Below are 72,089 nucleotides of genomic sequence, written 5' to 3'. Positions count from 1 at the left end.
TTACACATCTCAAAAGGATAACGGGGGGAAACATATTATTTTTTTCCTACATGAGGAAGTTGAAACATTTCCTCTACATTTGATCAAATCTTTCTTTTAGTGCATCACTGTTGTTTGCTTCCTACTGACCAGAACTTCAAGAAGAGAGGCTTTTAGTGAAAATATAGAGGATGACTTAAGGGGGAATTGTGGTGCTTTCAGAGGCCAGATGTCCATCGATCAAGAATGACCCCAGGAAATTGGTGAAGGTTTTTATCTTGTGGCAAAGGCAAAAACCATGATTTTAAGGTTTCAAAAATGCATCTGTTCTTCTTTTTTGTGAGTGCTTCAATCTGTGGGGAAAAAGTAATTTGAAAAGAGTTGGTTGAGACTTGAGTTGAATAAAATGTGATGATCTCCTGTGTTTACACTAAGTTTTAAAAATCCATTAACTAAGAACTCATAATACAAAAAGTGAACTTTTAAGAGATAATATGCTAGAAAGTTTAGGATCTGCCTACGTAAAGGTAAAGAAACCCCCCGCCCTTTTTTTTTTAAGAGTCTTGCTCTGTTGCCCAGGCTGGAGTGTAGTGGCACAATCTTGGACTCACTGCAACTACTCCACCTCGCGGGTTCAAGCAACTCTCCTGCCTCAGCCTCCTGAGTAGCTGGGACTACAGGAATGTGCCACCACACTCGGCTAATTTTTGTATTTTTAGTAGAGATGGGGTTTCACCATGTTGGTCAGGCTGATCTTGAACTCCTGACCTTGTGATCCACCTGCCTCAGCCTCCCAAAGTGTTGGGATTACAGGCGTGAGCCACTGCACCCAACCGGAAAACCTATTTTAAGACAAGTCTCTTTTCCAATTCTCTATTGCTAGATGACACTGATTTTTTTTTAAGTTTGAAAGGAGTGCTATAAATTTATTGTATCTCAATATTTCAATTATTTAGATCTGTCCAGTGTTTCATAGTTTTCAAAACACATTCATATGGAATAAAATACTCTTTAGTCTTCCTAACAACCCCATAAATTAAGTTAGCCAGGCATCATGAGTGTGATTCTGTTTTCTATCACAGAGAAGTAAGATTGGGTAGTTGTTTAAACTTTGACATTGGATAAACAGTAAACTGGGTTTGAATATTGGCTCTGAAATTTACTCATAACTAATACTTGATCAAATAAATTGCCTGCTGAATCATCCAAAAATATTTCATGAGCATCTACCACCTGCTGGCATTCTGCTGAGCACTGGGCTGGATTGGACGCTGAGATGTGGTCCTCAATGTCATGGTCCTGCATACACATGTATTTGGAGATAGGCTCACATTTTAAACAGAAACGTACCAGCCTAAAAGTGTGTATGTGTACTTTTCTCATATCATGCTACCGGAAACGTCTAGAATAGTGCTAATATAGAAGGGAAGAAAAAGTCTTTTTTCATAATCATATTTTCATAAACATATTTCAATGATTTATATTTTATCTCATTTTAATTGTATTCTTATTTTGATTTAATATTTAGCTTTTTAAAAATTAAAATGGTATTCCTGTAAATTACTTATTTTCTATGCCTAGTATTATATGACATCTATTGCCTGTCAAGCCAGTGGCATTAAAAATTTCTTTAAACTAAGTTTGAAAGAACTCTCTGTACCAGAGCAGCTGTCCGCAAAATAAAAACCAACACTCAGAGACCCTTTGGTTTCGGCTCCCTTCTCTTGCTATTGTATTTGCTCTTCTGCACTCCTGACTTCCCTCTTTGCTGTTGGTAAGCACGGCTCCCTCCCCTGCTTCCTTATGGCTTCTGAATGGAACTCTGATTTTGCTCTACTCTCTATCCCTCCCTTTTCCCAGATTGTCATTGACATGTGAAGATCATTCTCTCCTTCCAGAGTTTATTTTACTTGAGGACAAAAAAATGCTTTTAACTTGATAGTGACTTTATGGGTCTACAACGTATAATTTGTTACATGTTGACAGGATTTCTGCATGATTCATGGGGCATCTGTTATTCTCCCTCTGTCTGGCTTGGAGAATGTGGTAGGATTTATATGCTACAGAGTTTATTTGTGAGTATGTCACAGTGTACATTATTTTAAAGACTGCATTAGAACAAAATCAGTTGGTACTCCTTAGCTAAATCTCCTGGTGGAAGTTTACAATTTTACTTGATAATCTGCTTTGAAACCAGAAATGTGTAAAAGCAGGAGTCACTAACTGTCTAGTTATTCTTAAGTATATATAGAGGGACATTGGACAAAGTTTTCTTTTGGACATTGGACAAAGTTTTCTTTTCTGCGAAGCACTTAAATACACGTGTATTAGAAAGGAATTATTATAGTTTAATATAAGGGTTGGAAAACTTTTTATGAAAAGGGCCTAATAGTAAATAATTCAGAATTAATTGGTTGTACATTTCTGTTGCAACTATCCCACACTGTCATTCTAGCACAAAAGAAGCCACAGATCCTACATAAACGGGCGTGTCTATGCTCCAGTCACATTGTATTTAGAAATAGGCAGTGGGCAGAGCTTGGCCCATAGGTTCTATTCACAGTTCGTGAACACCTGGTTTAGTATATTATAAATACATCCCAAGAGCATCTCTTATGTTCTTTGGAACCCTCTGGATGGGGAAAGCATAAACAAATTTCCTCAATGGGGAAAGTATTCACACCCTCCCGGCTGCTATGAGTTTTCTATTTAAAACCTAGCCGTGAGCCTTGTATGACCTGTGATTTTATAGTGATTCTGAACCATTTTTCCTCCTCCAGAAGGAGGTATGTACAGGCGCTCCCCAGTCACATTAGTATCATCTCTCAGCGGTGAGGAAGAGGCACACAGGCACCAAAGAGTGGCATGCAATCATACTAAAGCAATCTCAGCAAAATGGTCATTTGTCTATTTTTCTTTTCCTTTGTCTTGTCTTCCTTTTTTTTTTTTTTTTTGAGAAAGGGCCTTGCTCTGTCACCCAGGCTGTAGTGCCTTGGTGTGATCACATCTCACTGCAGCCTCAACCACGTGGACTCAAGAGATCCATGCCAACCTCCTGAGTAGCTAGGACTACAGGTGCATGCCACCACACCCAGCTAATTTTTAAATTTTTTTTTAGAGACAAAGTCTCACTATATGGCCTAGTCTGGTCTCAAACTCCTGGGCTCAAGTGATCCTCTGTTGTGATCTCTCAAATTGTTGAGATTACAGGCAGTCAGCCAGTCCATTTTTAATTATATAAGGAACTACTTGCTTTTATTTATCTTGTAGCTTTTCATTGTATTTATATGAATCTAACAGCTACAAAACTACTTCAACTTTTATTTTCTTTTCAATACCTTTCATTTAACTAAGATTTAATAAGAAAGAAATTGCTATTTGCTTGGGACCAACACACGACACTCTTAAACAAGGGGCAGGGCCCTAAGATAAGTAACAGGCATTTAGCTTAGATGTGTATTGGTTCAGGGTCCTAAGTCACCTAAGTTTTGTAGATAGTTTCTTTACTCCCCCAAAGGCTAGGACAACTTGGAGGCTCTGATTCCCTTGTCTCTATCCATCCCCTTACATCAGTGGCCTGGCTATCCTCTTCTCATGGTAATGGACAGACACACAGAAAGGCATGTATACACACTCGATATGGTTGAAACTACCCAATTTCTCTGTAAACTGAAAAAGTACAGTGAGAAAAGGAGAAGCCCAAAAGAAAAACCAGAACAGCACCTATAATACAAAAGCTCTCAGAAGACATAGTTGTAAGAAGAACAGACATGAGAATTAAGAATGTGGAATGAACCTGTTAACCTTGCCGTACCTGGGTGCCACTGAAAATACGTTGTATACTCCCCAGAGCTTCTCAAAACTGATCTAAACACTTAAATAGTATGGATTTTATTTTAGCAATTGACAATAATAATCTTAGAAATTTTACACTGGTGATTAATGCGTATACAGCATGGCCATAGAGTCTTGAAATATGTATTGTTATTTCTTTCTGTTTATTTACAGCTTGATTTTGTGAACTAGAATGTCTTTGCTTACATCTACTAAAATGTGCCAAAAGCACAAATTTATGCACTGAATATCAGAGAGAAAAATTATCTGAAGCAACACACCAGATACATTTTCAGGTATTAATAGAAATGTTCTATTAGTGTACCATGTTCATTAGAGTTTTGCACAGAACATCAAACTGTGCATTTTCTAATGAGATAACATACTGAATGAATTGTATATTACAATATAAATGACCATTTACTAAGTTAATTTATTTTTTCTAGACTTTATGACCTCCTTGCAAAACTTTAAAGAAGGATTTGTCAATATTCACCATACTGATATTTTAAATAGTTAAAAATGGCTCATGAATGAACATGTCAGACAGAAATATTAAATGATATTATAGCTTGAATGTCAAACTATAGCTCATGATATTTTCAGTTATTCACTCTGTGAAGGATAATTTGTATTCTGACCTAATCAGTTTATTATTTAATATATAGTTTAATCATATAAATTATGTAATAATAATATGTATAGCCTACATATGTCTTTTTTGTCTTGATTTTTAAAATAATATAAAATTATATTATCTTTAACAAAGAATAAACATTATAATTCAAAAATCTGGTTCTTGTTTTTTAAAATATGTATTTTCATAAAGTTATTAAGTGAAAAAGGCTGGTGCAAAAATCAAGATTGCAAAATATTTTAGCTTTTTGACATTAAAAATGTTATTTTGTTAGTAAATAATTTTCCTTTGCAGTCATTACTATTATTTTGTATATCCTTGATAGCTTCCATTGGTTTCTTCTCTAATTTGCCTGGTGTTTCTTCTTAAATTGTACGCGGACATAGTTGTATTCAAATATAGATATACTGTTGTTTTAAGTGGCATATTTAAAGTACAAGTTTATAGATTTCTTTTATTTAAAAATATACTTGAAATGTTCTAACGTTAATGCTTTTTATTTGCTTCAAAGGGCTTACTGACTCTTAGAGAAATTGTTCTTGTAAAAATTAATTGCCATATACTGTATTTTTGATGCAAAAAATACAATCAGAATGCCAAAATATGCATTTTTGTTTTGTATGAAAAGTAATTGATATATCTTTCTAGTATAATCGTTTTGTTTTAGAATCGTTCTTGAATAAATATCTCTAGCACAGAACTTTGTTCTTCACCTAGATTTATGTTTCCAACTGACTAGATATCTGTGCGGTATGGCTCAGCAAAATCTCCATTCTTAATACAATGAACTAAAACCCTTGACCTTCGTACTCCCTCGCGAGCTTGTCCTTCTAGGACTCTCTGACTTTGTCGTTGGCACGTCTATTTGCTTTTAATTTTATTTTTTTTTTATTTTGTTATGTTTTTAACTTGTTTTTGCCAGAAAACCGGGAGGAGTTCTTGACCTTCTCTTTCTCACACCTCCAATTATAGTAATAGCCCAGCTGTTCTCTTCTGCCTGCTTCTTCTCTTCGTCCTTTTCAATCTAGGCTCTGTGTAACAGTCCAAATAGAGAAAATGTACATTTGTCATGTCACTTGTTTGTGTAAAACTCTTCAGTGACATCTGTTATACTTAGGATAAGATCCAAGGACCTTACTGTTCGGGAAGACACTCTGAACTCATTCCTCTGCTACATGGACAGCCTCGTCTCTCCCGCCAGCACATCCCCACTCACACATGATGCTAAATACATATTGAATTTGCTTTACCTCTCCGGGGGACTGAACCCTTTTCATAACTGTGGCTTCCTAAATGCCTGGAATGGTTTTCCCACCTCCTTGACTGGCTAACTTTACTCTTAAAACTAAAGGTTAAATTTACCTTCAGGAAAAGGCTTCCATTAGAGCTTAATTCAAATCAGGTCAGACTCTTGTTTCCGTGGCTGCACTTCTCATCTGCAACTGCGTGTTAATTGCTGCACCACGTGCTGAGTATCTATCCACTCCATGAGTTCCAGGGTCAGTGAGGACAAGAGACCTGGGCTCTTGATTGGCTGTTACAGCCCCAGTATGTCAGATCATCATACATGTAGGTAAAACAAAAATTTAGTGAGTGAACATGTAAGTTGGCTTTTTAAACAGCTACATCGATTAGTGTCCTTTGAATATTTGTTTTTCTGGACAGTCATTTCTGTCCATTGACTGCAAGAGATTGGATCTGACCACAACCACACGGTACACATATTCACATGCAGCTGGAATTAACTATTTTCTTTGGGTACTAGATGCCTTGGATTTTTTTTCTTCCAGATTCAAAACAAGTAAAAAAATAATTCCTTGACATCATATCGGATTTCCAGTCTAGCTAGGTAAGGTCACTGCCATAGTGAAAAGCAGTGAGGTTCCAGAGGCAAGGTGGTGGGAGCAATACAACCTGGAGACTTTAGAGAATTTAGAAGCAGTAATGTCTGTAGAAAATTCCAAGCTAGTGATAAAACCAACTAAAAGTTGATCCGCTTTTTATTATTACCATTGCCTGGCAATTTTAAACAGTGTCAATGATTAAATACTCCTCTGGGGTAAGGGAGAGAACTTTTGGTTTCAATTCTAAACTTACTATAATCAGAGTTGAGTTTTTATACTACAAGTGTATCCTTTAAATTAGAAGAATTACTCATTATGCTTTAATAAAACCTGTTTCCTACTTGAAAATTAATTTAGAGAATTCACTATTGCATAGTTCCTGTCTCGACGGGACTCAGCTATGTGCTTGTGTTTTAGGAGATTAGTTCATAATAGTTTGAAATTGGGCACAGTTGAAGTCTCCAAATAGCACTACGTATTTCTACATTTAAATGATATATTTGAAATAAACAATGCTAGCACAATGACTGTAATGACTAAAAAAACAGGACTTGAGTTGCTTCAGTTCTTCTATTTTATGTGACCACTCAGTTTTTATATGTGTTTTTAAAGCTTATGGTGAAACAGAATGCTTAATGCAAGGTACTTTCTAAAATATTTTTGTTTGGAAAGTACAAAATTTTATTATTTTTATTTATTTTTATTTTACTTTAAGTTCTGGGATACATGTGCAGGATTGTTACAGAGGTATACATGTGCCATGGTGGTTTGCTGCACCTATCAACCCATCATCTAGGTTTTAATGTATAATTAATAACATCTATATGGAATATTATAAAAAAGCACTTACTGCATTTCTTTTTTGACCATTATTTTATAATACAAATTATGTCTTGATGACTACTGAAATTATGAGATATTGAGCAAGAGATGTTAAGGAGTGATCTACGTTGGTGTCAGATATGCTGGGTATGTCACTAGTTCCCTGTTAATTAAGTATTTACTGGATATGACAGACAAAATATTGTATGTTCATAAAATGTTTCCAGATTCTTCCTGTGTCCATAGGTATACTCCCTTTCCCGGGCCCTGGACATCTCCAGGGGCTGCCTGGCTAGTGGCAGTCATAAAGTGTGGGGAGAAGCGAGGTCATCACTTCCAAACTTCTTCCCTTCATCCTCTTTTTGTTTGCAGCTGGATAAATACAGAAGGACCCACGAGAGGACACCACAATGCCCTTGAGAGTCAGTGAAGACGATGTGCAGCTGATCTCCTACCAGCCGAAGATACCCTTGGATCCTAAGTGAGAAACAAATCTTCATTGGGTGAAGCCACTGAAATTTAAGGGTTGATGTGTTACTGAAGCTTAGCTTGCCTGACCTGACCAATATAGCTAACTCTAAATAAACAAGGCACTTGGGGAATGAGGGAGCAAGAGTGGTAAGTGTGGACTTTAAGAACAGTTCTGTGACGAAGTGGGATTTGCTATGAGCTTGGAGGAAGGAGTGGCAGTCAACCGACTCTTGAACATTCTCAATACATGCCTCACACTTTCATGCCATAAAGCATGACTCACACTTTCATACCATAAAGCATGACTCAGATTTTTCCTGAATCCTGGCATGCCTTTTCCTATACTTAAATATGAATGCCCAGAAGTTAAATAACACCTTCTTAGAAAGCCTTTCCTGAACTCATATGCATACTTTTTAGTCTAGACTCCTGTATCACCTTCATCTTTATGAAACTTATTTTATGTGTTTTTAATGGTTGGCTGTTTACACTATTGTCTCCCTATCTAGCCTTTGATTTCCTTAAGGTTAAAGATCATATCTTTGTATCTTTCTGTGTCCCACAGCACTTAAGAAAACATTTGTACATGATCATTTCATCATTTATTTACAAACACAAATGTGTATTACCTGTGAGTCACAGCCTGTAATGGATCTGGGGATCAATACATGTGTGTCTAATTGAATTAAGATTTGCTAGGGAGAGACAGAAAGGCATCCTGGGCTGATGAAAGCTTTTTGAGTAAAGGAGGACATTGCACAAGGACATGATTTTCCAGGAAGTTCAAGTCCACTTGCAGTTGTAGTGGAAAGTCAATATAGAGAGACCAGGTTGGTGGAAAGTCTTGGGTGCCAAGCTAAGTGGTAAAGACTTGAGTTCTTGAAGAGAAATCAACCAAGTTCAATAGTCTAAATTTTGGCCACAGAAAACTTATAGCAATTAAACACATAAAGCAAGTAATTTGATTCTACTTTATTGTAGAGTACGTGAAAAATATATGGTGTCTTATCTCAAATCATTACTCAGTGTCAGGGCAGAAGTACAATTGATCAAGCCTATAGTCAGCTGCTAATTCACGAGTTTTTTTGTTTTTGTTTTTCTTATGACTTCCTAGGTTTTCAGATTGGGCAAAATGATATCTGCAGACATTAAAGAATACTGGAATTAAGAACACATTAATTTTCCATCCATTAGGGTGACATGTGACACATAGGTGGACTATAAGGAATTCCCTGGCTTGGTGCCTGATTACTTTGCATAGCTGGGGATTCCACTTAACACCCTGCCATGACCCTCTGCTGGTATGCTTGGCTGCCTTAATCTTGGTATATTTCATGTTGAATGGCTGTGACAGTCCAAGTCGCTCCATGGGAAATATAAAATGTGCACTTGTAGAAAGCTATGTCAGTTTTGCTGGTACTGAGTGGCTTCAAATTCAAACCTAGCTGTTGTAAAAACAACAACTAACAGACAACTGTGATTTTAATTGAACATGCTAATATCATGGCCATTTTGAAACAATGGTCAAGTGTAAGTATTTTGAACAAAAGGGTTTCTTAAGGTAATGTGAGTAGTTTCAAAGCATAAATAATATGGCAGGTAATTTGTATGCAAATATATAACTGATAGCATGTATCTATACAAAATTAAAATATTTAAGAAGAACCTTTATTTATGTCCATTGGAATTTCTTGGAGAAAATATATCATGATGCTTTAAAATAATTATTTATCTATCTATTGCACAAAGAAAATATAAAATTTCATGTGGTGATGCTAATAAAATCTGGTTCTTCAATCCTCACCAAACTTGTTTCCTTGAGGCAAAATGAAGCTTCTGCTTGCAATGTTCTGCCTAACTTACAGGTAAATTCTGGGATTGAATAATTTTATAGAAATATAAAATACATACATTAAGAGTTTCTGTTTTTCACTAGAAAGTACTATATAAATGGGTAGGAAACTGACTATGTCATGCCACACTAGTGTTTAAGTCTGAGATCAGGAACTATATTCTCAATTCAGGGCATTCTGTTTTGTAACAAGTGTTATGATTAACTTGAATTTAGTTAAGTATGTCCTTTTTTCTAAAGAAATCAAAGCATTTACTACTGTATTTATTAACATAATACTCTTTCGAAATAAACCAAGAGATTTACTGTATATCATAGCTGGTAAAATTTAACCCAACCAAGTTAATATGACTTGCCCACATCAAGAGTTATAGGACAAATAACATCATACTCCTTTTCTTCACTACAGTAGACCACTAGGAAGGCTGTGAGTTTTATAGCATAATTTGCATGTGGAATTTGCATTTTGCAACATGCCATATGTGTTTCTTATCTTCACATGTGTTAAGACCTTCTATGTTAAAACACATCTTTCAGCTACTCTCTTTTGAAACCCAGTGGATTATTACCTGTAGAAATTCCAGAATCATCAGCTCTCTGTCTACATTTCTGTATTATTCTTTAAGCAACAGCAACATTCAGCCTAGTTGCCCCTACAAGCTTGAAAGCCAAATAAGTCTTTCTGCTGAGAAACTTAGGACACCCTTTAGAGACATGTTGTACTTTATAGACATAAGCCTGTGGCTTCTTGGAGGCTCTTCCACAAAAGTCAGTTGTTTGGTTTTGAGGGGACACGTGATACAGGGACTGAAAGGACATCACTCCATTTCTTACATCATTAACCCAAATTCCTCCCACAGGAGCACACCAGACCTTGACATCCTGGTTTTTCAGGCAGTGGGGGGACCAAAACATTTGATTTTGATTTCATTCAGCTTTATCTATCTATCTATCTATCTATCTATCTATCTATCTATCTATCTATCTATCATCTATCTATCATCTATCTATCTGTCTAATCTATCTATCATCTGTCTATCTTCTATAAAATTATAGGATGAAAGTGAAATGATTGGATGTGTTTTTCTGTGGATTCAACATCCTCTCGAGAAAATGTCGTCAGTTGATCCTCTTTGCTAAATGTCAGTAGTAAAGCTTACATTTATTGCAGTCAAAGCATGCAGTCATACATAAGCAGGATGTGGGTAATAACACAAGCTGGCTGTGAGTACCTACATTTTAAAACCAGGAATGTTGTACTTATCAAGGCAGTCCTGCTTCTTTGGTGAAGATGAGACACCCAAATGTCAGTTAAGGTCTTGACACTAGAATGCCTTAACTTCAAATCTCAGTCCCACAGTGATCCCAACTGTATTGTTCTCTTTTATTAATCTTGACCTGAGTTCTGCCTTTCACATTAGCTCACTTATACTTTTATTTCTCTTCTTTGAGTAGCTGGCCCCTTGCCATACCTCTCCAAATTAGTTCGCGACTTGGTTTTGGTATTCTACGCTTGGCTACCCAGCTTCATTCCTGACCAGTCACATTTGATCTGTTTCTCTTGGCATCAGTTCCAGTGAGAAAAAAATAAAATAAAATAGAGAGGCATTTCTCCATTAAGAAAATAAGATTTACAAAGAAGAGTTTAGCAATTTATGTAAAGGAAGTTTACGTTATTACCTAAGATTAGTTGTGGTGAGGGTTGGGATAAAACATTTCTAAAATTTTGCTCAAGGTGTCAAATATTTCTATCTTGGGAGGCACTAAAAACTGAGTTTAAGGTTTTCTGATTCCAGAGCCTTATCTACTTATTGGTAATATGCATGACTATATCTATATTCAATTGTTTATTTTAAAAATCCTTATTGAGCACCTTAGATATGCAAGGCACTGTGGACAAAACTTAAATGCAATGACCTTACCCTTGGATTGGATTTCTTTTTGTCGGAGGATATCAAGCCATATGAAAGGCCTTAAAATGTAAAGAAGAAATAACTTTTTATTACAGAGCATATATAAACTCTTCAAGAATACAGAATTAATGACTAAGTTATGAGGGGCACTCTGTCAATGATCAGAGTCATGGGTATCCAGGATGAGTAAGAAAGGATAGAACCTCTAACTTGCAGAAGCTCACATCTGATGGCAGGCACGCCATCCGCAGCACACTGTCATGAAAAACCAACTCACATCTGAGGGCAGGCACGCCATCCGTAGCACACTGTCATGAGAACACCAGCTCACATCTGATGGCAGGCACGCCATCCGCAGCACACTGTCATGAGAACACCAGCTCACATCTGAGGGCAGGCACGCCATCTGCAGCACACTGTCATGAGAACACCAGCTGAACGGAGTGACAGACTGACAGTGCATGGAGCATTCTCCCAAAATTCCTTCTGTGAAAATTAAATAGATCTAAAACATCCTCACATGTAGGGTTGTGAGCGCCAGGCCAATGGGTTGCTCATGGGGCAACGTTCTCAATTTAAAGCATGACAGCACAGCGAATTCATCTAAGTCCTTTATGCTAAAAACCTCATAGATGTGAATGGTCCACAAAGAAATCCTAAGAACGAGCTTCCGTGGAGAGCTGAAAATGAACTATATGAAAACGAAGGAGCAGGACGGTCGTTACATAACTTTTATTTCTCAATGTGAACCAGCCTGTGGGGTAAACATGGCATCAAAGAGTGGTTTGGGGGCTCTTCTCTCTGTTCTGCTGGAATTCTAGGTTTCTGCAAAACCTTTTCAAATGATTTGGTAACATCTTCAGGGCATGTGACTGCAGAAGGTCTCTTTAATACTCTTAAAGTTACCCCTTTCATTTTCTACTTTGAATTTATCATTTTTCATCGTTATCTCTGAATCATCATTGTAATGTCTGCTTTTGATTCTGAAGTCAGAATCAGAAGCTAGGCCACTAATATCTGCCAATTATGCCTTCACCACTGTCCGACAAAAGAGGCACAATTGCCAATGCCCAGTCTAATGATGGCTGCTGCTGTCCAAATGGAGCTGCTGATGCCAGCTGAGAGTTGTTCCGAGTCTTCTCTTGTTTGATATCCAGATCTCTCCTGCCAATGCCAGAATGGTTGCTGCTCAAATCACAGGCATTGTCTCCTATTATTACAAACACATCTATCACGAATGCAGCCAATGTTGCAATGTCCCAAGGATATTGTTGCAAGTCACCTCTTTCAGTTTTTACTCCTTTTTTGTCCCTCTGTGGTAGGTCGAGTGATGTTCCACAAGGTTTTCGGTTCCTGATCCCTTGAGCCTGTAAATGTTACTGTCTTTGGAAAAGTGGTCTTTGCAAATATAATGAAGTTAAGATCTTAAAATAGGAAGATGATCTTGGATTATGCAGGTGGGAATGAATGCTATTCTCTAGCCTCCTTAGAAGAGAGAGGCAGAGGGGCACTTGACACACAGAAGAGGCAATGTGAAGAGGAGGCAGAGCCTGCCAGCAGCTGCCAAGAGCTGGAAGAAGCAAGGAACGGATTCTCCCTAAGAGCTTCCGGAAGGCGTGCCATCCTATGGATACTTTTATGTCAGCCCAGATGTACTGATTGTGGACTTCTAGTCTCCAAACTGAGAAAAGATAGTTTTCTGGTCCATGTTTTAAGCCACCAAGTGTGTACTGATTTGTTACAGCAGTTACAGAAAGCTAATATTATAAACTCCACACGCAGTCACCTAGGCATGGATTCCTAGGGGCAGAAATGGGGAGAAGGCATATTTGATTACAGATGGAACCTTTGGTGAACCCAGATGTCAGTCTATAAAAGAGGAGACATTTTCTGCTTCTGTTGTGAACAGAAAGTTATTCTGGGATTAAACTTGAGCCTAATTACAACACGATGCAAACTTGGAAACTTTTCAAAGAGTATCACCAAATACGAACGATAGGCATCAAGTTTGGGTACGTACAGTCTTATGTTTTACTGTCTCAAAAATAACGTCTAGTAATTCGGATGTAAATTATGAGAAAACTAAACAAGCAATGCATATACATAAATGTTGCTTGACAGTGATACGGAAACTGTGATTATCACTGTTGGCCTGGAAATGTTTATTTTAAACATAGGAATGCTATATTGTTTGTAAAAAAAATTCTTCTAAGAAACAAACCCTGAAATCAGTCTCAATTCTACCTGAGGAGAATGTCATCACCATCAATCCATAATGCAATTTGCCGCGGTGCTGGGCACTGCAGGCAGGACACAAAGGATGAGGCCTTTGTCTTCGAGGACTTTGTCTAAATGAATACAATTTAGAGATACATGAAGTATTTTAAAAGGGCAAAAATTTAATAAAAGAATAATAAAAGAAATAAAAAAATGAGATGAGTTATTCTCCTGCAAGAATAATGGTCCTCTGCAAAATGAAGGCCTGCCAATGCTTGGACTGAGAGCTGGCTTAGAAATGAGCACTGCCTGGCTGGAGTGTAGAGTAGGATCAGTGGTCTTATCTTCACCGTGTGTCTGCTCTGAAGGAATTCTTCTGTAAGAGTAGTCTGGACAGATTTCACCCTTAATTGACATTGACCATGAGACATAGTTATTTTGAGAATCCCCTCCAGAATGTCTGGATAGTAAATGGAAGGCTTTCTGGGTGTGGTGCCAAACTGTGGATAAAGAGATGTGTTATCTAGACCTGGAGTACTGTCCCCTGTTACCCAGTGTAGAGGCTGAGCTCTGAAGAGACAGGTTTTCACCCTGGGGGCCTCAGGGAGAGACATAAATGGGCTCAAACCTGGTTCTATGGACTGAATTATGTCATATGAGGTTAGTTAGGATCTCCAAGTGTGTTAGGGATAATTTTGTTCTAATACTAATGCCTGTCTGTTTAGGAGTCAGATACATTGATCCATTCAGGAGAAACTCTTTGAGGTTCCTATGCTAAACTAAAAATAATGTGGAGCTATGGATTTTCACAAATAATCAGGAAAGGGAGTGGCTGGAGGAAAATTATGGCAACAAAACACTGACTGCATATTTTATGCCGAGTAGATGACAAAAATGAGAAGGTGCTGTAGATCTATGACACCCAGAAGGGAAGGATTAATCTTCAGGAAATATCATTAATTATCTACTAGAATTAGCAGCAGAAAAGTATCAGGGAGAGACTGTGAGGAATTACGAGACTGGAAATGACTAGGATTTGATTGTTGTCCATATATTCTGAATGCTATGTCATAGACACAGTAGTGTACAGTGGAGTTGATTACCCTTTAATAGGACTTTATTCTAATTCATGCTTGCAAATGAGAAACGACTGCCTAGGAGATCCTAAGGAAAAACTAACTGGAGTTTCTGCATTGGTCCTTGACTTAAGAGAAAGTTAGCAGCCTCTTAGCAGCATCTGGATTCTTTGGTCCCTGGCTAACCTTGCCAGAGAGGAGACTTATCCAGATTGGTAAGACTCCCAGGGAAATGAGCGAAAATACCCATATACAAGATGAAATAGCTTATTTTCTAGGATCAGTTTATTCCAGGCTGACCATAGCAAAGGAAATCATCCCTGGGGAGCTCATGAAGAAACTTGCAAGTTCCCCTCTTGTCCTCAGGGAACTCCTCACTTTTCAGCGGTTGGGAATGTAACTCATTTAAAAATGTGAGCAACGTAGGCACCAAACTGTGGTTCCGAGAAGCTCAAAAGTGGTGAATGTCTTGTTTAATTTCCTACCAGGCACATAAAAGCCAATCTTCATACAGGCACACAGCATCAAAAAAACCTAACATCTTGTGATGAAAAGCTAGCAAAGCTTCTCCCAAAAAAATTTCATTAAGTCCATGAAATCTGTGTAAATGCTTAGAGTGGGGAGCAGGGAATTTTAGAGACTTCACAGCATGAGGAGGCTCCAAGTCATTTATTGCAACAGTTGTATCTAAGTAAGTGAAAGAGAAATGTTCGTCATTTTCTCCACTTAAAAGACGTTAGCTTACCCCCACTGTATATCAAAGCCACTGCATATGAAATATGTACAGAACTCTCATTGAATGTGAAAAATATGGACAGAGTTTATACAAGTCTCCACACTTGAGAGACACTATTCAAGTTCCCCTTTGGTCAGCTTTGGAGAAGATTTTAGTAAAAATATAAGAATTCATGACTATTTTCAGTTACTTCCTGCTTAATGAGTAAGAGAAAAAGACAAAACCAAAAGCTGTTTTTATGTTTGATCCTCCTAGAGCACCGACTAAATTGTTCATGTTTGAAATCTCAGTTTCCTCTTCTAATTTAGTCTTGCTTGAATCATTTAAAAATTATCTTAGCTCATGCCTTGATCATTCACTATTATACTAAATATTTCCTGAGTATCTACCATGTTCCAGATGCTAATCAGATGCTGTCTTTGGCACAAGGGACATTAAGGTGAATATAATGAAGAAACTGCCTTCAAGGGAGGCACTCTCACTCCTAGGAGAGACGAAGTGATTATGATTCCACGTGGCAGATACTGGCGAAGGAGGTGGAAACAGTTGAGGAAGCACACATCTGTGCTGGATGTGCAAGGGAGAAAGTGGCTTCATAAAGGAGAAACGTTTTTAGATAAATCCTGAGCATTGTTTATGATGCAGTGAAGTCCATTAAGAGCAGCAGGAATCACACACATAAGGAAGACGAGCATATTTGTGACTACATATTTGTGAGATCTGTTTGGAATGACAGTATGCATGCAAGAATGACAGTGGGGATTACAGATCACCAGACAGAATCAGATGAAGGACTTTGTATGAAGTGCTAAGAAATGGTTACTCTATTGGACTGACAGATTGTTATAAGGCTATTGAGATAAATAAGGTTCGAGATGATGAGAATCTGGAATTTAGGATTTGCAATGAAGGACTTGACAGTGATTTAATCATTCTGGTCCTCATGTCTTCAGTTGGAAAACCGATACAGCAATGTTTTCCTTTTATGACAGATTAAATGAGCTAACGTTTGTAGTATGCTAAAAGTCATGCACAGCACCTCACAATCACCACCCTTTCCTTTTGTCTTTTCACTTCCAGTCTTATGCAGCTCAAGCCACATTTTTCTCTAAAAGCTTGACTGGATTGTGTTTTCCTAATTTCTAGTTCTGTGGCACAAAAGTGGTGGACATTTGGCAAACAAATAAATAGGCGATGATTGGTTGACTATTGCTTGCTCTATAGCTAAGTTGAAAATAATATTCACTAATGTGGTTTAAGAATGTATGCAAAAGTCATTGCAGAAAATTGTAAAAAGGGCAAGTAACACATGTTGATATCTAGAGATATATAAATAGAGGCAAGCGAAGCTTAAGTCATATTAGAATCCAACATTAGGTATTGGTAGGAATTTTTAAAAAAGAAATCTCAGAAAATATAATTGCTGTTCATGGGGAGAATTGTTATGTAAGCTCATGTGGGCTGCTTGATATCTGATACCTGAAATTTCCTGTCTTCTGTACATTTCCTACTATTTTCCTTTCCTCAGAAGAAAAGCCAGAATCAAGGTTGACCTCAGAGGCCAGGCAGTCCTCACCTGAGTTGTGCACCAGCCACATGGCCACCGACAAGTGGTGTTGCAACATTCTATGCAATGGGCAAATTATGAAATTTATTTTTTACAGTAAACATTTATTTCAGTCAATTGACTTTAATTAAATTTAATGTCAATTGACTTTAATTAAATTTAATGTCAATTAAATTTAATGCAATTTCCACTCAATTTTTCTAAAGTACAATATGGATATTTTAAAATGATATAAATCCTAAATTTAATTAATGTATGTATATCTTTACTTAATTAAAATATCATTTTTTAAATAGAAATAGATGAGTTCTCTAAAAGTCCGTGTTGCTTTTGGAACAAGTTTTTGGAGTGTTTTTTTTTTTTTTTTTTTCTTTTTTGAAGTAAAAGTAGCACTTTGGCAAAAATAAAAATAACCCCTAAACTCTGAATGTTTGCCTCCACATTTTAAAGAGAAGTCCAGACATGGCAAAGAACATTCTCCCAAAAGAGGTTGGGAATGTGCTGGCCAGTTTCCCATTATCGTTATTGCGCTGTAAAACCTAGAACTTTGCCTAATACTTCATTTATGTTTCCTTATTTATGACTCTTAAATGGTTTACTTCTTATAGTTCTTCCCATTTTGTGAACGTTTTTAAAAGTTCATAGCATCATCTGATCACACTGACGTTTATGGCAAATAACAAAATTCCTTTTAAAACTCATTAGGTGAGAAACACAGAGTTTCAAGCCCTCAGTTTAACAGAAGCTAGTCTCATAGTGATCTGTCATGCCCCTGCCTCATTCAAGGGTTTACAATGATCGTCTTCCAGAGTTTGAGATGTAAGTTGTCTGTGTAGCCCCGTCCCAGGAGCCACACCAATCCTATTTCTACTGCATAGTGTATTTTCCCGGAAATCTAAGCTCTGGGATTCAAGCAAAGCAAGAGACTTGGGGAAAGGCTTCTCACAAATTAAACAAGGAACGCATTTTCACTTGGGGAGGTGGTAAGGGGAAGACCATCAGGCTCCAACTGCATATAGTTTCATGGACAATTATTTGAAGAAAGAAGAATGGAAGGGAAAGAAGACAGAAAGTGACCCTTCCAGACCTTGGTGAGGCAGGCAGAACCCTCTGAGTCCAGGGCTGTGTCTGTCTTTCTCTCCTTTTCCAACTGTGAAGGAGAATGTAGAACATAATTTCCAATTCATACGTGTTCCCATTCACAGGGGAGAGAAAGGAAGACATTCAACTAATAAACGAATTATGGCTTCACAACTAGATGAATTAGAAAGCTATTTTTCTTTAACTTCCTCTTCCATAGTAACTTCCAAAATGGCATCATTTTTTTTCCTCCAGCAAGAGCTCAACATTGTATTGGGTAGAAATAATGTAAATATCAGAAAGTCATCTCTAAAATAAGAAGAAGAATCTGGAAAATAAGCTGGTAGAGTATTTTTCTTTGTGTTCTCTATAGCCTCTTTGGAATTGCATTTTTAAAAAAGTGCAAATCTCAAAATAAAAGAAAAATAAAACAACATTTTCATTGGATGATTATGCATTCAATCTTAAAAATCCCAGCTCTCAAGAGCCTCTAGGAAAGGGCAAGGAGGTCTAAATCTTCAGTAGAATGGAAGAAACCATTGCTAGAAGCCAAACAGAGACTCTGGTGACCCAAGTGATCTTAGCAGATTCTCCAAGTATTTCCTGAACAATTTTTAGGGGCCACACCTAGTGCTAGATCCTGGGGATGCAAGTATTAAAAGACAAGGTGTCAAGGAGAGGTCTTGAAAAAATACCTGGTCTATTATGACTGATAAATATACAATGTAATATACGAGAAACAGAGCCGTAGGTGAGACACACATGTAGAGAAGTCTTGACTTATGTGCAATTCTAACTATAGAACAAAGGAGCCGTGGTCACTTTTAAGGATTTTCATGCTGCTCAGTCTACACAGACAAGTTGAGGTTTTCATTTAGTGACACTTCCTTTATTTACAGAAGGCTCGGTAACACTGACCCATCTTTTTTTTTTTCTGCAGATGATTCTTAATGCTGGTTAGACTATTAACAGCTGACTTTTACATGGAATTTACTGTTCTATGCACATTACCTGTATGAGCTCCTTTACTCTTACAAGCTATATGGTAAGTTTATTTTATTAACCATTTTAAAAATGAGAAAACTGATACACAAAGAAACTAAATAGCATCACATAAAGTGACCTGGCCAGGTTTGGAGCACAGATGGACTTATCAACTACTACTCTATGGTATTTTGATTCCCCAATAACTTCTTAAAAAAGCTGGAAGTTACTTGAGCCCTTCATTTATGTCCTACACAAAAAATAAATGTGCCGTTCTTCTAAGAATAAACTATTGGGCTATTGCCCATTGTTTTGTTGAATATATTTTTAGCAATTTTCCAGACAATGATGGTTATTTTTTTTTAACCCACTGATCTATTTATATCTTCTCAGATACCCTTGTGAACAAATTTAGAATACATCCATCCATCTAGATTTTTGACAAACTCCAGTCTTGTAGGAATTTGGTACACAATTTTGATTAAATAAGATGAGACTTCAAACAATTACATTAGATTTAGTCATAAACAATATATTTTTATTTGCAGGGCAAAATTAAATTTTCTAAAAAACTTAAACATCGTTTCTGTAATGTTTAGCTGTGTTTAAGATAGTTGAAGTCATGTGCTAAACTGAAAGAATAAAGCTGGAAGAGATAAAAATTGTTCAACAGTTATTTAGAAATTACTAATTTTTATATTAGTGAAAATGCAAAGCAGCAGGCATATTTTTGTGATACATTTATTGAATTTCATCTCCAATCTATCTGACTATTTAATATACTTGATGTATTAGAATCTAAAAAATAAAAATAAGTAATTGGAGCACACATTTGTTTTACTGTTCCCCCCTTTGTTTCTGGAACACATCCCCTCTTGCCGTTATGGTAACTGGAGTGCACTGGTGTGGGGCAAACAGGAAATGAATAGCACCAGCCAGCCCAACAGAAGCAGAGATTTAGACCAGAAAGCTGATCTCTGTCTAACTTCCATTTCAGCAGTGGATGAATACTGCCTTAAAACATTCATTGTTTTCATTTAGCACTGTTTCCATTTTCTTTTTCCAAAGAGGCCAAAGTTATTTGAAAGTGTTTCTCACATGTTTTCAAAACTCTAAGCCTGTATAAGTGAATGTACAATATTTAAAGAGGTGCAATGGAAAAAAGCAGTTCACTGGGAAAAAGCAGGTGCACTTGGTGTAAGAAGATCGGAGAGAGAGGAATGATTTAGGTAAAGGAGGAAGAGAAGAGAGGGCCAAGAAATGCAGACCCAGGTATGGCTTTTGACTGGTGGACAAGGAAGGCAGTGAGTAGGTAATCAAAGTAGATAGGACCTCACAGAAATGTAAGGTCACCAATATGGCGCAGAAATAGATAGAAGCTGGGAGTTTCATAGGACCTGTAAGACAAGGGATAAGTGGATGTTATTGTGATATTGTAGTGAACAGACAACAAATGACCTCTGTTATAGACTGAATGCCTGTATCTTCACAAAATTCCCATGTTAAACTCTTAACCCCACAATGTGATGGTATTAGGAGGTCATTAGATCATGACAGTGTAGTCCTCATGAATGGCATTAGTGCCCTCTTCAGAAGAAATGTCAGAGCTTGCTCTCTGTTGCCCCTCTCCACTCTGAGAACACAGTGAGAAGAGGCTGTCTACAAACCAGGAAGAGGGCCTCACATGACAGTGAATCTGCCCACATCATAATATTGTACTTCTTAGTCATTAAAACTGTGAGAAATAAATTTCAGTTGTCCAAGTCACAAAGCCTAGATAATGTGTTCTAGCAGTCCTAAGTGACTGAGACAGCCCTCCCTTGTCCATAGACCAAAACACACACACAGACACATGCTTTGGCATTTCATAAGACTCTGAAATCAAAACATTATTGTATTAAGCTCAAACTTAAATTGATGCCATAGAAAACTCAGAATGAAACATGCTTGCACATCTGTGATTTTTGGACTGAGATTCACAGCCTTCTCGGGATATTTTAATATTCCAGGTCTTTAAAGGTGATGAGTGAGAACAATTTAGCTATCATTTATCAGATTTAGGTTATCTGGAGCAAGTCTTTAATTTTACAGTAGTTACATAACCTACCATTGGATTCTGATCTATCTAAAATGTCTTAGATATTTTAGTATTAAAAGAATATGTAATTTAGCAGTTAAGAGTATGACAATCTAATTCTACAATATATTTAAATACAAATGTCAATGAATCTGAATTAATTTCGTCCATTCCTATTAATATGGGTGAGTTGTAGATTATTGCTTTGATGTGTTAAGTCCTATTGAGAACACACTTTTTCCTTCTCTCAGAAGGACATCTCTAAAATAATAATAAGAATCTGGAAAACAAGCCGGTAGAGAAATTCTTTTTCTTTGTGTTTGCTAGAGTCTCTTTGAAATTCCATTTTTGTAAACTGCAAAACTCAAAAGAAAAATAAAACAACAGTTTCATTGGATGATTATGTGTTCAATCTTAAAAATCCCAACTGTCAAAGGCCTCAAGAAAAAGGCAAGGAGGTCTAAATCTTCAGTAGAGTGGAAGAAACCATTGCTAGAAGCCAAACAGAGACTCTGGTGACCCAAGTGATCTTAACAGATTCTGCAAGTATTTCCTGAACAATTTCCTGGCCCCTAAAAATTGGGGCCACACTCAGTGCTAGATCTTGAGGATGCAAATATTAAAAGACACAATGTCAAGGAGAGGTCCTGAAAAAATACCTGGTGTATTATGACTGATAAATATACGGTGTAAGTTTATTTAGCAATACTGTATATTTGAGTACTGTTAAGTAAATAAAACATATTTAAGAAGAGTAACACTATTGAGTGATGGTATCCATAGCAATGCACACGTTCAATGTGAAATGAGAAAAGTAACTGGAAAACTTAAGGTAGATTACCCATTTCCCAGAAGAGATCTTAAAAGGAATAAGTATTTTGCAGGTGAATACTCAAGGAAAAAGAAAACTGAGACATAAAGCATGGTGAGTATTGGGAACCACTGGGTACTTAATCTCGTAGAATGAAAGAGAAGCAGGCTTGGCAGGGCCCCCGGACATCCCTTATTATTGTCACCCGGCTGTGTTTGCTGAGCCTCAGCAGATGTACAGGCTTTTCTCATGGGAGTTGGTGAGTCCTAACGAAGTAGCATCATCATCACCAAGTAACAATGCCCAACCTCTGTCAGATCTGCCGAGAAAAGAGAAAGGCATGGTAGTAATAAAGATCTTGGAAAATATACAGAGAAGGCAGATAAAAAGTGTGAACATTTGGGGATACGCTGTGCTTTATCTCTATTGAACAAGCCGGATGACTCTAGGGCTCAAACGCCATTGACGGAAACCCAGGCCACCTCTGCTCTGCTTCAAGAGGGGAAAGAAGGTGCTTCTAAATTCTTCTCCCTTTCTTTGCTTTTCTGTTGTTTTTAGTCTGACTGGTGTAATATAAGCCATCGGAATGCAAAAGAAGCAAACCTTTAGACCTCACACCATCATGTGGCTGCACTTACAGGACATGGCACTATCCCAATCACTAAAAGGTAGACTCTGTGCCTACCTTGGCATTCAGGGAAGAAGCACTTAACAACAAGCTGAAAATAGCAAAAATATTTCCACCTGAAAATGCCCCGTGCAATAAACTACAACACAAACACACAAGATTCTCTTTTGTCTTCAAAAGTGTCCTAATGTCCTTAAAAGTAAAGAAGAATTAGTGCAGTATCTATACTCTGATAGTTTTTGCCTCAAACAGCTATGGAACTAATTAGACTGAGTTGTCTAATCTGCCTTAGAAAGGTAAGGCCCTGTCAATTATCAGTCATGGAAAAAGTGAATATTCTCTATATGCACATTATAAAAATAATAACTTTAAGGTGAAGTCTATTTGTTCACGAGTTATACTGTGCTTGTATATCTATCTTAGTTTCCACTTCAACTTGATTTTATCAGTTAAACTTGTGATCGGAATAGCACTTAGCACAAATTTTGGGAAAATAAACTGCAACTACTCTTGCTAACACTCTTCAGTTGTTCACACACACACAAAGATACTTAACTTATTACTATTTAAAGGAAATTCCTCTATGCAAGAATTTCCAACTAGATTGTAGGCCACTCTTTAGCTGCTGGAGGAGATCCATGATTACATCTTCTTCCAAAACATTGTGGAAATTCTCACAATTCTTTCTTTTTAAAATCTTGGCAATTAGATAGGAAACAGCCATGAATTAGAAAAACAAATTAATTCTCTTTAAAATCAGAGGAGTTTGATCCTTAAGAGTGGATTCATCCAGGTTAGTTGAGTGATTTAACTTATAATAACAGATGTCTAAAACACACTTTCTTGTCCCTCTTAAAAAAATGCTTTTTGATGTAATATTTTCCTCCATAGAGAGGGCATATATGCCTAAGTATTATAGAGGCTGTTTACCAAGCCACAAATACATTTTTTAAGCGTTGTGATTTATATTTTAAAAGTCTAGTTTATAAAATTGAGAGTATCATTCATATGGTCTAAACAAAATCTTACTGTATTTGGACAAAATAACTCAGTGAACTGCATGCTACAATACTACCTATTATATATTTCATTTTATTTATTTTTTGAGAGAGAGACTTACTTTTCAGTGTTTTTAAATTGATATAAAATAGTTGTATATATTTTGAGGATACATGTGATATTTCGATATCTGTATGCACTGTGTAACAATCAAATCAAGGCAATTGGACTATGCATCACTTCAAACATTTTTATTTGTGCTAAGAACATTTTAATTCTTCTCTTTTAGGTGTTTTGAAATATACAATAAATTATTGTAAACTATAATTTCCCTACCTACTAGCAAGTACTGGGTCTTATTCCTTCTATCTTCCTGTATTTTTGTACCCCTTAACCAACTTATCTTCATCTCCCCTTCCTCATTCCTTTCTCAGCCCCTGGTAACCACCATTTGACTCTCTACCTTCATGAGTGATATGGTTTGGTTATGTCCCCACCCAAATCTTATGTGGAATTATAGTTACCATAATCCCCTCGTGTTGTTGGAGGGACTCAGTGGGAGGTAATTCAATCATGGGAGTGGTTTCCCCCATACTGTTCCCCTGGTAGTGAATAAGGCTCATGAGATCGGATGGTTTTATAAGGGTAAACCACTTTTGCTTGGCTGTCACTCTTCTCTTGTCTGCCGCCACATAAGACGTGTCTTTCACCTTCTGCCATGATTGTGAGGCCTCCCCAGCCACGTGGAATTGTGAGTCCATTAAACCCCTTTCTTTCGTAAACTGCCCAGTCTTGGGTATGTCTTTATCAGAAGTGTGAAAACGGACTAATACAATGAGATCCACTTTTTTAGCACCCACATGAGAATGAGAACATGTGATACTCATCTTTCTGTGCCTGGCTTATTTCACTTAGCACAATGACCTACAGTTTCATCCATGTTGCTACAAATGACAGAATTTTATTCTTTTCATGGCTGAATAATATTCCATTGTGTATATGTACACATTTTCTTTATCCATTGATTCGTGGATGAACATTTAAGTTGATTCCATATCTTGACAGTTGTGAACAATGCTGCAAGGGAGTACATACATCTCTTCAAAATACTAATTTCCTTTCTTCGGAATTTATACACAACAGTGGGACTGATGAATTATGTTAGCTTTTTTTGGGGGGTTTTTTTGAGGAACCTCCATACTGCTTTTCCTAATGGCTGCAGTACTTCACATTTCCACCAACCGTGTAAAAGGGTTCCCCTTTCTTGGGATCCTTACCAGCATTTATTTTTTGTCTTTTTGATACTAGTCATTCTAACTGGAGTGAGATGGCATCTCACTATCGTTGTGGTTTGCATTTCCTTGACTCAGTGATATTGAGCAATTTTTCATCTAGCCGTTGGCCATTTGTATGTCTTCTTTTGAGAAATATCTATTCAGGTCTTTTGCCCACTTTGTAATTAGATTGTTTTTTGCTGTTGAGCAGTTTGAATTCCTTATGCATTCTGCTTATAAATCCCTTGTTAAATACACAGTTCACAAACATTTTCTCCCGTTCTGTGAGTTGTCTCTTTGTTGTTTCCTTTGCCATGCAGAAGCTTTTTGGGTTGATGTAATCCAGTTTGTGTATTTTGCAATCGTTGCCTGTGCTGTTGATGTCTTATCCCAGAGAATCTTGCCATAACCAGTGTCCCATAACATTTCCCCAGTGTTTTCTTCTGGTAGTTTCATAGTTTCAGGTCTTCCATTTAAGCCTTTCATCTATTTCGAATCAATTTTTGTATATGGTGAAAGATGGGAATCCAGTTTCATTATTCTGTATATGAATATCCAGTTTTCCCAGCACCATTTATTGCAGACTGTCCCGTCCCCACTGTATATCCTCAGCACCTCTGTCAAAAATGAATAGCATGTGGATTTATTTCTGGACTCTCTATGCTATTCCATTGGTCTATAATTTAATTAGCCTGAAAATGGAAAGTTAGGGAGAGTCCTTCTTTTCTTTCTCCATGTTTTCTTAATGAGAAAATATAGAAAAAAATAATGCAAAGTAAGTACTAGGAGAGGGGTGGGTAGTTTCATTTTAAAATAGTAACGTATAACAAAAGTTTATACCCAAGGTATTTAAAATAATAACACAAATAATATTTAAAGGCAAAGATGTATATGTATATATACATGAACATATTTAATTTATATAAAGGAGAATGTGAATACATATGTATGAATTTTTTTTACTTGGTGTATACAATATGAACATATACATGTATGCATATATATTTATTTACTTGATCTAGAAAACATGACTATGAAGTTCTCTAGTATAGGCCCTTAGAAGTTCTAAAAGTCACAGTAACCCACATTATACCTTTGGTTTTTTAGTGAGGAAGATGATCTGCTGTGGTGAAGAATGCATTTTCCTTGTGGAAGTCACATGACCAGTGTGCATTGACACAATCAGACAAATTAACAATGAGCAATACTTATTATCTCCTTACACTTCATGTGAAGTTCTTTGAAATTTCATCATCTCTAGTAGCTAAACGTTACAATCGAGTCAGCTTTCTCTCAGCCAATTGTTTTCTCTATTTATTCTATCATTTAAAGTTACTGATTTGGATCATTATTTTTCTTTCCATGACATTTGACCTAGGAAGTTGACAAAGGTGAGCTGGCACTGAAAAGCAACCTGACCCAGGAAAGGGGGCTCTGCGCTTTTCTTATCTAAGCATCCTCAATCAAAATCTCATTCTTTCTTTCCATTATCTTGGCCTCCCATTTAATGCTGGTGTATATGTATTTTGAGACTATATCATGTATTAAATCACAAGATATCATTCTTTTTATATAAGTATGTCTTGCCAGCTCTTTCCTTTTCTCTGATGCTGGATTGTGGCTACACAGTGTGAATAATGACACATAAGCACCCTGTTTATTTAAAAGGTTTCCTGTGGTTAAGTACGCGTATTATACTAGAGAGCAAAGAATTTCTTTCTAAAATTGATCTGAGTAGACTCTATGAGAGGCATCAGCCAGCACCCTGGGAATGAACTGCCATAGATATCTTTGTTTATACTCCCACTTCAGTTCTTTTAAGTGCATTATTAATAGTTTATGTGACTCCTTAATGTTTGGTATTAGTGTTTTCATACAATGAAAGATGATAAAGTGATGCCATTTTTATGTTGTGCTCTAATTGCTAATTGTTAAGAAATGTATATTGTTTCCTTCAAGTTCAATTCCTTTGTGACTTAATGTCGTTGCTGGTCATCTTTCAACTAGATCAAATTACTCTCATACTGTTTTATCTTTTTCCCTTGTCTTTACACATTGTTTTAAAGGACATACGTTTATGTATATAGATAATCTACCATTCACCCTTTATTTTACATCATTATCTATGGCATTTATACTTTATAATTATTTTAGAAACAATGTTTACAAGACAAAATGGTATTCAATTTCAGGTAATTCAGTCTTAGAATACTTATTTTCTTCTTTCTCTTCTCCTTCTTTAGAGACAGGTTCTTCCTCTGTTGCCCTGGCTGGAGAACACTGGCACTATCATAGCTCACTGGAGCCTGTAAATCCCAAACTCCAGGGATCTTGCCACCTGCTCCCTAATAGCTAGAAATGCAGGTCATCATACCTAGTGTTTCTCTCCGCCCCTCTCACAGACCCAAGCTCTCTACAGGCATGAGCCACTGCACTCAGCCTCGTCTTAGAATATTTCAAGTCCTATTGTATGAACTTAATCAAGTAAGGTGAAACGTTAGGGGCAGAGTTTTAAGTTTTTATTTTGAGGGATCATTAAGGCTTTAAGTTTAACTAAAAAAAGGTATATATTATTCCCTTTGGGTGATTTCCTAGAGAGCTTATCAAAATATTTATTTGGTGTAGATTTCAAAGACATTTTTAACACTGCTTTTTGTTGTTCATAGTGTTAATTTAAAAGACCTCAAACTACTAAATAGCTTCAGCCTAAGTTGATGGCAACCTCCAGGCAATCATTCTTAATTATATATTTTTAAGATTCTGTCTCTTGAATATTGAAAATGTGAAAAATCCAGAATACATGGAATGAAACAGTCTTTGTCTAGTCTTTGCATGGCTGGAAACAAGTGGAGGGCAGGTGGAAACGCTTTTGTGTAAATGAAGGAGCCCGCCCAGGGCATGTGGTTGATTTTTAAACCTCTAAATTTTACTAATGATATAGAAGCCCTGAGGAAACCCTTAGAAGTCTTCCCTTCCCAGCTGAGACCATAAAACTGATTTCTACGATATTTTCCATTTCAAAAAGTATTTGATCAGTAAAATTTTTGACTTTTTACCATTTGGTAACATTTAAAACCCTAGATTTTAACAGTCTTGAAATGTATTTAAAGTTACTGCTACCATAATATGAAAACATTATCGGATGAATGCAACCTTAGAGTATTTCTACTTACTAAACTCTTTCCTATTATCTCATTAAGGTAACAATTAATTTGATTTTTAAAGCCCAATCTCTCACTGTACTACACTTTTAAAATTCTTTGAGTTTGTTTGGTTTTGCTTTTGTTTGTTTGTTTTATTTTAAAGACAACAAATGCCTAAATAAACTATTTCAATGAACTTGAAATAAAAAATATATAATTCTGTTTTTTTTTTTCAAGAGATCTTTTTAGATTTCAAAATGTAAAATTTGGGGGTTTGAGTAACTTGGAAACCGAAACAAATATCATTTTCTGTGTTGTTAAAATCTTGATATACCCTTTTGTTCACCTTTCAGCAACATGATAAATACTCCCCTAAATATGAGAGATAACATTTAAGAAAATGTCACTGCCTTAACCATGGCACACATTTTAAATAATTTTTGACATTATCTGTATATTCTGTATATTGTGGTTCTTTTTTTTTTTTTTTTTCTGTTCGATACTTCCCCAGACTCTACCCCTGTCATATTTCCCAAGCTGTTAACCTTAGCTATGCCTCTGCTTTAAGTATTTTTCCAAAGATTTAAATCTCTTCATCTTTCATTTTGGTTGTATAAAATGGAAAACATCTCTCTTGGTTTCCATATGTAAGTAGTCAACAATAGTCACTGTGTTTTATCGACTTGCTTCACAATCTCAGGGTCATCTTGAATGCAAATAATTTGAAAGGCTAAAAAAAGAATAATAGAATATTTTGTGTCAAAACGTTAAGACCAAGAGATCTAAAAACTGCTCAAAGGATTTGTCATTAAATGAAGAAAAGTATCAGTCCAAGCTTAAATCTAAAGCTGTCTTTAATCCTTTGTCATCACAGTGAGACCGATTCGGTGCTCCCTCAGGAATGTGCAAGAGAAGGTCCTGTGCCCAGCCAACAAACACCAGCCTTGCTGGATGTTTTGATGTTTAATAGTCCATGGCGCACATGTGAGGTATTAGTGTTCAACCTGTACCAGTTCTCATGACCAATATGTATAAGGCTAACATATATATATATATATATATATATATATAAAACTGCAGTGTTACACATTTCCTAATAAATGCCCCATTTGCTAGCAGTTCAGTTATGTGCATAGAGATGACAGGAGAAACTATATACTGAGGTACACATAATAAAAATTAACCTGGCAGCACACATATGACCATGTTGGTGGGCTTAAGCATTTAAACGTAGGTGCTATATTATAATTTCATTTTTAAAACAGATAAAATCTAATCTAAATATCATTTTTAGGTATAATATTTGGAAAACCTCTAAAACATGCTTGTAACCATACCTGAATTGTGATTTTTCCAGTCATTTAAAATGTTTACTGATGCCAACTTTGCTTCATTTATGGGAGAAAGAGAAACTATATAGAAAAAATTTATAAGGCAAAAAAATAAAATAAGGGCATAGATACAATGAGTATGTTAAATCAAATTATGTCTTTTTTTTTCTTTTTGCAAACCACAAAACCAAAAATGGATTTTCCCCCCTCAATATCAGCAAGAATTTGCTACCATGAGACAGTTCCCAGATATTCCCTGCTATTTTTAATAAATGAAAAAATACTGTAGAATACTGTATATGCCTATTGAAAACCTTTTTTGCTGGGCTCAATCTGAAAATATAGAAGAAAGACACTGAACAGACTGTGAAACCTATGAAGTGTCTATCAGACAGTGATTCTTGGTATTTGCCAAGTATTTAAATTAAATTTGGGTATCTCTCTCTGTGTGTGCTTAGCACATAAATATTTTCTTTAGGCCGTGAACTTCTAGTTCTGATAAGTAGAAACAGTCTCCTTATTTCAAGATAAGATATAATGTGTATTCCTTAGCTACTTCATCTTTATTATTGAGTTGTAAAATGTGAAATAGCTCAGGGTAATCTCAAAAAAATGATCAAGAGATTGATCTTTAGTGCAAAGCATAAATACTTAATTATATCGTTACAACTACATTTATAAGTTTGCTGTGAGTTTTCCATCAACCTATAGATGACATTTCAAGTTTTATTCCAACTGGTATTTTTCACCATTTTTATACTTACAAAAAATTTTTCATTAGGGTGATAGAAAAAACTAGTAAACTTTTTTCTTGTTAATCTCATTCAATTCAGTCTTAATGAGGGTCTAAAAAATAATTTGACTCACTTGGATCCAGTCCAGAAGCTAATTTGCATGTCTAGAAATGGAAGTTAAGTAGTTAGTTACACATATCAGCTATAGGCTACTCCAAGAGAAGTGTGAAAAGTGAAAGTGGTATGCTTAGAAGTAGCTGCTGTAGCCCGGTTTGTGATTGCAGAAATGATAGATGAAGTTGGGTCATCCATGGAGAGAAGCTGGGAAGGAGAATGAGACTGCATAACCCATGGCAAACTCAAATTACATTTAAAAAATAATACAGATTTGATAATAGTGCCCAGAATGGAAAATTGAGTATCTTATCTACATTTAAGATGAGTGTCCCTCTGCCAGGCAACTCAAATAAGGTCCATTTTAGCCCTTTACTATTGAACAGAATTGGAGAACAAATGGAAAACGATTGACTCAAGTAGAAAACCATTGACTTCAAAAATGGTGAGATAATTGGTATTTTAAACATATATGTTTGACTGTGCATGGTCATATATGATTTTTCATCCTGCCCTCTCTTTGTGTTATGACTTACTGTTTTTAAGCAAGAATAAAAGATTTCCATTTAAAAATGTGAAGGATCAGTGCACCAGTTCCTTAAAACACAAAACACTTAGAGGTAATTTTTCTTTAAGAAGCACTTTGCAGTTTTAACTGTATCTTGATTTTATTGGTTGCTTAAAAGTGTATGTCTTATTTCTCAAGTGTTCCCAATCAGATCATATCCATCTATGTAGGTAAATTTGTCACCACTAACAACAACAAAAAGATGGATCAAACATCAACTCTGTACAAAGTGTTGCATTAAACCTAGGAAGATAAAAAAGATCAATGAGATACGGTCTTTTTTTTTTTTTGAGACGGAGTCTCGCTCTGTGGCTCAGGCTGGAGGAATGCAGTGGTGTTATCTCGGCTCACTGCAAGCTCCGCCTCCCGGGTCCACGCCATTCTCCTGCCTCAGCCTCCCGAGCAGCTGGGACTACAGGTGCCCGCCACCACGCCTGGCTAATTTTTTGTATTTTTAGTAGAGATGGGGTTTCACCGTGTTAGCCAGGATGGTCTCGATCTCCTGATCTCGTGATCCACCCGCCTCGGCCTCCCAAAGTGCTGGGATTACAGGCGTGAGCCACCGCGCCCGGTGAGATACGGTCTTAACAATGAGTTCTAACATTCAAAAACACGGACTCATTTTGACCAGCAGAAGCAAGAAAGGGAGACCGACTTTTACCTTAGTTAGCATAGCTTAGTGACAGCAGTAGAAATATTGCCAGTGTAAGGTACTAAAGAGAGAATGACAAACTCCAGGAAATCCTAGTCCTGACTAGAAGATAGAGAAACTAAGTAGTTTACTCTAGAATGAGTGTTCGTGTTCCCCTGAAATTCATGTATTGAAACCTAATCTCCAGTGTAATAATGTTTGCAGGTGAGGCCATTGGGACATGATCAGTCATGAGGGTGGAGCCCTCATTAATGGAATTAGTGCCCTTATAAAAAGAGGCCCCAGAGAGCACCCTCACTCCTTCACCATGTAAAGACCCAAAGCATAAAGAAACCTTCTGTGAACCAGGAAGCCAGTTCTCACCAGACACTGAATCTGCCAGAGCCTAATCATGAACTTTCAGCCTACAGAGCCGTGAGGAAGAAATTTGTGTTGTGTAGAAGCCACACAGTCTATGGTATTTTATTATAGCAGCCTGAACTAAGACACTATTATACATTCTAATATTCCTGTCACAGGACTAACATAATATGTAGTCCCGATGTTCTCAGCTAGGGTGATATTGGGTGCTCCTACCATCTGGTAGGTTGAAGCCAGCGATCCTGCTAAACAACCTACAATACACAAGACAGCTCCCACAACAACAACAAGAATTACCTGGTCCAAAATGTCAATCGTGCAGATTATTCTACATGTGATTTGATAAGCAGTCTGTGATGTAGTACTTATTAATCAATAGCCAAGATGCTAGTTGAATTGTAAATATTTAATCTGGTTTGTGTGTTCCCAAAACTAAATTAGCCAAATTGGCCCTATGGAGTTGTGGGTATTAATAAAGAAATTGTATTGAGTTATTTGACTGCTTACCTAGATAGCATTCAACAATTAGCCATTAAAAGGATGGAAATAAACAAAAAAATACTATGGAAACAGTTTAATTGACAACAACGTGAATTCATTTCTTCAAAAGTTATGCTACGGTGGTAGAAACACGAGCTTTAGATTCCAAAGGCTGAGAAAGGCAACTAGGAACATTGTGAACTTGACAGTTTGGTCTTGTGTCTGTGAGTCCCAGTTACCCTCTTCTGTAAACTGCAGGCTTTTCAGGCCATCTTGTATAGCTGCTGTGATTATTGGAATTGAGCTAAGCAAGGTAGGGCATATGTTAGGGTCTGAAGAAGACAGCTATTATTAGAGCTGGTACCACTAATGTTAGACCTTTTATTAAGATAACCATTAATATTCATGGTGTGTATTCCCTTGGTATGGCTTGTACAGAATTCAATATTAATAGCAGAGGAAGAAAGAATCTGCGATTAGACTTCCTTGCATCTTATCTCCATATTTTTTTTAGCTTTTAGAATTTAGGAATTTTTCTGAGTCTCACGTAAAATTGCCAGTTCCTCATCTATAAAACTAACTTTAATATATTTTTCTTTGTGAGCTGCATCAATGTTCAGAAGTGTGTTGGTCTTTTCTGTACGGAAGTACGAAGAGCTGCTCCTATTTTGCGCGCTTACCCTAGCAAACATTGCTGGAAGAAACAAAACCTACATTAGGAAGGGTAGGGCAATGTTAGGGAGGAATATTGGAGAATTATGGCAGAGTCTTCTCTGTTCTTAGCCCACTACATCCTGTGAAAAAAGTGATGTCTAACGAAATTCAATCCATTCTTCTTTAATAGAGATGGTTAATTATCATTGACTCATATTGATATTTTATGATAATGACCTCATTATTAAAAGGTGGATCCAATTAAGAATATACTTACATAACAATAATATAATTTGACTAGGAAGTTTCTCACTAACACTCAAGTGTCTAATTTCATTAAGCTAATAAGTATTGCCGGAGGGCTATGCATATGATAGTGGTGTCTGAACTTACCAATGGCTAAATTCCAATTTCCCTGAAATGACCCCTGGCGTTTTAAGTGTTCTCCATGTCAAAGAAGTGCGTGATTTTAAATTTATTTTATTTTTAATTATTATGGGTACATAATAGTTGTATATATTTATGAAGCACATGTAATGTTTTAATACAGGAAAACAATCTGTAATAATTGGGGTATCAGTTCAAACAAGGGAAATGCATGCTTTTGATTTTTGTCTATTCCCAAGTTTTATTTGGATCCTCTGTTAAAATCAATTCCCTAATTATATCTTCTGTACTAAGTTTTAGTTTTCTACCCTAAGGGATACTTATGTTGAAAATCTTTATTACATATATTTTAAAAGCAAAGTTTACTGTTGTGGTTGCTTTACTTATGTTAACTAAAATAAAGATTTTCTGCTTTTAGAAACAAGTGCCATTACTGCAAGAGTTATGGTAATTCTTAAGGAATCAGTTTTAAAAAATTGGTGAAATTTTTTTCCTTGCTCAAAATACTAGTTTTTTTCATAAATGTTACTGATTGAATGTCATAAATTGTCAAAATTGAGTCATAAGAATTCCTTCTCTAAATGTAACAAATTATCATGATACTAAATTTTTTAGTAACTCTCTATAAATAATCCTACCTTTAAAAAAAAATGTTCTTCTTCTTTTTTTAGAGACAGGGTCTTGCCCTGGCTGAGTGGGGTGGCATGATCATACTCCCAGCAGCCTCAAATGCCAGGGTCAATGATCCTCCCATCTCAGCCTCTCCAGTAACAGCTGGGACTACAGGCTCATGCCATCATGCCCAGTTAATTTTTCTTTCATTTTTTTTTCTTTTAGAGACTGGAATCTATCTATAAGACTCACACTGGTCTCGAACTCTTGGGCTCAAGCCATTCTCCTACTTCAGCCTCCCAAGTTGCTGGGATTACAAGCTCAAGCTACCTGTGTTCAGCCCAACTCTTTTTTGACTAGCACGTTGGGCACATATCAGAACACTTCTCACTTGATAAATAAAAGCTAGTACTTCAGAAGAACATAACTGCCCCTGCTCCAGGACTGTTCAGTGAAATCTTTATTGTTATTTTTAATGGACTTAAAAAAAAAATGATGCACTATTTTGTAAAACACCATTTTAGTTGATCTGACAACTTAGGTACATTGAAAGTAGATACCATTTGTAACTTAAAATGACTGCTAAGACAAATCGACCCCAGGAAATTGGATCTATAACAAAAACATGTATAAACCCTCAGCAGTAGCAGTATTTTTCTAGTACCAGCAGGAGAAGTAATGAAGCCTTGTTGACATTAAGCTGGAGCGATGCTTTTTAGTAAAGGCCTGCCTGATTCTCGCATAGAATAATCCATAACTCAGCTCTCCAGGGGAAGCTCCTGTATTACCCCATTTCTATATTCAGCAGTCATAAAAGATGTCATTCAGATGACCTGAGGTGTACGATTTCATACAATGAAAAGAAAAAAGCTATCTCCTTGCCTGCACATGGACCCTCTTAATGGCCAATTGGAAGTGGCCGAACATTTCCATCGCAGTTAGTTACTTGGTTGGGCTTCACTACAATGTTACCAGATCTTGAAAAACATAGATCTCTAGGTTAAACGAAAACCTGAAAGTTGATGCCTTTAATCTCGTCTTTTACTAAATAATTCTGGAAATGACTTGTGTCAGTATCCATTCTGAGGTCCCATTCCCTGGATACTGCTCTGATCTCTCACCAAGAGTTCTGTTCATCTAGTGCCAAGTAGCAAACCAGATTTGCTGATGTTTTAATGTCAATTCTATTATCAATCAATCCGTTCATATTCCTAGAAAATCCATATGCAATTAATCTTATTTTCTTCTTCCTTCAATTAACTGAAGTTAAAGCTTAACTTCTTTTCCTTTAAGCCCAAAATAAAGCATTTTGTTCTAATGTATTCCCTGAAATTCTGTATATATTTAAAGAATAGTTTCTCCTCTCTTGGAGTGCCTCTCCTGATGAATATACATATGAAGAAAATAAATTAATGAGAAATAGCATAGTTTTGAGAAAATCAGTATGTCTAATACCTTTGGCACAAAAGTTTTAACATATTGAATGGATGGCAAATCAGGGGGAAATATTAATTCAATCAATTCAGTGGTTCAAGGAACATTCAGAAGGAGCATTTCTTCAGGTTAAAACACTTGAGGTTGCACAGTTTTCAAGAGTGGCTCTGAAATGTGAATTGATCTAAACTGTACTGGAACATAACTCTTCGTTTCATCTTGTAAAATATCTCTGGATAACAATTTATTACTCATCGTGAAAATTAGCTTTTCTGTAACCTTAATAGTGGGTCATTTAAATCATAACCTTAAAACCTTTGTTATTATCACTCACATTCTAACATTTGATTAATAACCTTATCTATTATTATCCCAGGAATAGACAAATTTACAGAATCCTCTTGAAGCTTTGATTGTTACAGACTGAAGATTTAGATGCTTTAGTATGTATACTTCTACCAAATCCCTCCAATCACAGTATTTCATCAACCAATGTATGCTTTAGGAAAATTTGTATTCTACAGTTTTTTCTTAAACACGATATATTATAAAACATAAATTCCTTTGCCAGTTGGTAGTATTCTTAACATAACTTTTCTAAGACATTTAAAGCCTGACATTTTGAGGCATTGCATTATACTTTATTATAAAGTATAAGTGTAGCATATCTATCTATTCAATGATTCATTCTTACAATACTTCCACAAATATTTATGAATACTTCCCTCTGTCAGATATTTTTCTAATTGCCAGGATATAACTGTGAGTAAGACAAAGCTCCCTGCCCTCAGGGAGCTTACATACAACTGGAGAAAAAATAAAATCAATCAATAAAATAATTTTTTACTGTAACAAACAAGGAAGCACATTGCCAACAACAAAGAATAGAGATTCACTCTCCAAGTTCACAATACAAACACAATGTATGGTGTTTATTTTTCCCAGAACCAGAACATAGTAGATTGTCAATAATTTTGAAGAAGTGAATATCATATATACAATAAATATTATCCTGGAAGAAAGATTATCAAGAAGTGTTCTGACAGGATTATGTGCATCTTCTTCTGTTTACAGCACATAATATAGACTGAAATTATATATTGTACTTATTCATAAAGTACAAAGTGGTTAAAAAAAAGAATCAAATGAGTTTAGGTGTGGGTGTCTTTTACACTCGAGATGCTTGCAGTTTCAGAGAATACCAACAGAGAAAGATTATCTTCACCAAGCCCTGAACAGTTTTTATTGTACCTTTGTGAAAGAAAACTGGCTGTTATGCAGCAGTTATACTTGCATACACAGATGCACATAATAGAGTTGGAAACATCATTCTTGAATTGGGATAATACTCCACTGCAAACTTCTCTCCTTGGTCTCCTCCCATTCTTTGTATTTCTGTGATAAAGGGGCAGTTGAAAGCCATTTGCATAGCTTCTAGTCCTTGAAAAGACACATTGTTTCCCTTTTTCTTTTATTTTGATTAAATATTCTCATATTCATAGAGTACCATGATTGGTAAGTTCAACTCATCTTGGTTTTGGTCTAGAGGGCAGGATAAAGGGCTATCCAATTTTGAGAGCTATCTGCAATTTTGCTTAATATTCCCTTTGCATAAAGTCAGAAATTTTTGGAGAGAACTATAATTGCCCCATATTTAAAATATTATTGAGAATGCAATAGACTGAATTCAAAATGCACTTTGAGATTCAGCCTACTCACTTAAAAAATAATTTTTCCAAGTTCATTTGCAAAGTTCTGTTGAATTCTTTTTTTAGTTATACTTAGTTATATTTAAAAACTTAATAAAAAGTCCTGTGCTATAAGAAGTTAGTGTTTTTTGCCATTATTCCTTTTAGTTTTAAAGGTACTTTGCAGCACATGGGTTAGTACAACTTATTATAAAATCTGGTAAAAATAAAAGGGAATTAAAGATGTTACTGAGATGCCGTGAGTTTGCAAAACTTAATTTAAAAAGTTAGGAATTAACTACTCATTTCTTATGATAGTGTATTTTTAACTCTTACCTAACCTGGAATCATCTTGCATTGTTTAGCAAAATTCATCTTGCCTCTTTGGAGTCAAATGATGGCAAAACAGCACAAGCTGGAAAACTGATCATGGATTTTGAAATAGCCACCATCTTTTCTGCTCCCAGAATTTTATGAATTTTTTTTTCTTATTTTTTTCCTTAATCCTAAGGTATTTTATTTCTACAAAAAAAATTTATTGACTCACATAGTCTGTCAGGTATTTAATAAGGAAAAGTTTTACTTCTTGTGTGTTTATCCGTTTGCTTAATCACAAAAAAAACCGTTTACTCCAACTGTAATTGATGTTTCTTTAGCTTCTTTGACCCTTATCAAGTGGTTTCTGTTGTTATCATTGACTTTTTGAATTGTTTAGCACTTTTTGTCTTCGTTTTAGTAACTTCACATACAGTATGTATTCAGAAAAGAGCCTGGGATATGTTAAAAGGGGTAATGTCAGTGAGCCTGGCCACGTCACAGTGTGACAGCTCCAGGTTCCTCATATCTTCTTCAAGGTGATAACCATTAATAGTTGCTTGAAGGGCTAGATGTATTTTGGTTGTAACAAAATGGAGTGTAAAGTGTTGACAGAATCATGGTGATACTCTACTGGAGAAAATAAGAAACACTAAAAAAAGTAAAAAACTTACCTCTAAGTATGATAAACTCCAAAGGAAGATGTAGATAAAAAAGACACTAAGCTATTTGTGTGGCATGCTATAAGCAAGTTTTGAATTGTATTCTTCAACATTTGATAAGACAAAAATTCAAACTCTTAATATAAATTAACACCCCCCCTTTTTTTTTGTTTTTGTTTTGTTTTGTTTTGTTTGTTTGTTTTTTGCTTTTCTCTGTGCCAGGCCTGGTGGATAAAATTATACTGCCAAAGACCTTGATCTGAAGCCATTATTTGTGTAGCCACTTCTTCAGAAATCAGAAAATCATTTAAGCCTGGGGTAGACAGCTGTGTGATGTGTTGTCAAGTAAGTGAAGTCTGCAAATTAGACAGAAAAGTATGCAGCTGGCAGAATAATCTAAAATGCAACAATTTTCTGAAATTCTTGGGAGCTAAAGAAGGGACCAAGAAAAAAAGAAAAAGAAACAAAAATGTTTTCTAGGCTAGATTTTAAAGAAGTCAAGATTATATATATATATATATATATATATATATATATGTAGCAAAGAAAGACCTTACCTATAGCTTAATTTTAAAATGACATTTCTAATCCAATTATATGTAATAATGGGAATAGGACAGACCTGGGCTAAAAACTGACAATTTATGCCTAAGCGTGTGTGCACCTGTGTGTCTTTTTTAGTGTCTGTCTAGGTAAAATGAATTATCTAGATTAAGTGGAATGAACCAATGAACTCATAGGTCACCTCCTCCTCCTCTGCCAACTTTTTCATTTTGATTTTTACATAGTTTAATTGCTTTTGGTTTGAAATTTGCAATCCTGCTACTTGAGGTTATAAAACAATAGTTGACTTAATAAGAACATACCAACTGAAATTATCAGGGGAAATTAGAGAATTTCAGGTCAATGGGAGGATGCAAGGGAAACCTCTACGTTACAAACAGTTTATTTATATCAGCTGCAGTTCTCTGTTCTAGTTATGTATTGCTGCATAATAAGTCACCACAAGACTCAGTGTGAAAGTAATTATGATTATCTTGTCCCTGACGCTGCAGTATGATCAAGGCTCCAGTAGGTATCTCAGCTCTTCTCTGCATGCATCCCCTGGGCCAGCCCAAAGGTAGGGGTTACTTGACAGGTGGGACTAGAATTATTGCATACATCACTTGGGTTGGCAGTGGAGGTTGGCTGTCAGCTGCGACTTTGCCTGAGGCCATCTGCTAGAACCTCTGCACATGTTCTTGCATTGTGGCTGGTTGGCTTCCTGGCAGCAAGTCTACTGGGTTCCCAAGGGAGTATCCCAAGGACATAAAATGGTCAACCACGGCTTTCCTGTAGCCATATCCAAAAAACACACCCGAAACTGAGAAGAAAAAAAGTTTAATTGGATTTACAGTTCCACATGGCTGGGGAGGCCTTAGAATCATGGCGGGTGATGAAAGGCACTTCTTAGATGGTGGCGACAAGAGAAAAATGAGGAGGAAGCAAAAGTGGAAACCACTGATAAACCCATCAGATCTCATGAGACTTATTCACTGTCATGAGAATGGCACAGAGAAGACCGGCCCCCATGATTCAATTAGCTCCCCCTGGGTCCCTCCCACAACACATGGGAGTTCTGGGAGATACAATTCAAGATGGGATTTGGGTGCGGACATAGCCAAACCATATCACCAGCGTTGAAGGTCACATAACATCGTTTCTACTCTATTCACAAAGTTCTACCTTTCAAAGGGAGGGGTCCGTCATGGAAACCACCTCATGGGAGGAATGTCATTTAACATGAGCACAGGGAATAAAGTTCTACCTTTCAAAGGGAGGGGTCCGTCACGGAAACCACCTCATGGGAGGAATGTCATTTCACATGAGCACAGGGAACAAAATATCTTGCAGAGGCCCTCTTTGAAAAATGCAATTTGCCACAGTCTGCCACCTGGCCACAACAATCCATTCCCCTCTTCCATGTAAAATGAATTCAACTTTTCCCTCAAAATCTAAGTCTCAGGTCCTTATCATAGATATTAGTTTGTAAGGGGTGCCATAACAAATATTTCAGACTGGATGATTTAAACAATAAAAATGTATTTTCTCACAATTTTAGAGTCAGAATTTTGAGATCGAAGTGTCAGAATGCTTGGTTTCTTTTGCCCACTGTCTCCCAGGATTCTCCCTGTGTAGATGGCTGTTTCCTCCCTGTGGAGATGGCTGTCTCCTCCCTGTGTTTTCACAGTCTTCCCTCTGTAATTGTTTCCAAATTTCCTCTTCTAGTAAGGACGCCAGTCCTATTGCCATGTTGGGTTTAGGTTCAGCCTAATAACTTCATAGTAATTTAGTTACCAATTTAAAGGCCCTGCCTCCAAATATAGTCATATTCTTAGGCACTGGGGGTTAGACATTTATCATATGAATTCTGGAAGGACACAATGTAGTCTATTCCATGATATCCGTTTGAAGTCTATTACCTAAATCGTCTCTAGGTACAGACGATTCTACTTGGTTGCATTCCCTGAGTATTTGCTTTCAGACTGAAGAATTGTGACTTAAAGAGAGAAGTGTTTTGTCTCTCCTTCTCCAGCCCCATCGCACACCATATACAATGGTGACACAAGCATGGGATATAGACTTTCAAAACTCCTCTTCTAAGAGGAAGAGACTAGGAGGCTCACAGGAACCACTAGTCCATGGCCATTCTGAAATCCTGTGGGATACATGCTGCTTGTTCCTTGGTGATAACTTTTTGGATCCCCTTCTTTTAAAAGATAAATTAAAGCTCTCTATAAAGGAGAGCATGTTTTTATATTTGTAGGAGAGTGTTCTTCCTTAGAAATCATCGTGCTGTCTTGGGGTTCATCATTTCTTATTGCAGGTAAAGGAGTACCCTGGCAACAGTGGTAGGTTGTCTTTTCTAAGTTAGTCATCACAATACACCCTACATGTTCCTCTGTGTATGTGAGGTTGACCTGCTCTCACTGAGGGGATATGTCCCATCCCTTTGCACCTGCTTGGGACTTAGGGGCTGCTCCAAGTGAGCAAGTATGGTGAAAGTGATGCAAAGCAAGACCCAAGGTAAGGCTGTAAAAGGCCATGCACTCCTGATATTCTTACAGGACACTCAATTTTGGAACCCACCACCATGCTGTAAGAAAAAACAAATAGCAACATAAAGAGATCCTATGTAGGTGTTCTGGCTGAGAGCCCCATCTGGGGTTCCAGCCAACAGCAGTCATCAGGCATGAATGAGAAACACTGATTATTTCAGTACCCAGGGTCGAGCCATCCCAGGCCTTCCAGTTGCCCCTCTCGATGCCACATGGGATACCTCCTCTAAGTTGGCCCAAATAACAGGTGAGTGAGAAAAAAAAATCATTGATGTTTGATGCCACTTAGTTTTAAAGGGAATTGGAACAGAGTTCTGTACCCGGAGGAAGGGGCTCCTATAACAACCCAAACACTGACATTAGCTCTGGGCTGAGGCAGTGGACACAATCAAGGAGGACACTGAACGATGTTCACAAGAGAGCCTTGGAGAGAGTTAGCAGAGACATAATGGGCCTGGAGGAGGCTTCTGAGTAGGGCTTAACAAAAAATATGAAAAATTAAAATGATAGTAAAAGCTGGCAGAAAGGAGACCCTTGCTTTATACTAGCAATAAGTTTCACAACATTGTTGCCTGAAGTAACACAGGAAATTAACAAGGGTTCTGATTAAGTTGATAATGCAGTGAAGAGATTTTGAAACAGATAGTGAACCACAGGACCACGTGACTTTCTCTACCTGCACGTGACAAACAAGAGAGGGTGAGACAAACTAGAGAAAGAACTGTTAACTACCAAAGACCTGGGATTTGCTGGGTTTGAAAATAAAGCTCTTCTTTATTCCTAGTCTGTCCACATGGCAAAGTCTGCTGAGATTAAAAAATGGCTTTTGGGCAGGGAATAGATCCAGGACATTGTCAAGAAAACATAACCTAAAGATGAAGCCAAGGGTGTGACTGGAAAGCATTTTTAAGACATTTAAGGTGGTGCCTCAGAGACCCTTTCTAACAGGTGTCATTAGTGTAATCATTAATAGCATCTATTTAGATAACAGTTCAACTTAGCTCTCTGAGGCTGTTCTTTCATTGTGGAATAATATTCTCGTATTTTATCATACCACTTTATATTTTCAATCTCTGCCATATACATTATTCGTTTAATCATTATTTTAATGAAACATACTGGATGAGGAGGGCAGATATCATTGTTCTCCATTGTCTCCGATGACATCACATTCCTTGAGGTCAGCTTAAGTATCTATCTTTGTTACCCCATCAGCCCAGGGACTAATTCTTTGACTTTAGAAAGTGTCTCTCTGCCAGGCTGTACTCACACTACCACCTCTGTTATCTCATCAGTTCTCATGACAACCCCATACAGGCAAGGTTATTACACCCAGATGTCAGATGAGGTAACTATAAAACCCAAAAAGGTTGAATAAATTTCCCAATGTCACATTGCCACTGTGTGTTAGAATTGGAATTCTAATATGGTCTTTCTGACTTGAAAATAAGCAAGTGACCTTTCCATTTTACTCAGCCGTCTTGCATGTAATAGAAACACATGCATATATGCACTCAAAAGAAGAAAAGAAATGATGTCATTTGATTTCTAATCTTGTGGCTCTGAAACACTGAGACTTTATAATTTCAGCATCTCCCGACGAATCATCCCAAGGCAATGTTGTTTTTAATATTAATTATTCAAATAAGTTGTAAAATAGTTTTTGAATTTAAAACTAATGTGGAAAAGGACCATTCGTTTAACATTTATTGTGTGATATTTTAATCCATGGATAAACTGTTCATAACTGTTAATATAAGTCTTTCTTGATTTTTCTTACCTATTTTCATAAGAAATGATAATCTAGAATTATATTTGTATAACTCAATTATATGATACCTATGAATGAAACAGATACTCAATATTTAGATGGTGAACATTTCATTTTTCCAAATTCCATATGTGTACATTTGTGTGCATTATAGTCACTACTTGAAATATTTTATTTCATAATCTAGTGACAAACTTGCTGATATGGTTTGGCTGTGTCCCCACTCAAATATCACCTTGAATTGTAGTAATCCCCACATGTCAAGGGCAGGACCAGGTAGAGAGAATTGAATCATGGGGGCTGTTTCCCCCATGCTGTTCTCGTGATAGTGAGTTTGAGTGTTTGCTTCTCCTTACGCCATGATTGTAAGTTTACTGAGGCCGCCCCAGCCATGCTGAACTGTGAGTCAATTAAACCTCTTTCCTTTATAAATTACCCAGTCTTGGGCATGTCTTTATTAGCAGCGAGAGAATGGACTAATACATTTGCCTTCTCCTCATTTTGGGATTGTCTCTATATTCATTGGTTTTGGTGTGTAGAGCCTGGCAATGCACAGAAATGAAGTGTGTTGTGTCATTCACTTAGTCATTTGTTCATTCATACTTCTTCCAACAAAATGTACGAATTTTGGGTGTCAGACACTGAGTTTATCTTTGATTTATTACGGTCCTGAAGCACATAGGCAGATAAAAGGGAAAATTCATTTACAATGCAGTGTGAACGTATTATTGTAGAGCTGTGTATAAGACGCAATGAGAAATCAGAGCTGGAGGCTGAGAAGGGTTTTATTAAGAAGGGATTTTAGATCACAGCCTTGCAGGTCTTAGCCAAATTAAGCAATTAATTGGTGAGTATGGAATAGGTAAGTGGTCTGTCAAAAGTCTGTGAAATTAAAGCAGAAATATTCTTTATCTTGGAAAGATAAAGGAAAAAATTTCTGCCTTATCTACCAAAAATTTATGAAATAAATTTATAACACTTATTTAAAAATATATAACCTTAAGAAAATATGGGAGGTGTTTTCTATCTACATGATTTATTTGCTGATTATCTACATATTAGTTGGAGTTCTCTTTTCATTTTCTGAAGAACTTAGGTTCCACACTATATAATATTTGTCTTATATGACTCATATTTTAAAAGTACGAGTCTTGAAAAATATGAATGGTACACACAAAAGGATTAAGTAATTTTTTTTATTTTGCACATTTTCAATTTATATTCTTCCTTAATGGGTTGCCATAAATATTTATTTGATGTAATTTTTGGTAGCAATTTTTAGAATAATTCTAACTATTACAAAAGTGGCATCAATGAGAAGACCTACAGTTTTATAAATTATTTTATTAGTTAATATACCTTCTATATTTCACATATTGTGCTAAGTCTTTTGTATAGAGTATTTATTTGATATTCACATTAAACTATATTAAGAAGTAAATATTGTTATTACCCCCAGATACCTTTGCAGATAAAAAAAATTGAGACTAAGAGAAACTTCAGACACAGAGTAACTGAATATGGAAAATATTTAGAAAATCTTATTTGATCCAGTTGCAAGAGAATTTCAAGCAATGTGACAAAGTTCAAAGTTATCAATTTATTACTTAATTACATTCCAAATTTGGTTAATGTTTATGAATAACACACCACCCGAAACTTAGTGGCATAAAATGACAGCCATTAAAATATGTTTTTCTTTATCGGCCTTGGTCCAATGTAGAAAGTGAAATTTCACAGTAATTCAAACAGGAAAATGTATACTATAAAATATAAACAATTAAAGATAAAAAGTGAACAATTAAAGATACAGAGAAAAATTTATAAATAAATATATAACATAAATAAATATCAACTTTAACAGAGTATTGAAATAATGAAGGAATGTCAAGAAGCAAAAAGAATTGTAAAGAATTTAAAAATATTCTAAAGAATATAAGATGAGCAGATATGATATAACACAATATAACATACCTATATAATATAAATATTATACGAAAAGTAAAACGTAATGTAATACAATGTTAACATAATTCAATGCAATAAAATCTGGCATAATATGATATGGCATGATCCAATATGATCGAATATAATAGCTGTCATCACTGGTGCTAAGATACAGTACCCAAGGAAGAACCACCCCACTTCCTCCCAGGCTGAAAACTAGGCTCCCAGACCTCACTGGTGAGGACATAGTCACCGATCATTGTATGGCACATAGGTTTCTGTTGGGGCATTCTAATGGAATTTGGTGAAACTTCACCCTTTGGAACTTACAGAGCTCTAAGATGCTGCGGGGAAGCCACTACCCACTGCATGCTGCTGGCTACCGTGCATTGCCTGGACCACCCATGCTGCAGGAGCCTTCACAGCAAGAACACCACAGTCAGGAAGCACATTCCTCTTCTCCAGCAGTATCTTTTCATTCCCCTCCATTGACCAGGCTTAGTATCCTGGGTCATGTCTAAATGTGGCTGTCATGTGTTTTTTTCTTGCCTGTGTCGTGGCTTGTAATTTTTTGTTGTTGTTGAAAGCTGGGCGTGTTGTATAGGACAATAGAAATGGAGGTGATAAGACTATATTTCGGGGGCTTATGTTTAGTGGTACTCCAGGTGTCAGAGTCTTCATATTCCTCTATTGGCCTTGCCTTTGTCTCAGCTGTTAACTCCAGACTTTCCTAAGTGGTTCTGCTCAAAGAGAGTGTCTGTATCTTGTTCATCTTTTAGTGAAAAATTCACTTTTGGTGTAGTGATAGATGTGGAAGATGGAAAATGTTCTGGAAATTCATGTCACCCTCCATCTGTTAGTGGGCTTGTGTTCCTGAGCTGCCACCTTCATTTTCACACATTTTTTTAGCTTCCCCACTCCTCTCAGGTGAAACAGGAAGGCTGGAGGGGCCTACACTCAGGTAAATGACCTTTCCACGGGTAGATCAGGTTCTGATAAAGTCTTTTCCTGTGGAGTTAGGCCTTTGTTTTAGAGAATTTTCTGGGTATATTTCGCAGCTGTTACTTTCCTTTCCTTCTGTTAAAGCCAAAAGGGGGTTTTTCTTAGCTCTAAGAACTAAGTTTCTAGTTAGAAACTAGAACTCTAGTCTCTAAGAATATGGTCCTTAGTAGTTCCTCACTTTCAAACTAACCCATACCCAGCTTCCAGCAATTTATTAAAATTCCCATCTAAGTGTTCTACCAGGTTATGTCTCTGGTAGCTTCTGTCCAGGTATATCAACTCCACCTGTCAGCTGTGCCTGTCTCTCCAGATTTTGGGGTGGTTTACCCCAAAACCTCAGTTCTGTAATGGGTCCAAGAAAACATGTTTAAGTTTGCTGAGCTTTTTCTTATTACATGTAATAGAGTGATCACTTCCAATTTATTTAACTTTTGAATGTCAGTATGTTTCATATATTAATAAAAACCTGTTGAGCAGTTAATATATACCTACTTCTATATTACTTTCGGAACATATATGCTTTTTTATACCCATGTAGTTTTCAAAATGTTTTGAATTATGACTGACCCCAAGTCCCAATTTTCTCAAAATTGTCTCAAATAAACAAGTATTGAGCCATTGTGATGAATTATGTTTGTTCACAGGTTATTCCATTTAATTTTCTCTTACCACCTCATTAAGATGTAAATAGTAACTCAGCTTCATAGAGAAGACTGAGGCTAAGAGAAACGATTGTCCAGGCTGAAAGGTTAGAAAAAGGCAGAAGCTGCTCTTCTACTCAGATTTCTGACTTCAATTCCACAAAGGTCTTAAAATTAGGAAAGCAACACTTAAGCACTTTAAATAGCTATGAAAAATGCAAAATGAAATCTATTCAAGCCCATGATTCTGTGTTAATTGTGCTCTGATGATTGTTCTCTTTCTTTGCAGTCCCACGGTAACGGAGGTGGAAGTCAGTTCTACTTCTCTGTTGTTTTGCAAGGAATGTTCCTAGGAATATTCTGTTGCACCCTGGGAACATTATCTTCATCCCTATTTTAAGCTTTTTATAGACAAGCGAAAGGACCATTTAAAATATATATACCACAGCTTCTGATACAGTGTTGAAATACTACAGGCATATTAAGCAGTTTCTCCCATTCAGAAAGGAAGAGTCAAGTGAGATTTGACAACAATTTTATGAAACTGACAAAACGAATCACAATCAATTAATATGTAATGGTTTTATTTATAAGAATTTGATGGTCAAAGCTGTAAAAGCTTATATACTTCTCTCTGGAAGCAGGATTAAAAGAGTTCACTCTTGGTGAACTCACCAACACACAATCTTGAGCTGGAGAAGTCATTACATCATTACAAAGTATGTAATTTTTGACTTTTTATTTATTAATCCCCTTAGATACACAATGCATTTTACAATAATGAGAAGTTGTTTCCTAAAGTGACAATCATTTTTCTTCATAAACATAATTTGCTTCCTTAACTATTTAGGAGTATTTAGTTCCTTTAGAGTCCATATCTGTTTTTGTCTTTATGGGGCATTCCAAAATTATCCTTCACTTGTCAGTTTCATTGGTTCTGGAAACCTGTCTTCTTAGTATTTTGTTATATTATCTTTCTATTTTTTACATGTTATGGTTAAGAAATACAACTTTATAAAGTAAAAGTATATAAAAGTAGATTTTAATTTCTCCATTTGTTAGACCGATTATTCACTATGGGCAAATGGACTTAAGTAGGCCTTTCAGATTATTCTGTGTTCATATGTGAGTAGCAGAGTTTTCACTTTGTATCCTAGAGGGTATAATAAACATTAATTAACTTCTATAACAACCCTGGGAAATGTAGGCTGTGTTATGTCTATTTTGTAGATAAAGAGCTTGCAACTTGTAATCAAGCTATGCTGAGCTAGGTACTGAAGAGTTTCTCATAAACAAGGAGATATTGTCACAGGTTTGTACTGACCAAAAAAGAAAAAAAAATCAGCCGTGTTTGGCTGTCATTTTCATTTGTGATTTTAAAAACTTTAAAAGTAAATATTAATTTAGTTATTACTATGGGCAAAGCCTTAAGCCCACCCACATTCTTTCTTGTTTCTCACAAAAGTTATTCCCTAAACACATTCTTTTTACTTACATTCAGTTTCTCACCACCCAATTTGATCTGTAACCTTGCTTCTATCTGTTTATTATGAATTTAAGAACAGCTGGTGTTTGATTTACCAATTTCCCACCATTTATGCTTTTTATGTCATCTATTTTGACTCCAATTTGCATGCATCTGCAAGCATTCTGAATATGAGAATTCTCTTCTCATCTTTAATCCAATTTATTTTTGTTTTCTGAAGTACCTTATTCCCATACTGTTGTGACCTCTTTCTAATATATTCTGTGTCAACTTCCTGATGTATTCTGCCTTTCTACAGTTCCCATTTAAAAACCCTTTGATCCTCTCCCTTTCCAATGATTATCGTATTTTCCCAAATATTTTATAGTGAAATCCTTTAACTTCCGTTTTTATACTCACTGTGCTCATTCCCTTAGCACATATCCCTTTCTCTAACACTTGCAAAATCTTTCAAATCTAGCATACCTCAGATATCTGAATAGCCAGAAGGGCTACTTCTTTCCATATCTTATACCTTTTTAATGTTTTCTGCAATACTTTAAACATTTGTCCTCTCTATAACATTATTAGACAGGTTCCCTTCTTTAAGTTCTAATCTTTTGAAGCTTCTGACTTCCCTGGGCCTTCTTGACACTGTATTTTCTTGCGATCTCTGACTGCTCCTTCTCTGTTATATTTGCAGCTCCTTTCTTCTCTCACCTCTAAATACCTCATGAGGAAACCAATCCTCCCCTCTGCTCTTATAAACTGAACCTGCTCTATCTGTGAAGCTTAACACTGCTTAGGAGAGTAGTCATGGAGTAGAATACATAGCTGTACCCTGGATGCAGCAGATCAGAAACAATGTCTAACTAAAGCATTCAAGAAAATAAAAATAACTTTTCTTCATTTCTACTTAAATGAGCTCTATTTGAGTTTTGATTTCTTCATTTCTACTTAAATGGGCTCTATCTGAGTTTTGAGATCTCATTCAACCAATGCATGTCAATGCAAGGTTTGAATTCTGGTGCGGTCCGCATCTTGAATCTTCTGCCTAAGATGGTATTCGCTGAAGGATTCATTGTGTGGTGGGATCTTTAAACAGAAATCCGAGCTGGACACTGATGAGCTCATCATCCAGTTTGCTTGTAGGTAACAGATACTTTTGTGTCCTATCTAAGGCTATGTAGCCATTCACCAGGTTTATAATCACTTGGATATGTACCCTCTGATAGGGTCTGAGGAGGCATATTTACATAGATTTCCTATAAAGTCATTTCCATTCTTTAGCCTTTTAATCCCCTTCTCACCCTACCCCCCTCCCCAGCTCCCTCACCCAAACCTCTGTCTGGTGTCAGGGAATGGGACCATCAATTTGAGACACTGAACTTACATGTTTTCTTCATCTCTGTCTCTCTGTTTACTCTGTCTAGCCCAAACGATCTTCTCTCCAGCCCTTATGGGAAACTCAAGTCCCCAGCTCTTTTCACAATGACATTTCTCTCACATATTGAAGTCCCTCCAATAACAGTTTAGCATCCTGGAGATCAAAAGCAACACATTCCTTAATTTCTATTATTTTCTGTCATGTTAGAATCTAAGATAGACTACTCTAGCCCCTAGAATGGAGATGAAAATGGTGGCAAAGTTCATCAGAAGAAAAATTATAAACTTCTATCCTTTCACATGACACCAGTTTTTATTTAGCTAGAGGCAAACTATGCTTTATACCTGCAGGCCTGTCATCAGCAGAGGAGAGAGATAAAGGAAGTCCTGTTGTGGCTTCTCTGTGCTAACTTTCTAAAACCCTTTAATCAATTTCCAGAGGTATTGGTGGAATCAAAATAAACCTCCTTTCCCCCTTTTCATGCCCAGGTTAACTCTGAATCTAGCAAGTAACTGAACTTTATTACCTGTGCTTCTGCAGTAACCCAGGGCTAAGATGTTTCCTCCCAACCCCCCGGGCACATGACATTCCTCAGAGAAGCTCTAGGGTCGTGAGGAAGATTGTAACCTCTGCCACGATCCCAATCCCAGCTCTGTTGATACAGCGGGGTGAGTTACTTCCATTTCTGTGCTTCTGCTTTTACTAAGGCATACTCATGGTCTTTGAAGTATGAAGTATGAGAATTCATGGAGTAAAAGACTTAATGCAGAGTCTGGAACATAGTATATATTCAATAAATGTTCATCACTGATATGATGAGGACACTGGGTCTTAATAGAGGACTTGACAAATATTAAGTATTGAAAAAGTTTTTAAGTGTTCCTTCAGTAATTTGAATGACAAAGCTAAGGCTCGACTGAAAACTCTTTTCTAGTAACTCAAATTCTATGCCTTTTTAAAAAGGTTCTTGTTAGTGAGACAGTAATAAAATTAATATTTATTTTATTTTTTCATCAGCAATGAAAGAGTTCATGTAAGTTTTGTGGCTGATTCAGTTGTCTATTGCTTCATACCCAACTACAGAATTCAGGTGCTTCTGATTCTGTGGGCTGGCTGGACAGGTCTTCTGCTGGTCTTTGCAGGACTCACTCATGAGGTTCCTTTATCTAATGGGTTTTCTTGTAGCTGAGCTATACTAGGATTCTGCAATGGATGAACTTCTCTCTCCCTGTGGACTTAAGGACTCTCCACATTCACCATTTCTGAGCCTCAAGGAGGGTGACCTGGGTTCTTGCATGGCAGCTGGGTCCCTGGGTTGCATGTTCCGTGGAGAGAATGCTTACCAAGTCTCTGCTTGCATCATGTTTGCTAATGCCCCATTGGCTCAGTAAAACCACATAAACAAGCCAGGATCACATGGAAGGGGGCTAAAGAAGATGCAGAATACTGGAAGTGTGATTCATGAGTGAGTATCAATGTAACTGTGCACCCAGATTCTGGAGGTTTTATAAAGTGTGAAATTAGTTCAGCTGGAAAATACATTTCTCAGACTCATCTCCCCTGCATGGCTACAGGTTATAGTTGGCTAAAGGAGGTAGTCCACGAAGTTGCAAGGTGGTAGGGAAGCAATTATCATTACTCCGTAAAGGTTGTTATGGTCAGATGTAATGTCAGGTGAACACATAAGTGCCTGCTGGGCTCCAGTTTGTCCTCGCCGTCCTCTGATCCCTGCCCAGCTCACCTTCATGTCCACAGAACCTGTTGAATAACAGTGGTTCCAACTCTGTGAACCAGATGATTGGCTCTAGACCCACTGAGTACTGATGGCACACAGGCTCAGCTTCCCAGAGGTGACCATCCAGTTTTCCTTCTTAGACCCAGTTTGGTGCATGATTGGCTTGTGTGGTGGCTGCAGAAAGACTCCTGCTTTAATCCTATCCATGTTCCATTCCCAACTTTCCAAGTTCTCCACACACTTGTGTAGGGCCTAACCCCTATTCTACTTTCTCCATAACACTTACTGGGGCTCTGATTCTCTCAAGGCCTCCTGATGTGGTGATAAGCTCCATATTGTTTATTCTGGGTTCGCCTGCATACACCATAAGGCAGGAGAAACAATTGACTTACAGATGTGTAATTTTAACATCTGAAGAAAACTTTGTGCTGTCAACTGAATAGAAAAATAATCAAGACAAGCTTTCTATGATTCTTAATAAAATACTACATGTTCATACCATTTTACCTCTCATTAGAATACTTTGTCTTTAAGTCTCATTTTTGTGATCTCCAAATATTGTATGGTTAGATGTGATAAAAAGTATTATGCAAACAAAAGTGAAATTCTAGGTCTTTATACAGTTGTCTCAATTTTGCTTTTCAACCCAATCAATCTTATTAACTTTGTATGCAATGTTCTCTATTTCCTTACAACTGTGATTTTCTTCTTTAAGCTGTTAAATATTATTTACCTAACAACAGCAACAAAAGTTTTCCACAATTACCAAATCATGCAATACTCTGGAGAAATATACTTGGAAATGATGGCAAAAGAAAAAAATAGTTGGTTGAATTTTCATTAACCTTGATGTAATTTATTCCTGTCATGCTTTCTTGAATTGATTCCTCTGTGATATGATGAGGGTTATTTTTTCACCTTATATTTTTTATTGGTAAAAGATATGTATGTATGATTCCTTATTATATAGCTACAATAGTTTTTGTAGTAAGGAAAACAATCTATTCTTATCATAAAAATGGTGAAATATTACAGAAATTACCAAAATATATGATATCAACTTAATCATTAGAAATAACTCCTATTAAATATTTAGTACTTCAGATTTAAATTTCTGCACTGTTATAGACTGAATGTTTATACTCTCAAAACTTATATGTTGAAAAATTCTAACACTCAAAGTGATAGAATTAAGACATGGGGCTTTTGAGAGGTGATTAGGTCATGATGGTGTGGTACCCATGGATGCGATTAGTACCCTTAAAAGAGAGAGCCCCAGAGAGCTGTCTCACTCTGCTCTTTTTCCACCAGGTGAGTCTATCTGTTTTCCAGGAAGCAGACCCTCACCAGACACCTTATCTACCAGTGCCTTAATCTTAGACTTTCCAGCATTAAGAACAATGGCGAATAAATTGTTTAGGCCACTAGTTTACGGTGTTTTTGTTATAGCAGCTCAAATGGACTCAGATACTGCACATACCATATATGTATGCATACACACACACAAAATAGGGTTATACTATTTGTCAGGTTTTCTCATTTATACTATATGGCAGGTTTTCTCATTTAAGTCTATAATTTTTTTGTCTTCTCTGTACATCATGTTATCAAAAATGTTTAATCAAAATTATTTTTATTCCAATGAGAGCATCATTCATCTTGACAACTGATTGGGTAAAAGGAATCTTCTTTGCTGCATTTAACAATTAATATCAAATAATTAATACTGACATTTTCCTATGGTGAAGCTTGATGAAGTACCTGGCCACCCTAAAAGCCTAACTCTTGAGAAGCCTCTTCATGATCCACACTTTTATTTGCCTGTAGTACAAATAAATAAGATCATCGTGTGCCAATATGTTAATGTCTTATTCTTAATATACATTTCAGGATTATGTTTTCTTATTTGGGGATTGAATTCCTCTAAAAACGTACTACTCTCCAAGGAGTATAGTAAAGACCTATAGAAGTATTAATTTAACAATGTTTTTCTGATAGTCAAAATATTTATATCATAGCCATAAGTATATTTATGGTTTCTCAAAGTCACAAGCATTAAATATAGTATCATGCTATACGGAAAAAATTAATTTAGAAGAACTCAGTACTTTGATTCTATAATAACTGATTTATGATTTAATCTTTCCAGTTTCTTAAAGCCATTCTTAAAATGGGGATAATGACGTGAGATTTGCACATCACATATTATCGTGAAGATCATGATGAGGAAGCAGCCTTGGGAAAAAGCCACCATTGGATCAGGTTTAAAAGCCTGAACTCTGGTGTTCTATGGGATAGATTCACATCCCAGTCTTAGTACTCCTTAGCTGCATGATCTCAGACAATTTAGTGAGCCTTTTTGCACCTCGTTTTCTCATCTGCAAAGTGGGTGAAATCATGATGATCACAGTAGTATTCACTTTAGAGTTGCTATAAGGATGAATTGAGTTACTAATTGTAAATTAGTTGATACAATTAAGTAACAAATTTTATGCAGCAGTAAGTAGTAAAAGTTTCATAAGTGAAGTATAAGCATGAGACTACTTTTCACATTTTGAGAATTAACTGCAGAACTAATAATTTCCATCTTTGTTCTTTAAAAAATTATACAGAACAAAGGAAACAAAAAGAAACACGATGTTTCATTTGATGGATGGTAGCTATGTTCCTGGTATTTCCTTAGTACTTGAAATTTATCTTTAGAATAGCAAAGTAGAATAATAAAACATCCAGAAACATTTATTGCAAAAAAAATCAGTACTAATATCCATCCATTTAAAAAGTTTTTGGAGTATTTGTTTCTCTTTTTTCATTTAATATTTAATATAAATATGCCTGTATTAATTCTTACAATGCCACGACATTTGTAAATTAAACTTTAAAAGTACTTATTATTTTAAAAGTACTTATTATTAAAAGTACTTAATATTTCAAGTACCATTGGAAATACACAGAACTGTAGTCATTTTTGTTGGTCACAGTTCCAGGAAAGGAACGAATCTCAAGCACATAAATGTAAAATCCACTTATTTGCCATCCCATCATCATTTATTTCAGAGTAAAATTATCTAAATGAACTTATTTCCTAATTAAGAATTTCTTTTATGGCCAGTCAATTACTTTCAAGATTTGCCCTGTAACTCTGCAGAATGCCACCAGAATACTATGTCTTGAGGATAATAGAGAAAATTTCTATATTCATAAAAGAGTGTTTTCTGTCCAGAATTGCTTTTGATTAATATGAGGCTGCATTACTGACACTGCCATTTTCTGGGAAAGAACCCTGAGTGTATTTTATCTAAGTGCCGTTATTGTTCTGGAAATAAGATAGCAATGGCATTCGTTAGCTTTGACTCTAATGGCTGTAAAAGCTATGGGAAAGTAGGACTTTGTGCTACGTTTGCATGAGATAATGACGGCTCATTGCAGCCCAGCTTTCATGAACTTCATTTGTGCCAGAACGGTAATGCTGGGTGTGTACTTAGGGCTTTTCCTCTCGAAGGCTCCACATATCACTTTTGAACGTGTCTGTCAAAGTAGCCGGTAGAATCAATGAAAATAGCCTTGGCCTCCAGCGTGAATGATCTAAGTTGAAAGAAGCATATTGAGAGGGCTGGAACCCAGTCACAAATTCAGTGACAGGCGGCCAGATAATGAAGCAAAGGCACCTAGTTGCACAGCTGTGTCGCCTGCCTCTGGGAGCTAGAGGGGAGCTTCGCCACCCTTTGTCTTCCATTTGCACACCCAGAGAGCTATGCTTATTGGGGGCTTGTGATCCCCTCTTCTTTTTACAACCACCCAGGGGCATCTGCTCGTAAAGTGTGTAATTATTTATTTTTACAATTCTGCATTATCCAGTTAATATTTTAAAATCTGGACTGATTTTTAAAAAAATCAAAAACTCCTTTTTCTGCATTGTCCAAAATTGACTTTGAGAAATCAGCTAGCAGTTGTGAATTGTTTCAGTTCATATCCTATGTAGCCAGAAGTTATAAAGCTATTCTTAAATATGATACCTAGAGAGGGGTTTGGTAGATGGGGAGTCAATGCACAAAGGCATTAAGAAAGGTGGAAAGAATGAAAGGTTGTTAGGAATTTGATGGGCTTACATGCTTTCCTTTCACCCTTCTCCAGTATGCAGAGGTGAGGTTTGGATGGTAGACAAACAGGTAAGCTGAAAGTAATGACTGAAGGAGGTTTCTCAGTAGAAGCCAAGGAAGATTTGGTGCCAGGCTTCAGGTAAATTCTAACTTCAGAAGATGTGAGTTTTCAGTCAAGATTGACCTGTTGCTCAGATACAAATTACAGTATTTGAATTTTGTATAAAGATAATAAATAGGGTCTTTTCACTGAAGAATCTTAAAGCTTTCAAATGTTAAAGGACTATAAGATCAAATTATATGTCATTATTTACTACCAAATCATCAACTACAAAATACCTCAGTGCATTTTGTACCATTAACTTGATTTAGTATCAGAATTACCAGAGTCTAAAGTTATTTCACACTTGATTTTGTAGAAATAAATAGATCTGTAGAAATCTTCGTATGGATTCAATATTTTGGGAAAGAAGCCTCAGTGATGTATATTTTGTTGTGTTAGAAGTGGCCATCTATTGTTACTTTGTAATAAATTCTCTTAAAGGGTGTTTATTATAAGTATCATACATAATCCAGAATATTTTCCTTTGAAAGAGGCAAGCCTAGTTAAATGGGGGAAAAGAATATAGTCTGCAAATACAAACATTAAAAAATGTGACCTCTGCCCCTTTTCAACTCCTGTAGGACAAGTTGAGAACACAACTAAATGAAATTCTTTATATTGTTAAAAAGTTTCCCCTAGATCTCAGACAGATGCTGAGATCTATTTTGTAGCATTCACCCACATACCTAAATCTCACTCTGAGAAATTACACTACTTGAAGAATGTACCATGAGAAGAGCAAACTTAATGGAGCTTGAAGGTGGTGTCACATTGATTGTAGGCGCACAACAAAATGTTAAGTAATCCTTTTTTTTTTCTTGCTGTTTTTCTAAAAATAGGTTAGTTGGCATCATCTCAGATATTCCAAATCATAGCTAAGTTATTTATTTGCACAGCATGGGATCATTTTTTATAATATCTGGTATGAATTAAGCAACTATATTTTATTTAAAATAATAATAGTAACTACTATTTATCAAGTGTCAACTCTGAACTATGAACTTTGCATTCAAAGACAGAGATCAGGTCATGGAGTTTTTGATGTAGATATTATCACACTTTTATAGATGAGAAAATTGAGGCCCAAAGATTCTAAGTAACTTGACCAATATAGCAAAGGACAAATCAAGAATTTGAACCCAGTCCTTTAGATCCTGGTGTCCATAGCAATATATCTCACGTCTTGTTAATTGTAGTACTGAAAAGATTTCAGTTATTACAGCATTTCTCAGCTCCCTGAGTAGCTGGAATTACAAGTGCAAGCCACCATGCTCAGCTAATTTTTTAAATTTTTCATAGAGACAAAGTCTCTCCATGTTGGTCTCAAGTTCCTGGGCTGAAGTAATCCTCCCCCTTCAGCCTCCCAAAGTGCTGAGATTACAGGCATGAGCCACCGTGCCCAGACATATACTGAAAGTTCGAAGAGAAAGAGAAGGTTGAATAGGAAGAGATGAACATGAGAGAAACTGGTGGCTACTTGGGATGCAGAGGCCTTTGGTGAGTTTGGCCTTTATCGCCTGGTTGCTTGGAGAGGTCCTCAATCCATGCAGGAAATACAGCAGGTTGAAGAGGCTTGGAGCTAGTAGACAATGAAATCTGACTTGAATCTATTGAGTTTTAGGTGCCAAATGTCTAATGCACAGTGTCTCAATTACCTTAAGATCCCTAATTCATAAGACAACGTAAAACCTAGAGCAAGTACTTAAGAAATACTAGGATGATTGGAATTTAGGATAAAGATTTGGGGATAAAGGCACTTGGAGATCACGGTGGTGAGGGAATAAGCCAAGAGGCAGGGTGTAGACCCCCACATGAGCAGGATCACCGAGAAGAAAGATCAGCTGGAGCAAACTCTGGAGACACCCTGACTTTGAGGGTCAGCCATGAAAATAATTAATGATTTTTAAAAAGAATTGATTATTTTTCAGGAAATCAAGATTTAAAAAAATCATGTTCTGTGATTGTGGGAGTGGTCAGAAAATTTAAGTGAAGGATGGAGGCTTTACCTTGGATTGTGCAGAGAAGAAAGAGAGGACTCACCAGATTCTCTGGAGTAATGAAGATTTTAAACATAAGTTGACAAATGAATAACAATGTAGTGTTGGAAGGAAAGCTTATGTGCTACAGGAGACTAATTGTGAAGGAAATAATAGAAGTATAATAATATATGTGATAGAATATATATAATATAGCATATATAATAATATATAATAGAACATATATGATATGCATAATAGATATTATATATTATATGGTTAGATATTATATACTATATAATAGAATATATAATTATATAATAGAAATATGATAAATATACTCATAACTCCCAAAATCTTGGCCAGCTTATATGTAAAAAAACATGTTTATGGTATGGTCAAGGTATAAAATGTCATACACAAGTCGTTAACCATGAAATTATGCACACACATATACACTCACATGCACACACTTTTTTCCTATTAATCTATAAAAATAATTACAAAGAAATGTGCAACAATATAAACAGAGGAGGTAAACCTCTGGATAATGGGATTATGGGTCATTTACTATTGTTTTAAAAATAACTTCCTATAATTTATTGATATTTCACTATGAGCCAGTAGAGATTTCATCTTCATAAAACGAGTGTGATTAGGGACAGGAAAGGAGTGTGTGTCTTTTCATATCTTAATTACCGAACCCCTGGGACCTTTCACTCCCTGGATGATCCTGTTGTCACTCATTAGGTTTAATATAAGAAAATAGGGCCCAAGGAGGCATTGCTCATAAATAGTGATTTCTGAGCAGTAGCAGTCAGACCTGACCTGAAGCAATTTGGAATGAGGCTGCACTTATTGTTCAAAGTTTCTATTAATCCCCTGAGGTGAAGCATCTGACCCATGGTGTCAAACTGGCATCTTGGCCACCGTTCCTAATGAAAGGACTATCTACACATGTGCCTAAGGTAGGTAGCATAATATGTCATGCATCATTTATTAAAGTTCACATGTAGAATTAGGCAATATTATAGCTTTCAGTATCATCTTTCGTCTGTGAATAGAAAAGACAAAAGCAGAATTATTAGTCTGGAAGAGACCTTGGAAGATTACTTAGTTCATTGCTTGATCTTTTGGAGAACCATATGAAGTATTGTGTATATTAATCACCCAGTCAACCAAGATTTATTGCATATTCACAGGTGCACAGCCTTATGAAGTCCCTGGCTCTCCCAATGTCCTTCTTTCAATACTATCAAAGTCATATTTTCCCAGGGACTTGAATCATTTTAGATAAGAGCTAACAAAGGTTCAGAACAATACCTTGCTTATTTAGTACAAAACATATCATTCAGATTATGCAGCACTTTTAGTGTGCAGTGGAAGGAATAAAAGCTGAATAAAGCACAGTCCAGTTTTCAAGGATCTCATAACTACTAGCAACCGGGTCCCCAACACCCCCACTTGATAGGTGTACTTATCATCTCAGTTACACCACAACAGCCAGGACTGCTTCCCAGTCTTGATTATGGCTCCTAAGCATCTGAAACTCATCATATGTACCTTGGAAAGTAAGCAAGTTTTGTGGCCACTGATATGTATGCAAGCACACATATCACATATGGCAAAAGCTTGTAGAAGTTTGATATGAGATTGGAATTTTTTTTCAAAGTATGCAACTATGTTTATGGGAAAGCAAAATGTTAAATTTCTAATGCAGTCAATTCAAACTACAGCTTACATTCAAAGAGAGGTCCCAAGTGTTGTTATTCTCAAACTAGTTCCCCAAACCTCCAGATCTCATCTCAACCTCAAAACTTCATATGCAAGCAAATCTTGGTACTGGCACTTCTGTGGCTGGAAGCTAGACAGCTGCTGTGTTTTAAAATGGTATGTGTTCCATGGTTTCTGGTTGGGAGACCATTTGGACTGCACGCCCTTCCTCTTTACAAACGTAGAAGAGAAAAGCTAAAGAATTCAGCCTTGAAAATACATTTCTAGGCAGTGTATATACTGTATGGTTGGCTAAGCATACATTAAAGGTTTTGGTCACACCAGGGTTAAGCACGAACAAAATTTTTTAGGGGTTTATGGAGTAATTTGACCTAAACTCCAAACTTCAGTACTATGAGGCATGACCTAATGCATGCTACTAGACTTTTGCATATGAGTATATATAAAGGCACAATATTTGAGATTTATTAATGAGCCAGAATACAGAATCACAGGTCAAAAAGAGGGTTCACATAAGCCGCAGAGGCCTGACCTGCCTAAGAAGAGAATGAGTGCTAGCATTTTCCAGGCATTGGAAACTCACGGAAACACCCTGGTTCTCTTTGCTATTGAGTGTTAAACGTCAGACTGTGCCTAGAAACACATTGTCTTCAGGGTAGATTTAATGGATTATGGGCTAGTGGGGTAAAAATATCACTCTGCACACAGTATCTTTTGCAGGTAATTTATACAGAATGAACTGGACACTGTGAGACCTGCCCGGATACTCTCTTGTGTGACTGACATGCCCACCTCTTAAATGCAGTAGATATTAGCTTCTGAGCAAGAGAAGATGTACCTCTCACTAGGAATTGCCCTCAGCCACAGGGAACCACCCCAACCAAGTTTACACCCCTTTAAGAGGGCAGCCCATGGCCAATGACTGCAGGATATGGCCTAGCTCCTTCCCTAAGGTTTGCTGGAATCCTCAAGGTCCTCTCTGTTCTAGAGCTCCCTGTGGCCACTGGTGCAACCATATTATACGTCAGTGTCACCCTGAGTCCATTCTGGCCTTTCTCATTGGTGTGCTGATGTGTCTCCTGAGTTCCCTGCAGCCTAATAGGCCTTCTGCATGCAACTCCTCAGAGATACTACATCCGGGAAAATAATAGATGAGTTGCAAAGTTTTCTCATCATGCGAAGCAATTCTAGCCAATTACAATTCAGCGTTTTTGGGTCTTACATTTTTTTAAACAGAATGCACTGAGTCCTTATTTCAATGTCATTAAAAATATTTTAATACTCCTATGAGCTCAAATTCAACCACCTCTTTCTTCAAATTCAGCTTTCCCTGCAATTGGTAGAAGCTGTCACTGGTATGGAAGCTGGATTGTTACCTGGAAATTCATTTTAATCAGGACTTGTTAAATATGTGTTTGTCCATAATGTTATATTGAATAAATTGTACCTCATCACGTTGGCTCATGGCAAAATAGAACAATTAAGCAGCCCAGTGGCAGGCCGACATTTATCAGATTATTTTCACTGTGAGTTTAAATGACAACTATGGCATAATCCAATTTGTGTTTTCATCAGCTTATGGAAGCATCAAAGTGCCTGCAGTGCTTGTGAATGGACTGCCAGTGTGCTGCACTGACTCAAAAATATATTCTGTCCAGATATCAATTTTTTCCATTTTTTCCAGATCAAATCAAGCTAATAGGAAATGCATTTTCTCTGGCATTAGGTATAAAAGTCATTCTGTGTAGCTTGGCTCCAATATCACTTGTAGAGAAAGGAGTGGACTGGAAGGTCATTGTTTAAAGGTTGTTGTTGTGCTTGGGAATGTGCATATAGTCTATACTGTAAAACGTATGGCAGCATTCTACTGGAAGAACTAACATGTAGAGATGATGAATGCAGAAACAAAGAAAACAACCAGCTCAAGTCACCTATCAAAAGTATAAAAGTATAGGAAGGTTATAAAAATATGAAAATACTGGCTGGGCGCAGTGGATCATGCCTGTAATCTCAGCACATTGGGAGGCCGAGGTGGGTGGATCACGAATCAGAAATTCGAGCCTGGCCAATATGGTGAAACCCTGCCTCTACTAAAAACACAAAAATTAGCTGGGTGTGGTGGCACATGCCTGTAGTCCCAGCTACTCAGGAGGCTGAGGCAGAAGAATGGCTTGAACCCGAGAGGCGGAGGTTTCAGTGAGCCGAGATTGTCCCACTGCACTCCAGCCTGGGTAACAGAGTAAGACTCTATCTCAAAAAAAAAAAAAAAAAAAAAGTATATACATATATATGTATTTCTCTACCTCATGTTTACTCCTCTGCAAACTCATATTAGTGTTACCACCTTGAATAAGCCTTTAAATACCATACTTGAAACACTAATATAATAAAATCCTGCAGCAAAACCACTGTCCCTGTCTCACTCCCCTTCGGTTAGAGACAGAACTGCATTCAGACATCTGATGTGGGTTCTATTTAGAATTCTAATATTAACCTAGTAACTGAGTTGTTAAGATTGGTTTCTAGAAGTACGGCTAATTGCTAGACTGAGGCAAGTTATTCTACTTTATGCTGGGACTAATTTGTCCTGTTTTTAAGATTGGGATATTAGTATCAAATTTAAACATTATGTCTGTCTTACCTAATACTGATCTTATGAAAACAGAAAATGAAAAGCTAAATTTAAGATTCTTAGAAAACCGAAGTTGTTGATGATAAAATTACATATTTAATATGGTTTGGCTGTGTCCCCACCCAAATCTCAACTTGAATTGTATCTCCCAGAATTCCCACGTGTTATGAGAGGGACCCAGGGGGAGGTAATTAAATCATGGGGGCTGGTCTTTTCCGTGCTATTCTTGAGACAGTGGATAAGTCTCATGAGATCTGCTGGGTTTATCAGGGGTTCCAGGTTTTGCTTCCTCCTCATTTTCTCTTGACACTGCCATGTAAGAAGTGCCTTTTGCCTCCCACCATGACTCTGAGGCCTCCCAACCATGTTGAACTGTAAGTCCAATTAAACCTCTTTTTCATCCCAGTCTCAGGTATGTCTTTATCAGCAGCATGAAAACAGACTAATACAATATTTTGTATTAATATCTTGGTTAATTTAATAGAAAAGCCTATGCTTAATACAATGCTTTGAGCTTGCAGGATTTCAAGAGGGATGCATGACTATTGACCTAAAATGAAGTTATAGGAGTTCCTAGAATTGTCTAATTTTTTTTTCTTGATCTGTTCAACACTTCACTTTTATGAAGAAGATTTTTTAAAAAAGAAAGCCAACATAAAGGCTAACCAAAAACACACCAGTCCTTCAAGGACAGACCAAGGAGATTAGAGTTATTTTATGACTGATGCTAACTCTGTTATTATTTAACAACAAAATCTTTCTTAAAATTGCAAAACCAGAGTTGTTGCAATCATGAAATGACAACATGAATGCTTTCTAGATATAGCATACTGTGATTCTTTATTTTACCCAACTAAAAATTTAAAGCCAATAAAATGTTTCTCTCAGACTAGTTGCTTAACTAAATTACTCAAATTTGGGTCAATCTAAATTTCAAAGATACGTTAAAGTTCAGAGAATGCTACTATTGCTACTAATAAAATTAGTTATTTCAATTTTTGTTTTAAATATTATATCTGCAACAATCAATTTGGAGGAAATTCAAAGAAAGAATAAACTCCTTGATTTATTGGTTGATTTCTCGATCACATGTTATAGTGCCTACTCTGAGAACAGTATTGGTCTAGGCATTGCTGGAAACGTCGAGATTACTATACAATAGGTAATAATAAATACACGGAAGATAGAGAGATACAGAGACATGTAGTCAATAGGCAACTTCATATCCCATGTAAATAAAATATATAAAAAATTAAACACATTAGTTTTTCTTTACCTGTACTCAAGGTAGTTCCAAATATCCAATGACCTTCATCTTGCAATTGAAGGTAAAATCCAGACTTAGATACTCTATTACATTTGATCCCACTCCCTCATATTTTCTTCTCCAGGATAGATGTTAGGGGTAGTTTGCCTCACGCTGGGTCTTCCTCCCATCTGGACCACCTTGGACAAGTTACATACCTTTATTATGACTTAATTTCTGTATCTATAAAAGGAATATGGAAATAATTATATTTTTCCCACTATAATGATAATTGAATTAAATATTTTACAATATTTAAGTCCTGAAAACTGTGGTTGGCACTTAGTAAGTACCTTGCAGGGCCTAGGCATGTTCCCACTGGCCTCCTCTGCAGTGGAGCTCCCCTAAGGTCTTAGCCAGCATTTCTTACAGACAATGCCTGATGTCTGAGGTCCCCCCTCAATATCCAGAACCTGGGTTTGCACTCTGAGTTTTTTGAACCCTGACTGAGCCAGGTCATGTCATCCTCTCCCTTGGCCTGATGTGCCTTTGAGGATGCCTTCAGGACGTTGTCCTGAACAAGGCACTGGGCCATTGCTACTGACGATTCTAGCTCCATGCCCAATCAGGGCATCTCTCTATGATTGAAATTTCCAGGAAATTAGGGCTCAGGTCCTTTATCTCTTGGGATTTCCCCAAAACAACTGTGAAAATTCCATCTTTTTATTCTATCTCTCCCAAGGTTTTTGATCCTACTAGAGGCCAAGGTACAACTCCCTTTGTTATGGTTTGGCTGTGTCCCCACCCAAATCTCATCTTGAATTGTAGTTCCCGTAATCCCCAGGTGTAATGGGAAGGCCCCAGTCGGAAGTAATTGAATCATGGGGATGGGGGCTATTACCCACATGCTGTTCTTCTTGTGATAGTGAGTTCTCACGAGATCTGATGGTTTTGTAAGGAACTTTTCCTTCTTTGCTTGGCAATTCTCCTTGCTGCCACCATGTGAAGAAGGACGTTTTTGCTTCCCCTTCTGCCATGATTTTAAGTTTCCTGAGGCCTCCCCAGCCATGCTGAACTATAAGTCAATTATACCTCTTACCTTTATAAATTACCCAGTCCCAAGTATGTCTTTATTAGTAGCATGAGAATGGACTAATACACTCCTTTGAAAAAATTTTGCATCAGTCATTAACCTTCTTGCTATTTTCTGTAATTCTGGCTCTTTCCCTCATTAAACAATGACTGTATCATTCTTAGTGGGACTGTGATGGGAGGGGTGAGGAGAGAATGCTGGATGGTGGTGAGGCAAGAACTAGCTTCTCATATGAAATCTTCCCAGTCTCCTGTTTATGAATAAGTTCTATGCCTTGTTTCATCATGTTTTCATTGTTCGTATTTGCTATTTATATCTTCTGAATGTCAAATACTTTTTTTTTTTTTATCTCCAGTGCCTGTGTCTACCATTTGAAACATTTGGCTTAAATTAAAAAAAAAAAAAAAGTCAGTAACTCAGCTGTCTTCTTTATTCTAGGCTATATATATATATATATATATATATATATATCCTAGTGTGTATATATATATACTCCTAAAGTGAAGAATAGACCCATACAATGGGCTATCATTCAGCTACAAAAAGAAATGAAATACTGGAAAATAAAAAGAGACAAAAGGCTACCTATTGTTTGATTCCATTTATACAAAACGTCCACAATAAGTAAACCTATATAGACATAAATCTGATTGGTGTTGTTCAGGAGCTGGGGGGAGGGTGGAATGAGGAGTCACTCTTTAGTGGGTATGAGATTTCCACCTGGAGTGATGGCAAAGTTCTGGAACTACCAGAGGTGATGGTTGCATGGCACTGTGAAGGTATTTAATGCCAATGAATTAATTGCACACAGCAAAATAGTTAAAATAGAAAACTTTGTGTTATCTCTTTTTTACCACAATAAAAAAACAAGAATTACAAAAGTAAAATATATTTTTTGAAAGCAGTTTTAAGCAATTCTTAAGTATTTTATATGAAAAGTGAGAATGCTATTTTCTCTTTCATGATTTTTACTTTACAGAGAATGCTGCTATTTGCATTCCCTGCGTGTCCTGCTAGAAATTATTCTATACATGCAACAGGATGAGGCTCTCCAGTAAGGTGTCATAACTTAGCAGAGGTTCTGGGACCTTTTTTCCTTCCAGAGTATTATAATTCTCGGAAATCCAAGAAGTACAGACGTTACTTTGAAGAGATTGCATGTAGTAGATCGTACTACTTGTTTCCAATTACATCCATTCCCTTTCTACCCTGTCCTGTTGAAGGAATGTGTTCACTTCTCCATAGATTTTGGGGTTAGGCATGCTTCTAGCTTCAGCCAGTGGGTTGTGAGTAGATAATGTGTTTGTCTTATGTTAGCAGAAACCTTTAGAAATATTGCAAGAACCCTCTCCCCCCCTCACTCTGCTACTGGAGCTCCTTCCCTCAACCTGGGAACCATATAAAAAGACATGGAGTGCCACACTGAGCGGGGTTGAGCTGATTCCTGTAGTGCCCAGCAGAACCTGGCAGAACTGCAACTTCCCAGAGACTCCAGGTGACCTTGAGCAAGAACCACAAGTCAGTTGTAAGACCTTAAGATCTGGGGCTTATTTGTTGCCTCAGTAATAGCTGAAAAATACGTGTGCTCTGGTATGAAGAAATACTGGGTCCATGAGATAAAGTTCAGACAGGACCCACAAAACCAAAAACTTTCCAAATCAAAGTGTTCAACAGCTCTTCTGATCTTCCAGGGTCTGGGGAGGCACCAGTGAAGTAAACTCACAATGATACCAGCTGTAGAGAAGCTCCTGTTGCAGTGCAAGGAGACAAAAATGAATAAGTAAAATATTCTGCGTATTATTAAGATAAATGTTACAGAGAAAAATATATCAGGAAAGGGAGAAAGGAATATATCTAAATGGAGAAAGGTGAAATGACACATAGGATGTTTGAGAACATCTTTACTGGGAAAGTCACATTTGAATAAATATATGCAGGAGGCAAGGAGGCCTGAGTTGATGTGGGTGAAGGATGTTTTTAACAGAGGAAACCAAAATTGCAAATGTCTTGCGTTGAGAGCATGATGGTTTTGATGAAAATATTTAATGGGCGTTTGATGAAAATGAAGGAGAATGATCAGTTTAGAACAGAATAAAAGGTGAGATACATATCAAATCGCCCAGCGGCTTGCAGAATGCAGATTTCTAAGCCCTCACAGATTCTGATTCCCCAAGTCTCAGGTGGGGCCCATGAATTTGCATTTCTAAAAAGTTCTCAGGGAATACTGATGCAACACAACAGCAGGAGCACCTTGGGAACTACAGCTCCAGGGCTGTCCTGATTGTGAGGAGGACTTTGGTGTCTCCTCTGAGTGAGATGGAAAATCACAAGGATGTTTTTTAGCAGAAGAGAGACATTAGTTGACCACCAGGATGATTGTGACTGCGTTGAGAATAAGCAAGAAAGTGCTAAAAGTGGAAGCAGAGAAGCCAAATATTAACAGTACTGAAACATGGGACAATTATACTGGCCTTATGCAAAAAGCAAAATGATTCCTTTTGTTTAGTAAGAGGTAAGACAGTTCCTGATGCGGGTAGGGACATGTTGAGAGATATTCCAACCAATGCCCTCTGTTTTCTCTGGCAAGGTCATCTAACTTGGTGAGTGGGGAAGTGAGGAGGGCTGTTGGTTACTTTTGCAGGGAGAATAAAATGATCATTGCAGAGCATGGGAGAGCTAATTGAGTGAAAAAGTATTTTATTATTCCAGAACACCCTTCCATAAACAAATGAGGTTATGACTATGCATTTCTAGTTCAGAGATGTTAAAAGGTACATCGTCTGTTAAGCTTGTTAAACTAACACTAGGACCACTCTTGGCACTTACATACCCCAAATACAAAACCCGATACATCTTCCTTGTTTCAAAACCGGTCTCTTGGAGGATGGTGCCCAAGGGTTCCTTGAGTTTTAATGAATAAGCATTTGCTGAGTGAATGCACCAACACTTTGTGTAATACTACCAGTATCACGTTACTTCTGCCAAATACTTTAAATAAAAACTCCACCAAAGATGAAGTAAAATGGAATCAAAACCTGCTGGTAGGGTGTATAAACAAGATAGAATGAGAGTTTACTAAAATCAATATTTAATGGAGAAGTTGACGGCAGTGATGATATTAGCTAACCGTGCTGAATATTATTATCTGACAGGCACTATTCTAAGCCTTGTCCTGTTTTAACTCATTTCATCCTTTTCAAAATTGGATGAGATTGGTACTAATATTATTCCCATTTCACAAAGATGAAAACTGCAGAGCAGCAGTATACCCAGTGTTGCACAGACAGCATAAGGAACGGTGAGGTCTGAACTAAGGCGTTCTGCCCAGAGGCTCTGTGCTTTTAAACAGCTACACCAGAAGCAAGTGAGAATTACAGAATGTTAAATTTGGGGTCTTTTGTTTTTCCTTTTCTAAAGTAGACTGTGGGGAATGACCCTTGTAACTGAATACTGCACAATAATTATAATGGGAAGCTGTTTCTGTCTCAGAACCTGGCCCTGAAGGGTCCTAGGATATTTAGGCCAAAAATGCAGGGGAGAGAGTCTTGATGGGGGGCATGGGTGTGAGTGGAGGGGGAAGGAAAGTGAGGCCAACCACACACTTTCTGCTGCAGCTTCTGCACCCTCTTGGAAAGACACTGTGAACCACATTGAGATAACTCTTCATACACCTGCAGATACCCACACTCACTCTTCTTCCTAAAGACAGGCACTTGGCTCTTTAACCTTGAAATGGGAAATTCAGGAAAAAAAAAAAAAAACAGTTGAAGATATTTTATTCGATCAATACCTTGCCCCAAGCCATATTAAAATGTTTTCTCCCCTCTCCACTCTTGCCCTCTCAATATTTTTCCATATATATATATATTTGTAACATATAAATGTTAAATTTAACTTTGGGAGGATTTAAGGATAGTTATAAAAATAACCATTCAGTTACTTTCTAATAATCATTTATCCAAGTTTAGGATTCTCGCAAGGAAGAAGACATTAAAATGGCCGCTCTGCTACTTTTATCTCCTAGTAAATAAATTCATGATGAACATTTAGAAGGTCGCTGAAGTTAAAAGAGCTAGTATTCCCCACAGGATTTAAATCATTGAGGCTTTTGGCCACATTTATCACTTGTAAAAAGAATTTTACTGACCAGGAATAAATACATTTACAATGTGTCTAAGTAACGCCTGTGTGATTTTCATTCACATGACAATGACCCTTTCCACTGTTTTCTTACAACTTTCCCTTCAACTGCCTGATGTTTATTGGTTCATTATTTGTAAAATAGTAAAACCTCATCTGAAAAAAAAAAGAAAAAAGAAAGTGTGTTGTGTCTTTAATTTTAAAAACCGCCCAAGGGCCCTATGGGGGATATTAAACCTGTCTCTTTGCTGTATATCTTGATGTACATTTTACTTGAAACCAGGTGTTTTGTATATTGAACTTTTTAACACTGCAGGGAGGTAAGTATTCGCAGCTGGAGTTTTATGCTTCACACATTTTCATGTTTGAGAACAAGAAGCAACCCCTAGGAAAACCTCCTCCAGCATGAAGAGAGGCTGAACAAAGCGCTTCTGTAGCTAGTGGCAGGCCATGGATATGATGAAGTCACAGATATCGGAACTGAATGCGAGATAGATGCCAGTGAAACCAAGACAAAAAGTTTCAAGGAATCCAAGTGCACAGGTTCTCAGATCAATCACAAGCGATGAGGTTGTCACTGCACACAGGGGCTGAAAAGCAGCATCAAAGCCACTAAAGAGAGGGGAGAAGCTTTTGTTGGGCCGGCTTTTGTCTTCATAACCAGCATTGGAAGCCAGCTCACATCAACTGAAAGGCCGAGTTAATCTATTTCTAGTGAACATTGTTCGACTGTGTGTAGTTAGCCCGTAATCATTAAAGAAAAATAACTAGGTTGGCATGACCAAAAAAGCATTGATTTTCCTGTGGAGCACATTTGTATGAGTTGAATTTTTTGCATATGTTATTGTGTGCATGAGAGAGAAGAGGTGACTGACCTCACAAAACAAATGCACACAGCGGCGCTGCTTCTTAGCCTCCACAATGAACTTGGTGTTTGTAGAGCAAGATGCAGGATGGCTTATTAAAATTAAAAACATAACATTTCTAATTCAGCCTTTTATGGATTCACTTTACCCTTTAAAGACTCCTTAAAAATACAACAACAAAAAAGGCACTTTCTCACGATTTGGTTAGCCTTCCTGGAGAAATTTGTCATGGCATTGCACTCAGAGTTTTGTTCTTTGTGGCCAGTAGGAAAAGATTCTACCGCTAGAGAAGGACAGGGTGAGGGAGACTGAGACACTGCAATGTCTTCATCCCTTCTTAGTATGTGACTTTGATGTCCCACATCTCCAGAAAAGAGCTTCATGTTGGCTCTGATCGTTCCAGATCAATCCAGCCCCCATGCAAATACTAATCAGGCTATATTTAGTAAAATGTTGTTCATTTTAAGTTTTTTTTATCATTTGAGAGCAGAGACTTCCAGTAGGCACAGTTTAGACCCTGTTATCTTTGTCTCGCCTCCCTCTGCTCCAAGACCTCAGAGACCCAGGCTGTTGTTACGATGTCAGCGCTTGGAGGCAGGCAGTGGCTGAGCACTGGGTTCTGTGCAACTCTGACAGTAGGCACCATGAGTTTTAAGGCCAAGAAAAATAATTTAAAACCCTAAGGAAATAAACAACCCCAAGGCTACCAAAGAAGGAGAGATTATAGCTGAATGTCAGTACTTGACAGCAACAAAACAGTTACCCACATATGACGGGGGAAGGAAAATCTAAAAAACAAAAAGTTGGTGGGTGTTTTAACATGTTTTTTGGCAGAATATTTTTGAAGTGGATTGAAATATTTTCCTTCCCAATTAGACCTAGGCTCATGGTGTTTTGCTAATGATTCTCTGAATAGGTGTTTTCTTCAATTGCTTTGAGTGACATAAATTGTTCAGATGGGTCACACCCTCGTGTTGGAAAACCGAGTATGAAGTTTTATGTGGACACACAGAGCAGAAAATCTGCCTTTTTTGGAATTTGGGGGTACAGATTGACTCTATGTTTGTGACAGAATGTCATCTTCTGTTTGTGAGGAAGCAGGTTGAGGAGTCAGTAAAGGATGAAAGTACAGGAGTCAGAGATTGTGGAAGATTCTGAATGAGAATGAGTCCAAGAAGGAGGGCTTGGCTGGTCTCTAAGTATCATGTTCTCTGAGCTCGAGGGTAACAAGACACAGTGATGCAAATCACTGTCTCTCACTACAGGTGGCTCGGGAGTCCTTATCTGATGCACATGTGCTTTTCAGCCTTTGCACAATAACATGTATCTTTTCATTTAAGCTTGTGGCAATTATTTGAGACTGATTCTATTGCCATCTGCATAGAGGCCAACTTACTTAAATGAGAAATAAAGCCCACTAAGTTTTTCTGGCTAGGGTAGGCTTACCTAGTTTAAAGCCATAGCTTCTATTAGTTCTACGTAAACCAAAATTGGTAATTCAGAGATTTACAAGATCTTGGAAAATTCAACTTTCTGTTCCAATTCTTCACCTTATATTCAAGTTAACATACATTAATCTAGACATGGAAACTGAAATCTGGTGTGCATAGGCCTAAATGAGAGGACAGAATCACTCCTTCAACAATGTATTAATAAATATTTCAACTGTATTAATAAACACAACAAACAAACTGATAAAATGATGACTATGTGATAGGCCCTGGGCCAGGTGTCAAATACACAGTAATAAATAAGATGAGTTGTATATCTTTAAGGACCATGTAGACTAAATTCCATCTGGAGTATAATTTTTATTTCTCAATTCTATTTTGTCTCTCATTTTTCGTTTATTTTTATGGATTTCTGCATTAAATAACTTAAAAATTTTAATTATAGGCCATTGTATATTTTTAGTCCAGTTGAAAAAGCACCTTTTACTAACCACAGACTGTGGACAGTGATTATGTAGAAATTGAAGAAATAAAAATAAAACAGGAGAAGATCTCTCCTTACAGGGAGGGATCTTCCAGACCAGGGGACAACATTGTTAACCATATCTTTCTCTAGACATGCAAATATCATTGTCATGAAAAGAGATCTAGCCAGGCAGCCTGTTACTTGGAGGATTTGTAGAAGGTATTTCTGCAAAACACCATTCTCCTCCATTGTATTAAAAGTTTATTAGTATTAATCAGTGTCTGAAGAAAGCAATTTGAAACTAGGTTTTTTTTTTTATTCTGTGCCCTAGGATGTCAGCCTAGATTATCTGACAGCTGTCACAGTGGCTTCAATTTGATTAGAATTTCTTAATGCCACCATCCTTTGATCAATTCATTTATGTAATCATTCATATGTTTCTCAAAACATTTATTAAGCATCTACTATATGATTTACTTTACCAGGTGTTATATTTTAAACCAAATTTTAGATTCTTTTCTAGAAGACAGAACTGCTATCTATTTGTCTTTAGAGCATGATGCCTCTTTAAGGCAGGAGAGACGGCACAGATAGTTGTTGTCATGGGCAGTTTGGAATAAGTATCTACTTCCAGTGTTTTTTTTTTAGATACATAAGCAAGAGTTATAAGAATATTTCATAAAAGTTCTATGAACTTTTATCCAATTAAGATGACTCTTCAAACGAGAGCTTTTCCTATTCCCTGGTTTTATTTTATTTATTTATTTATTTATTTATTTATTTATTTATTTATTTATTTATTGTGCTTCCTCCCTGCCCAGTAATGTTTTTGTATTTCCAGATAAAATCAAGTAAAATTAAGCCTTTATCAGGGACATATTCAAGCCACAATTTTTAGCTGGAGACATTTCAAGAAAATCTTACTTTTTAAGAGATTTTCTGAATGACAGAGAAGGCAAAGAGGTGACTCAAATTACCTAAGGCCATGAGGCATTCAAGTTCTATGCTTGGGCAAACATCAGCTCCCTCCCTGATGTGTCTGGGAGCAAGGCACAATAGCAGGATGATGGAGCAGTCCCTTGTCTCCTGCTCTGTGTTCATTAGAGGGGACTCCAGCCCCTCCACTGGCATGATTCAGTGCAGGCGTCCATGAATTGTTGCAATTGCACGATGGGACAAGCTACTGGCAGTATTTGCCATATCAGCATTCCTGGTTCGGAAAACACAAGGCTCTTCCACAGACTAATGGATGGGGGTGAGGCTGGGGTCTAAGTTCTGCAATTGACCAAGATGGATGATTG

The 72,089-nt window shown here is 36.8% G+C and overlaps 1 long non-coding RNA gene across 1 annotated transcript; it reads left to right on the top strand.

Moving 5' to 3' along the window:
* The first annotated feature begins 17,651 nt into the window (after positions 1-17,651).
* On the top strand, positions 17,652-45,196 carry LOC131383180 (uncharacterized). Its single transcript, XR_009212995.1, has 4 exons — positions 17,652-17,767; positions 18,969-19,073; positions 38,158-38,280; positions 45,084-45,196. It is a non-coding gene; the product is annotated as an uncharacterized LOC131383180 (long non-coding RNA).
* Positions 45,197-72,089: the final 26,893 nt, after the last annotated feature.

This window comes from Hylobates moloch, unplaced genomic scaffold (assembly GCF_009828535.3).
Source record: "Hylobates moloch isolate HMO894 unplaced genomic scaffold, HMol_V3 SCAFFOLD_4, whole genome shotgun sequence".
Classification (NCBI taxonomy): Eukaryota; Metazoa; Chordata; class Mammalia; order Primates; family Hylobatidae; genus Hylobates; species Hylobates moloch.
Note: the sequence above shows the minus strand (reverse complement) of the source record. Positions and strands in the feature narration are given on the sequence as shown.